The sequence below is a fragment of the Ostrea edulis genome, chromosome 2 (assembly GCF_947568905.1).
Source record: "Ostrea edulis chromosome 2, xbOstEdul1.1, whole genome shotgun sequence".
Lineage (NCBI taxonomy): Eukaryota > Metazoa > Mollusca > Bivalvia > Ostreida > Ostreidae > Ostrea > Ostrea edulis.
Genome location: NC_079165.1, coordinates 3,077,501 through 3,129,442, shown reverse-complemented (window position 1 = coordinate 3,129,442; position 51,942 = coordinate 3,077,501). Strand labels below are relative to the sequence as shown.

The 51,942-nt window shown below is 36.1% G+C and overlaps 4 protein-coding genes, 1 long non-coding RNA gene and 1 pseudogene across 9 annotated transcripts in view; 3 read left to right on the top strand and 3 right to left on the bottom strand.

Moving 5' to 3' along the window:
• The first annotated feature begins 653 nt into the window (after window positions 1–653).
• LOC125678480 (peroxidase-like protein) lies at window positions 654–26,361 on the top strand (annotated as a pseudogene).
• Window positions 26,362–28,531: 2,170 nt separating this feature from the next.
• LOC125682010 (16 kDa calcium-binding protein-like) lies at window positions 28,532–31,357 on the bottom strand. The gene is made up of 4 exons (XM_048922383.2): window positions 30,988–31,357; window positions 30,740–30,834; window positions 29,480–29,645; window positions 28,532–29,116 (listed from the first exon to the last, which is right to left on the bottom strand). The coding sequence occupies exons 1-4, from the start codon at window positions 31,189–31,191 to the stop codon at window positions 28,865–28,867; spliced, it is 717 nt and encodes a 238-aa protein (XP_048778340.2). The 5' UTR covers window positions 31,192–31,357; the 3' UTR covers window positions 28,532–28,864.
• Window positions 31,358–33,541: 2,184 nt separating this feature from the next.
• On the bottom strand, window positions 33,542–35,813 carry LOC130052414 (uncharacterized). The gene is made up of 2 exons (XR_008800768.1): window positions 35,500–35,813; window positions 33,542–35,306 (listed from the first exon to the last, which is right to left on the bottom strand). It is a non-coding gene; the product is annotated as an uncharacterized LOC130052414 (long non-coding RNA).
• Window positions 33,829–37,523, top strand: LOC125678752 (uncharacterized). Of its 2 annotated transcripts, none has more exons than XM_048917425.2 (5): window positions 33,829–33,968; window positions 34,923–35,036; window positions 35,122–35,319; window positions 35,877–35,960; window positions 36,044–37,523. In XM_048917425.2, exons 1-5 carry the CDS (start codon window positions 33,945–33,947, stop codon window positions 36,149–36,151), a joined length of 528 nt encoding a protein of 175 aa, XP_048773382.1. In that variant the 5' UTR covers window positions 33,829–33,944; the 3' UTR covers window positions 36,152–37,523. The 2 variants fall into 2 exon arrangements, with proteins under 2 accessions (XP_048773382.1, XP_048773381.2); XM_048917424.2 differs by having other exon boundaries at window positions 33,835–33,968; window positions 34,845–35,036.
• Window positions 37,524–38,771: 1,248 nt separating this feature from the next.
• On the top strand, window positions 38,772–45,943 carry LOC125678750 (leukocyte surface antigen CD53). Of its 3 annotated transcripts, none has more exons than XM_048917422.2 (9): window positions 38,772–39,012; window positions 41,029–41,102; window positions 41,896–42,126; window positions 42,415–42,489; window positions 42,600–42,713; window positions 42,841–43,029; window positions 44,258–44,347; window positions 45,006–45,087; window positions 45,436–45,943. In XM_048917422.2, exons 2-8 carry the CDS (start codon window positions 41,037–41,039, stop codon window positions 45,069–45,071), a joined length of 831 nt encoding a protein of 276 aa, XP_048773379.2. In that variant the 5' UTR covers window positions 38,772–39,012; window positions 41,029–41,036; the 3' UTR covers window positions 45,072–45,087; window positions 45,436–45,943. The 3 variants fall into 3 exon arrangements, with proteins under 3 accessions (XP_048773379.2, XP_056013277.1, XP_048773378.2); XM_048917421.2 differs by having other exon boundaries at window positions 38,905–39,012; window positions 45,006–45,080; XM_056157302.1 differs by lacking the exons at window positions 44,258–44,347; window positions 45,006–45,087; window positions 45,436–45,943 and adding an exon at window positions 43,220–43,949 and having other exon boundaries at window positions 38,892–39,012; window positions 42,841–43,175.
• A 1,948-nt stretch (window positions 45,944–47,891) lies between these two features.
• LOC125678751 (tetraspanin-9-like) overlaps window positions 47,892–51,942 on the bottom strand; it is a 20,329-nt gene continuing 16,278 nt past the window's right edge. The window contains exons 5-7 of one of the 2 annotated variants that reach the window (XM_048917423.2): window positions 50,022–50,210; window positions 49,840–49,923; window positions 47,892–48,584 (exon numbers count right to left, since the gene is read on the bottom strand). In XM_048917423.2, coding sequence (XP_048773380.2) covers window positions 48,519–48,584; window positions 49,840–49,923; window positions 50,022–50,210 — 339 coding nt within the window. In that variant the 3' untranslated portion in view covers window positions 47,892–48,518. Of the gene's footprint in view, window positions 49,924–50,021; window positions 50,211–51,942 lie in introns of both variants that reach the window. The other variant, XM_056157301.1, reaches the window with a different exon arrangement.

Genomic DNA, 51,942 nt, shown 5'->3' with positions numbered 1-51,942 from the left:
ACATCATGTGGACTCAAACAATTGCTACAAAAATAGATGGTTGGACACCTAATCATTTTGTTGCCTGTATTCACAAGCATGAGGAACTTCTTTCAAAGTGTTCGAGGTTATCCTTTGAGGATTCTGAACCTCATCGCTCATTTGAACCAAAACAATCACAAGATAGTCCTTCCCCACTCTTGGAGTCTAACACAAATGAGGAGTCTATTGAAACAGGTAAATTGGGAGAAACTGCAAACAAAGAAACAGACAAACATGTTAAGGTTGCTTCCTTTATTGATTCTTCTTCTTCAGAAGAAGAAGATGATATCTCAGAAATACCAGTTCAAAAAGCCCAGGTTGTACAGGAAAAATGGCATACACCAGAGATCGGTAGTACCCCAAATCAGCCACGAAATATTTTCTTTCCAGCAAAAAAGTTTGGTAAAAAGATGAGATCTTTCAATGCCTCCTGGTTTGATCGGTGGTCTTGGTTACATTATGTAGAAATCAAAGATGTTGTATTCTGTTTTCCTTGCATAAAATCATTTCAGAAGAAGATTCCCAGTTGTCACAAGAAAGAAAAAGCTTTCATATCAAGTGGTTTTAAAAACTGGAAAAAAGCAACCACAAAATTCGCCGCACACGAGAAAAGTGATTGCCATAAAGAGGCAATGGAAAGGGAGTTTACGATAAAGGAGGAGGTTAAAGATGTTGGAGAGTGTCTTTCAAAGACGTACGAAGTCGAGAAGAAGTCTAACAGAGAGAATTTGCTTAAAATCACAAACATTTTGAAGTTTCTTGCTCTACAAGGAATTGCTCTTCGGAGTGACAAAGACGAGAAAAACTCGAACTTTAATCAACTTCTCATGCTAGAGGCTAAACGCGATCCCTAGTTTCAGGAATGCCTACAACGCAAGACAAATAAGTATGTTGCTCCAGATATGCAAAATAAAATTTTGCAGGTGATGGGGTTGCAGGTTTTGCGACAAATTGTTGCTTCATCAAATCGTCTGAATTCTTTTCAATAATGGCAGACGAAACACGAGATATTTCCAACAAAGAGCAACTTGTTTTATGCATTCGATGGGTTGATCAAAATTTTACCGCTCATGAAGATTTATTAGGGATGTACTGTCTTTCTGACATTGGAGCTAATTCAATTAAAGATTAAAGATGCCCTTTAGAGGTTCGATCTGCCTATCAACAAAGTACTAGGCCAGTGTTATGACATGGCTGCTTCTATGGCTGGTTCAAAGACAGGTGTTGCAACACAAATTCATGCACTTGAACCCAGAGCCCTTTACATACACTGTTATGGTCATGCTCTTAACCTAGCTTGCAGTGATTCTATTAAGGGATGTAAGTTGCTTAGAGACACCCTGGACATTGCAAAGTATATAACAAAGTTGATTAAGGAATCTCCAATAAAGGAGATGATTTTCAATACATTAAAAAATGCCCAAAATCTAGAGAAAACGTCAGCGGGAATAAGGGTTTTGTGTCCCACAAGATGGACAATAAAAGCCGACACATTTTTTAGCATTTTGTCAAACTATGAAATTCTAAGAAATGTTTGGGATGAAAGCCCCCAATACGTACGTGAGGTAGAAATGAGAAACAGAATTAGGGGAGTGGCTGCTGATATGTGCAGGTTTGATTTCTTCTTTGGGTGTTTACTGAGTGAAAAACTTTTACGTTATAGTGATAATTTGGCAAGGGCTCTGCAGGCTCCATATCTCTCGGCGAGTGATGGTCAAAAAATGGCATAAACGACAATGAGTGATTTGCAAAGTCTCTGAGATGAGAAAGTCTTCACTCAGCTTTACGAGGAAGTTGTTGAAAAAGCAAAACAGATGAACATCGATGATCCTGTTCTTCCTAGAAAACGCAAAATTCCTCGTAAACTTGATGATGGGACAGCAGCACATACTTTTTCATTGTGTGCAGATATGTATAGGAAAGATTTCTACGAGGCATTAGATCTGCTTTTAGCTGGCATAAAATCTAGATTTGACCAACCAGGTTACAAAGCTTATGTTAATCTTGGAAACCTCGTAATTAAGGCTTACACAGGTCAAACGTTTGAAGAAGAATTCAATTTTGTCACGACCCTATATGATACAAATTTGAAGCCAAAGGATCTTCACTGCCAGTTTATAATGTTAAAGACTGTTTTGCCAAAAGACTTTACGCCAGATATACCAAGTGTGGTTGAATTTTTCAGACATTAAAATGAAAAAAGTCTGTTTGCCGAGATCCTCAAAACTAATTTTGGTACTTCCTGCAACTAACGCTACCAGTGAGCGCTCATTCAGCGCCTTGAAAAGATTGAAAACATCACTGAGATCAACAATGAGCCAAATACGAATTTACAATTTGCTTTTATTGCATGTTCATAAAAATGAGACTGATGAACTGAATCCAGAAAAAATAGTTGAGGAGTTCGTAAGTGAAAGTGAACACAGACTGGCGATTTTTGGAAAGTTTACCGAGTACTAAATACCTTATGACTCAGAAATGATTGATAACAAAATGATAAAGATATAAACCACAAAAAAAAAAAAGATAAAAAAATAAATCCTTAACACCCCCCTCCAAAAAACAACAACAACAAACAAAACTTAAAATTAAAGTTGAGGGGTTTTCTGGGAAACTAATTAGATTCTATGTACATAATTAGATTTATGTACATGACGTACACCTCAATGCTTGCACATATTTATGCAGTTATCTTTTTACTAATGGTTTTGTCGATATAACTTTTTTGTCGTAAATTACTTTGGTGTGGTCCCCCCCCCCCCTCCCCCAGTGAAATTGCTTCCTACGGGCCCGATATATATGTAGGTCTAAATGTACTTTTTCATCAAATAGGTTTTTTCTGTTTTCTTTTTGTTTTGTGGTTTGATTAATAGATATATTATATCTAGATCTATTGTAGTTATCAAAATCTGTTACCAAGACAACAATATTTATGTACATCTAACTTTTTCCTTCCCCTCTCTCTTTCTCTCTCTCTCCCCTGAAAAATATTAATACATCATACATATACTTACATAAAATAATAAGATGAGTTCGTATTTCAAAATAAATATGTTAAATTGCGTGAAAATACCCTCGTAACCTATTTCTCGTATGTATGCAACAGTGATGTATAAGTGAAGTGAAAATTACTTAAATAAAAATATTATCCGTAAAAAAAAATTACCTCTTATTACTAGTCCGTCAGAGTTATCACGCTTTGATGAATTTCTCGCGTCAATGAATAAGTCTTGCGAGCAAGTGCGATATTACCGGTGTTGTAGCATAGACTCGAAATTTTAAATTAAGAAGACATTAACTTCTTCCCAACTTCACTATTTCAAATGTTAGATACTGGTAGATAACAGCAAAGATATGAGGTATATGAATGAATTTTGATATACCATTACACGATTTGAATAATTTCCTTTAAAAAAAACAACAACATAAGATGATGATTGTAATACACAAGACCCTGCTCAAATTAAAAAAAAAGAGAAGAATTCCTGGGTTTAAATACTAGTAAGCAAGAGGATTCTAGTAATAGAATTCTGGAAACGGATACATAGCTAAAATGTAAGAAGGGGGGGGGGTTACTGTCATTTAGAGGGAAATTCTATACTGGGGCGGATTTTCCTAGGGGGATTGGGCCCGGGTTAATTCTTCCCAGGGGGAAATTCTATGCCAGGCCCATCTTTCCGGGGGGAATGTCTATCCCGGGCCCGTTTTTCTGGGGGGAAAGTCTATGAGGGGGGGGGGGGATTCTATGCTACAACACCGGGACATAAGCAAAGTGTCGATCACCCTTAATATATCATATTTAAAAAAAAACCATGGTGTGGTAAAATATCCATTATTCAAATATCTTTTAAAAAACATCTAACACTAATATATAAAACTAATTTGTTTTTTAACACCATCACACATATTTTAAAAATTCCAAAAAATTGATGTTTTCTATCTGAATTCCATCGACTTTTGCAATTTGTAAAATAACTTAGATAAATTAAGTACGGAAACATAACATTTTTGTTTAATTAGTGTTATAAACGTCTCAAAATAATAATAAAAAAAAAAACCTGCAGTTTAACAGATGGATAATTTGATTTTAAAATATTGGAAAAGGAGGGGGTACTACATGTATGCTTACAAAGTCCATGCTATATGAACCTGTGCTAATTGTATGATAAAATATCTTCATAGTATGACAGAATAACGTTAAAGGCATATATATCCCATTATTTGCAAGAAAAGTTCTCTATGTTGGATGTCCATAGGTTTTTTCCTTTACAGTTCTTCGTGCGGCTGAATGATGCTTTATATCGATTTAGCAAATTCATTACCTGCGCTCTCTCACATAGTTAACAACTTTGTCTTTTTTGTTGTTAGAATAATTTCTTTTAACTTTAGAAATTTGATCAGTGTTGTGGTTTGCAGTTGATTATAATTTACCCTCCATATTGTTTACATCGTCCCGGTAGCACGACTTTACGCGCCTTTAATTTGAAGAGTTCTACCGGTACTAATGGAAATCACAAGTATTGTAAGGTTACTTGTGACTACCACAAAGAAGTCAAATCTTCAATACATATACCAATGCAGATAAAGAATATTTTTTCACCGCCCAAATTGACGTAATTTCCATCATCGCCAAATAATAATAAATCAATCGTAAGATACATCATAATTAAGTTTGGAAAGTCACAATACCGCCGTAAAATGGCTGAAATAATATCAAAGCGGCGGAAACAATAAACAATAAATCAATCATAAAGAAAATGAAGATTTTAACTGATTTATATTTTATTAAAATGAATAAAATGCTTAACGAAATATACAACCTTGTGTGGCGGAAATTACAACGGAATCTGTCGCACAATGAAACGGATGACCTCTAAACACAATGTGTGTCCTTCTTATGTATGAAATAGCATATTTATTTTAAATGGTGTAAACAAAATCATGAAATATTCAAGGTAATAAAAAGATGTTGATGACACAGATAATCGACTCTTTAAATCCTACTATAAATTGATGCGAAATTGTCATCTGAGAAAAGGATTGCTCTGATAAGCAGGTAAGCTGTTTTAGCCATTTTTGCCTAGTCAAATAGCCTAAAAATGCCAAACTGGGACAACATTGTGACAATGTTTTTGCCGTTATACGGGTGACTCTTGATGACTCGAATTTCGATCTCTCGAAGTGAAATCACGCTCCCGATTTTTGGGAGTTGAACTATGTTCAATCTCCCTGGGTCATCACGCACTTTTCTGCGCAGTAATTTGTATTGATTTGTATAGTGGTCGTCAGCGGGGGTTCTGTGTCAGCTGATTTACTCCTAGGTAAATCAACATAAACTTTTATAAACATCCGCCATTAAATAATCCATGTAACTTTTCTGAATTAATCTAATTTTGATAATTGACATGTAAATAAATGCAATGATATTGTATTCAAATTAATTTGAATACAAGATTTCGATCAAATTGATACTGATAGACATAGAAAAATAAAAGATAAGGTTGAAAATTGTCGTTTGTAGCGCAGCGTCACCTATAAACATTGATAGGGAAACGAACGACAACTGCACACAAGCCCTATTGACACCGTGGCGCGAAATATCGAATATGGTGCGAAACCTCAGAAAATTTACAAGAAATAACTCTACAACATTGTGTATGTGTATATATTTGGTTTTTTTTTAATGTGATATAAAAAATGCTTGATGTTACATGTAGATTGAATTAAAACACGTCATTCCCAGTCAACAACTTTCGATTGGGATCGGAATACGAAATAAAATTTCTTATATCCGGTGGCAAAGTGAAACTGCTTCATGCTTCAAGTTATTGAATTACGTAGTAATTGCACGTTACACATTAGAGAACTGTTCCTTTTAATAAAGGAAGTCACAAAATAGATACAAAATGAGTGTACCTTATTCATTACTGTTACCGAGCTTTCGTCGACTATAATCTCGAAATGGCGTGTTTCGCTGCGCTTGATGACGGTAAGGTCCACATTTTCTACATGAGTAGTGTGATATTTGTTTATGAATTTTTTGCGCATACATGATATGTCTCGGCTAGGAATAATGGAAACTTTCTCACCTATGTATGTAAAGACATATTAATCTCTATTTTTAAAATTGTAGAACACTTTTATCAAATGACAATGTTTGAAAACGCTTAGAGCCCCGATGTCAGAATTTCCTTTTCCAAGACATCAATATGTCAAATTCATTATCCTTTTTGAATAGTATGTAACATATTTTGTACCAGTTATTCATTTTGAATCCCCTATTACAATGGGATTTTGCTGCACTCTGTAATGTTTGAGTGGATGTCATGAGTGTGTGTCAAACAGAAATTTTAAGAGCATGGGATAAGGTGCTGCCATGTATTACTTCACTATCAAAGTTTAACCCAGTTGCCACAATGTTGAATTTATGCTGCAAAAAGGATTGGAAATTGCTCTGGTCAAAACACATTGTTTATTTGTCTACAGATGAAAGAGACATGAGGATTCTCCCTCACAAACTGAAGAAAAAAAATAGTTATGGATCTTGTACATGTATAGTTTATTAATCACTATATATTTCCAGCATCACAAGTCTGATTCCACTATATGTTTTCCATACTGTCAGGTTCATTCACCCCCTGTTTGAGCCACAGTATAATATCCCAAATACCTTGGCAATAAATAACATTATTTGACTAGTGTTTCATTTTTAGCGGAGTTGCGATGAAGTCGAACTCGGCTTATGATCTGATGAAGTGCCTTTGCGTCCCGGGGGTGGAGGCACGTTAAACCTTGGTGATTTTGGGAGGATCTAACACCTGTGCCGTGCCCACACCTTAATTAGTCTACCCACGGGACTTAATTATTTAATTTAGAGGGCAATTAGGGTTAGGTCCTTGATCATCCTAATTGATGAGACAAAGAAGCCTATTGATTTTGGTCAAGGGTTAAAGGTCAAGGTCACAAAGGATTTAAGTCGGCTGAAATTTATGTACGCAAAATTTTGCTCCCTGCTTGATAATTCTTGAAAACTTTTCTGCCGGTTCCCTCTATGCCCATTCCTTGCGCAACTCGGCTTGTGCATTTCCGATGCCCGACAATTTTTAATTTTTTTGCATTTTATTTATTTTGAGTTATCATACAATTATTTACCATTCCATTGATGCTCTACAGGACTGTAGTATACTCAGGTGATAGTTTAGCATATTGGACTACCTTTTCAAGTAATGAATCCTTAGAATTAGCTATAACTAGGATTAAACTTGAATGTATATATACAGGGGAAAAACTTCTTCATAACTGCAAGGCATTGATAACCATATTGATTTGAATGTTTGGGCCATAATATGTGGTCACATTTTTCATGAGAATATAAAGGGGTGAAATTCTAGAAAACAACACGACTACAGTTACTCGAGGAGCGTTGTGGCCCATGGGCCTTCCATTATCCATGTTTGCTGTTGTAACGCTTTGAAACAACAACAGTTGATTTGTATCTAAAATCATGATAATATTCAGTCATTTACCCCCCTACCCTTCCAGTACTATCTTTTCTAACTGAATTTCCACAATGTTCAACTCCCACGAGTACTTTAAGTACTTTGATTTACTCTATTAACTATACTCTCGATCTCTCGAAGTGAAATTTGGACCCCGTAAAAACATGTCATTGTGAAAGCAAGTATTGCTTCATGGAAGATTGAAGGCAAGATGGTGAGAATGGTATAAATCTATCGTTCTTGTCAATAACAATTCCATTGTAGTGTGGGGAGTATGGCGTATCTACGATGATATTTTAGTGGTGTCCAGTCGAGATGTTCTATCATACTATCCACACTACATCTGTTCCCGTATCTGTTGCTGACATAGCGGGCTGCTCTTCTTTGCACCATCTGAAGTCTGTGGATGTCTTTATAATGATATGGATCCCAAACTGATAAATCATACTCACCAGGTGTCTTTCTATTGATTTATAAGCATTCTCTTTGACAGATATTGAGGTTACGACGTAGGAAACCTAAGGTTGTATTAGCTCCTCCTAGGCACCTGATCCCACCTCTGGTGTGTCCAGGGGTCCGTGTTTGCCCAACTATGTATTTTGTATTGGTTGTAGGAGTTATGAGATTGATCACTGTTCGTTATCTTCACCTTGCACTTTACCAGATTGCATTTATATGCTCGCTCCACTTCAAGTCAGATGTTATAAGGTAGCCTAGGTACTTTACACTTTCCGTCAGATGTTATAAGGTAGCCTAGGTACTTTACACCTTCCGTCAGATGTTATAAGGTAGCCTAGGTACTTTACACTTTCCGTCAGATGTTATAAGGTAGCCTAGGTACTTTACACTTTCCGTGCACCGACGTCTGCATCTGAAGTAACTGTACAATAAACTATAGTGTCGTCCACAAATAATCTTACAGCTGCATCTGAAGTAACTGTACAATAAACTATAGTGTCGTCCACAAATAATCTTACAGCAGCATCTGAAGTAACTGTACAATAAACTATAGTGTCGTCCACAAATAATCTTACAGCAGCATCTGAAGTAACTGTACAATAAACTATAGTGTCGTCCACAAATAATCTTACAGCTGCATCTGAAGTAACTGTACAATAAACTATAGTGTCGTCCACAAATAATCTTACAGCTGCCTTGAGTCCTTCCGGCAAGTCATTTATGTAGAGGAGGAAGAGACAGGGCCCAAGACCCGACCCTGTGGCACTCCAAACTCTACAATAACATGAGTAGATGTTTTCCCGTTCACTATAACTGCTTGCGTTCTGTCGGTGAGAACTATGGATCCAGGTGTTGACTAAACATCTAATACTGTAGTGATGACGATTATGTATAAGGTGACTGCCTCACCTTGTCAAAGGCAAACTAATAACTCAACTTTATGACAAACGGGATGATTTCAGCTTCTCCATCGTCAACTTCCCATATTTATGTAGCAATATTCCATTATCACCTGTATATTGTATTTATACCTCTCTAATGATTCGATACGCAAGGGCTTGTTCTGCTTATGGTCAGTTTTTGAATCGAAGCAGGCTAATAAGTTGATGGTGCAAGGGTTCCAACAGTCTCGTTTAAAGTCAGCATTTCGCAAATAAAAACCCTTGCCCTTAATATCTACATGTATTTTCAATAAAATATCTAAGTATGAAGCAGAAGTGGACGACTCTGTTTGTCTTTTATTTCGAGGTCACAGGGATATATCGAATCGACATATGAATAAAAATTATTATTCTTAATAGATAATACATCATCGATATATCTAAATATCGAATTAAAAGCCACAGCAAAAGATTTTCTCTCCTCACGTAGAAATATTTGATTAAATTCTGCTTCATAAGAATATAAAACAGGTCAGCTAACAAAGGAGCACAATTTGTGCCCTTGGAAATTTCAACAGACTTTTGGAAGACCTGATCACCAAAGACTACGAAGATATTGTCAATGCGGAACTCCAGCATATTTTTTTTATTTCAACTTCAGAGTACTTGTGCGTGGAAAGAGTGCGGTGTTTAAGTAAATCATTTATGAAAGGTGAAGATAACGAACAGTGATCAATCTCATAACTCCTATAAGCAATACAAAATAAAAAGTTGGGCAAACACGGACCCCTGGACACACCAGAGGTGGGATCAGGTGCCTAGGAGGAGTAAGAATCCCCTGTCGACCGGTCACACACCCCATATCCCGATCAGGTAAACGGAATTATCCGTAGTTAAAACCAGTGTGTCAAGAACGGCCTGACAATTGGTATGAAACAAGTTAGACAGCATTTGACCCAATGATAGGTTGTATTGGCAAACTAAAAGGCAATTTGCGAAATGCTGACTTTAATCGAGACTGTTGAAATCATTGTAACATCAACTTGTTTGTCAGTAGCTTACCTCGATTTAGAAACTGACCACACGCATAACAAGCTATTGCGTATCGAATCAGTTGAGAGATATAAACACCGTATTATTATTTATTACAATTTTATTCATTTATAAAGCGCAAAATTACATATAGTTTCTATTCAGATGATAATGGAATATTTCTACATAAATATGGGAAGTTGACGATGGAGAAGCTGAAATGTCCCGTTTGTCATACAGTTGAGTTGTCAGTTTGCCATTAATGTCTACTTCCAATAAAATATCTAAGTATGAAACAGAAGTGGACTACTCTGTGGTGTCTTTTATGAATATTTCCGTTTTTCATTTTTGCTGAAGAAGCAACTGTCTGTGATGTGAAAAAGTCTAGTCTATAATTTTTGTGAGGAATGGTCGTGTAAAGTGTTGAAAAGTCATAATACGTTTTGATATTATTAATTTGAGAAAAGTTTCGCGATTTTAAATTTACTAAAAGTTCGTTAGAATTTTTTAGAATCCACATTTGATTTACACCACTTCTGGCATATGTAGTCACACAGTACGTTTGAAGTTTCTCCTTCACAGCTGTTCATATTTTCATGAGGAGCAAAGATAGAGGCTTGATAGAATATTTACTATATCCAGCACTGTATCTTTGTAAGGGTTTTTAAGAAGTTTAGGAATCCAGTATAAGTACGGTAACTCATATTCATCCGACCTATTGACTGGGATGTTAAAATTAATGTGTCTAAAATTGAAGCATGGATTTGAAGAAATTCACCTTTTGAAAGGGCAGTTGGAGTATATATACAATTACCAAAAGTGGAATTAATGCCAAGTTCGTTTAAAATACAGTTGTAATGATGAGCCTTACAAACAAAGACAATGTTGTTACAAGCTTTGTCTGCTGGAACGAAAACGTATTCCTTTTCTTCTTTTATCACTTCTGGTATACTAAACACAGAGAGATAGATGGTACGTACTTTTGTGTTGATGTGTCTGGTTTTAATATTCCTCTTATACTTTTAATCCATTCTGACAATGTATCAAGTTTTTCATTTTCATATTTAGCCCATCTTTGACAGAATTCATAATAGAGGTGAAGGTCTGTCGCCAATTGAAAAACCGAGGTTCTCTGTATTTAGGACCTTTTACAATAAGTGATTTATATCTGATGAAGAATTGGAAATGGATTCAAACGGAGTTTTCAAAGAGTTCCAAGTGGAAAATACTAGTACCTTTTCGAATGATAAAAGAGAATACTAAAAGTCTATTTCTGATACATCTTTGCACCTTAATTCGAGGACAAAACCAACTGAAGACGAATAATACACAGATAAATCGAGGACAAAACCAACTGAAGACGAATAATACACAGATGAATCGAGGACAAAACCAACTGAAGACGAATAATGCACAGAAAAATCGAGGACAAAACCAACTGAAGACGAATAATACACAGATAAATCGAGGACAAAACCAACTGAAGACGAATAATACACAGATTAATCGAGGACAAAACCAACTGAAGACGAATAATACACAGATAAATCGAGGACAAAACCAACAGAAGACGAATAATACACAGAAAAATCGAGGACAAAACCAACTGAAGACGAATAATACACAGATAAATCGAGGACAAAACCAACAGAAGACGAATAATACACAGGTAAATCGAGGACAAAACCAACTGAAGACGAATAATACACAGATAAATCGAGGACAAAACCAACTGAAGACGAATAATACACAGATTAATCGAGGACAAAACCAACTGAAGACGAATAATGCACAGAAAAATCGAGGACAAAACCAACAGAAGACGAATAATACACAGAAAAATCGAGGACAAAACCAACTGAAGACGAATAATACACAGATAAATCGAGGACAAAATCAACTGAAGACGAATAATACACAGATAAATCGAGGACAAAACCAACAGAAGACGAATAATACACAGATAAATCCACTGGAATCAATATCATTTCTAAAGTTGAGATAAGCATGTGTAAAACACTGGCTTAGTGGGATTGAGATAAGCATGTGTAAAACACTGGCTTAGTGGGATTGAGATAAGCATGTGTAAAACACTGGCTTAGTGGGATTGAGATAAGCATGTGTAAAACACTGGCTTAGTGGGATCGAGATAAACATGTGTAAAACACTGGCTTAGTGGGATTGAGATAAACATGTGTAAAACACTGGCTTAGTGGGATTGAGATAAGCATGTGTAAAACACTGGCTTAGTGGGATTGAATTCTAATCCAATAAGAACAACTGCACCCACTAAGATGTAGGCCACTGATTGTCAGAACAATTCATATGTGAAATCTGATGCAGTCAACAAGTAGCAGTGAACAGGGCTAAGAAACAAGTTGTGTATGGTCGACAGGGGATGCTTACTCGTCCTATCTTTCCTTAATGTAACACCGACTTACTTTGCTAGCAGCATACATCATTACTATTGAGAAGAAAGAACATAGAAATCTGATTAATTAATACATTTTATAGGTTTTTTTATGTGCAAAAGAAGTTAAAATTTAAGGTTTTAAATATCTAGATAATTATTTAAAATTGAGTTGTGGTCACTACACTTGACAAATATCAAAGTCGTCTCTCTATCTATTACATGTACATTCTTCAAGGAGTGATAAACGGATGGATGGGAAACAAACAGAGGTCATGACATCAATAATCATTGCCACGTGTAATGCACATACCAATATTAACAGTCCACTCTTTTGAAAAGAAATCATTAATTCATTAACATAGTGCATGGGCAAAAATTATCTTTGTAGCAATGAAGGAACATATCTTCCTTTTCCTGTGGTACTGTTTATGGATGCCCATGGACAGACAATGGACTCAGTTGTCCGTGATGCTGTTAACTTCGTATTCAACACGAGCGACACAATGTACATCCAACAATCCAACAATCCACAGGTAGGACAATCATTAAAATCCACAGGTAGGTACGAATCCTGAGATTATAAACCACAAATCATAGGCAACACATCAATGCAGCTCCGGTAAAAGCTTTAGATGAAATAATGATGATAACAAACAGTGATAAATCTCAAAAATCCTTTACAAAACCGAAAGTAGGTAAACAGGGAACCCTGGACACAACAGAAAGTAGGGCTCAGGTGCCTAGGAGAAAGCATACCATGATGACCGGTCACAGAGGCCGTGAACTCTATATTATTGCTGCATTACTAGGGGACAATAGAAGCAATAGTTATATAACAAGATGTCATATCACAATTTCAATTATTTTCTGCTCCAAACATGAGTATAGTCGTACTCACGTGCGCGTGAATGCATGTGCATTGATTTTCGTTAAATTATATGGTAGTAAAATGGTCATACATTTTCTTATAGAAGATTACAACCAAATGAAACTTATACTGTTTTCTTATGTTATGAATGCCTAAAAAAATGATGTAAAAATGCCCAATCAATTTCGCGTGCGCAAAACTTCACGTTCATCGTATCTTTTAACGTCTAAAATCAAGGATCTGTCCATAACATGTTTAATGAAATATGTTGACATTGAGGTTTCGGATATATATTTAATGACTCTCTACCGATAGGTGAGATCAAAATCACTTATCATACAGCATGTACGCTAAATTCTGATTGGATGATATTTAAACGTCAATATCTGAATTATGTCTTTATAAAATGGACTGAATGTCATTATATAAGTACATATTAAGACACTTAATTGATTGGTTTTGTCAAAATCATTTATATCAACGCGCATGCACATCCCCCTAATTTTAATTGGATAATGCTTAAACGTTTATTTTTCAATGAATAGGTTTAATAAAAATACTGTAGATATTTATTGAGACACCTAACGGTTTGGTTTGATATGATCAAAATCACTGACCAGTAAGTGCATACACGTTTAGTTGATTTTGTTTGGGTAATGCTTTAAGGTACAAAGCTCTCTTATAACTCCAGGAAATAAAGTGAAAGTTCTACTGTTCTTGATTAAAGTGAACTATTCAATAGAACTTAATCAAACAAATTCGAACCACTTTGTAAATGTGGGATGTTCGGGAAACCTCTGTAACTGTCTACGTTAATTACTACTGCAATTACAACCAGTTACAATTTGCAAGTCACAGAAGTATGAAAGGTGAAGATAACGAACAGTGATCAATCTCATAACTCCTACAAGCAATACAAAATACATAGTTGGGCAAACACGGACCCCTGGACACACCAGAGGTGGGATCAGGTGCCTAGGAGGAGTAAGCATCCCCTGTCGACCGGTCACACCCGCAGTATGTGTGTAAATTCAGGAGCTGTGTAATATATCAACTTCTTCCATTGTATCCTACCTCTCGGACTATATCTACACATACTGGTACATGTAGCAATTGTCAAAGGGGTATTAGCTGTCATTTTGTCACCAAAAGTTCGATTCAATGAAAATTGCTTTATATTATATATTTCAACAATAACACCAGTATTTAATCATTTCAAACACTTTTTAACCCCAAAGCAGGTACATGAATGTGTAATTTTGGTGATTAAATAATTATTGTCTTGCATGACAATAATTCGTCCTTTTATATTTCTTCACACTTAAAGCGGCTATCTAACGTGGTTTGATTAGGTTCCTCTTGTTTGTTTTTTTTATTATTATTTTTTTTTTTTTACAAAATAAATGTTTTATTTGTCATTGATATACATTCCTATGTCATTGAGAGATTTCGAGAGAGAAAAATGGTTGCCGTCACTTTCACAGCTAATGCCCCTTTAAGACATGAGAAAAGGGAAAGCAAATAGGAAGCAAAATCTCAAGTTGCATTAAGATGTTTGAAGATCACGCCATTCCGCAGATTGCACATTTTTGATTGATTTTATTAAATATATAGTCTTTTTTAGTCTTTGCAGTGATTGGAATATTAATTTGTACATTGAACGATGTTGTAGATTCCATCGGGTCATCCAATAGCCGCGGTTCCTGGGCACTTCACTCCCACTACATGTTCTCTGCTAACAACGCTCCAGAAATTAACAAAATGTTAAATGACAGATGCTACCAGGCTTCAATAGCCGCTCGCTACATTGCTGAACGTACACTCCAGCATTCGACTTAACCGTTCCTGTGACCGAATACTGTAGATTGGGAAATTAGCACGATATTTTAATTTCACTATGTTCACGATTTGTCATTTTACCTCGAAATCAAATCCATCCTGAAAAAAGTATGCTTTCGTAATGAAAGGTGAAGATAACGAATAGTGATCAATCACATAACTCCTACAAACAATACAAAATAGATAGTTGGGCAAACACAGACCCCTGGACACACCAGAGGTGGTAGGATCAGGTGCCTAGGAGGAGTAAGCATCCCCTATCAACCGGTCACACCCGCCGTGAGCCCTATATCCTGATCAGATAAACGGAGTTATCAGTAGTCAAAATCAGTGTGCCAACAATGGCCTAACAATCGGTATGAAACACGTCAGACAGGAATTTCAAACGTAGATTTTCCTATAACGTGCTATCAAAAACATAGTAACGAATCCCTGTAAACAATTGTGAAATTTAGCACCGAGGAACTAAAGCAGCTTACAGTAGCTATGCGGTCCCACTGATCAACGGTTATGTCTTAAGCTAGAAGCAAATATTGGATTCATGTTGAAATAGTAAATTTTTGCAAAGTGGCCTTTTGAAAAATTGTATTTCTTAAAGGCATAAGATCACTACATTCAAAATGTGTAAGTCTTGGAGCAATTACCCATAAATAGTGCTGTTATGATTTTGAACCAAGTAGTAAATATTTTATGTTCGTTTGAGACTGGGTCGAATAAGAACATGAATTATATGAAGATCACAATTGAGCAGGCATTTTAGACTCATAATTCTGAAATTACACAATTTGTAAAGTTCATTGCCAATGCGCCTGTCAATCTGGGAGAAGGCGGGACTCTGTGGCTTATCAAATGAAAATGCGTTATTTCTTTAACTCGTTCTTCTTGTTTCATATCTGATCAGGATATGGGGCTCACGGCGGGTGTGACCGGTCGACAGGGGATGCTTACTCCTCCTAGGCACCTGATCCCATCTCTGGTGTGTCCAGGGGCCCGTGTTTGCCCAACTATCTATTTTGTATTGATTTTAGGAGTTATGAGATTGATCACTGTTCGTTATCTTCACCTGTCATTTACATGGCAGTAAAGGGTAGACCCTTCCCTACCATTAACGTAAATTTCATGGACCCTGGGCCAACACTTGTCGCTATGGTAGCACAGGAAACAGATAATATATTATTTAAAATATAGTGTTTAGTTAAACTCTTCTTCTAAAGACAAGGACACTAAATAACAAAGCTGAGTTTGTTGTAACAATGAACAACAAGATGTGAAACTACACATTTTGGTATTCCAGAAACTTCTCCTTTGTATCGCAGTTTGTGCTATACAAAGTGTGTGAAATTGTGAGATCCACTCCATACAATACGATGGATAACAATGCATGAAAGCACAGTATGAAATGGCCCTAAATTCTATTTTATAGATTTGCATTAATGACTGTTAAGACACGCAATAGAGATATTTGGGCGATTTAAGTTCCTGTAAACCTCTAATTAAATAAACCTTTAGGAGGAACTGTGGGTGTCCTAGGCACGCAAATCCGTCACAGAAGTTCTTAGTGTAGATAGAGTATGAAGATATTTCAAGGCAAAATTTATCGAATTTTAAGAGGAATGATACCTTAACATTTTCAGTTTTGATTTCACAAGAAACTTTGTATAGTGGCGTATATATAAAAGGGTTAGCTTACATATTATTTTGATTATCAGTGGTGTGGTCACAGACATACTGTTGATTTTCAACAAAAAAGCAATCTTTCTATTTTGAACTGAAATGTTATTCAAGATAGTTTATACATTGTACATGTATCCGATATATATCTATGTAGACTGTTGATTTGTCTGCTTGAACCTACATTAACTTGATACTACAAAACATTCACTTAAGCTAAATAAGAAATTACCCACTATATTTTTTACATGTATTTTTTCCAGTTACCATCCTATCGTGTATATATATAACGTAGTAGGAAACCTTCCACGTGTTTTAAGTTCTTGCTAATACGAGGGCTATTCAAAAAGCTCGTGAACATTGACATTTGTTTGTCATTTTAAACGCACACCGTACATGATTTTATATGCCAGTGTTTAGAAGTGCAGAATGTAAAATGTTATTCATTCTCAGCATTTAAGTGATTAACCTGTTACTTTAGCATCACCACCCAGACCAACAACACCTATGCAACGCTAAGGAGAGTAATCTCAGACCCTCAGATAATGGATAGCTTTCAGAGTGCAATGGCCCCCTACTGTTATGAAAAGCCTGTCTGTAACCCCCAAGATCCCTACAGGACAGCTGATGGATCATGCAACAACCTACAAAACCCTCTTCTTGGAAAAGCCTTTACCCCACAATCTCGCGTTCTTCCGAACGCTTACGATAACTGTAAGTCACACATTACACACTGTGTCCTGACTTTTGGGTTCCGCTGGTCTTTATTGAGCTAATTCGGTTTTTAGAGTTATCAACATACGTTGAAATGATTATTTTAAAGTTATCGACACACCGCGGACGATTAGCAGTGACAGACGACATTACTTACCCAGTGCCCGTTCTGTGAGTAACACCGTGCTGGCAGGATCTACAACCATCAGCATTAAATTCTCAGCCTTCCTGCCCACTTTGGGGCAGTTCATTGACCATGACGTCATCTCCACGCCTGCCATGACGGGTAAAGTAACGAGTATATGTATCAAAAAGGCAAACAATTTTGGATAAAAACATGATTTAAAAACACCTATTTCAATAAATATGATGAAAATACTCTTGCGGATTTGAACCCAGGATCTGCGGGTCACCAATCCGATACGTTATCTACTGAGGTATAATGATGCACAAACAAATAGAATTTGAATTGCCATCATGTGACGTAGTGTCATAGAAAGTAAAATGGCTTGGTTTTAGGAACCACCTTAACGTACACTGCGCATGCTAAACAACTTAAGGAAGAACAGTGGAATCAAACCCGGTATACAAGAAGTGTCTGTACACTTACATACATCTTACAGCCAATACAGTAATATAATAACACTTTGTATTGCCTCTCATGTTTCGTTCGATTGTCGAAGTCTTGTTAGTTTATTATTAAACCAATTCATACATAAATAAGGAATAATTGATTGCACATGGATCTTTTAAATTTAAATCCGCATTCACTAACCCGTGGATCTGTCTGGTGTTTTGGCAGAGACACGGGTAGGGTAGTGATTAATACACTCATTTCTCATCGCTTCGACTCTTGTTCGATCCCAGGGATCGGCAGTGGTTGAATGCGAGAGGGCAATGTGGTTGCCAACTCGGACACGTGAGTTCCCTTCCGGTACCCCTACACGAATGGCCCATTTTCAAGCTGTAAATGTGATAATTTAACATATTACGCTATTTTTTTTTTATATTGTATAGATTTCACCAAGATATGACTTTCGTCAAACTATCTGCATTATGATAAGAAAAACACGAATCAAATCGGTCACTCCACAGCCGTTAGATTACGTAAATAAGATCCTTGATTTTAACATCGCATTCTAGCATTTACTGTACACTGCAAGCTTAATGTATCCCCGGCCACATTCCACCATAGCTAAACCACTTTTTGATATTCTAAATGAAGGTTGAAATTTTTCCACTCATATACAGATATCACTGTATGTTAAGTACCCCAAATTTAGACCTACGCATGACGCTCTAGGTTGTAGCAGTGAGGGTATTTTCATCATGCCAACATCTGCGGTCACAAGGGATCGTAGACGGGACTTGCATATATGAAAGGCCAAGATAACGAACAGTATGTGGTACAGTGATGTCTGTACGTCCTTCCGTTCGGGGTTTCTTGACTATTTTCATACACTGACAGATAATTGTCCAGAACAACTGTCGATTCAACTTTAAAACCATGAATTCTTGTTCATTTCAGAGGGATTTCCACCAATGCCTATCACAGACTGCTGCGATCCGTCAGTGTGAGTGAGAATTTACATATTTTAAAGCATACATTCTAACGTACTAGGCAACTTGTATTTGTATAGAAGTTGAATTACAACTTATTTCAAATGACTTTTTGTACACGTTAACATTGGCACACGATTTCAGGTAGATCGGTTATTACTCTACATAAATACAGTTTTACACAGAAAGAAATTTGCCTGCTTCTCCATTCGAGTTCCAAAGAATGATCCATTTTTCCCGCCTGGACAGACGTGCATGAATATGGTCCACAATGCTGCTGCTTTACCGTTGGGATGTACACATGGTAATTTAAGGAAGACTTAATGTAATCACAATAACATTTCAAAGGGGAAAGGCCTATGTTTTCCTATGATAAAACTTTGCTATTATAGTTAAAACTTCGATATTTCTGAAAGGTGAAGATAACGAACAGTGATCAATTTCATAAAGAATACAAAATTAAGAGAAAGGAAATCGTGGACTCCTTGACACACGAGGGGTGGAATCAGGTGCCTAGGAGGCACTGTTGACCGGTCACAACCCCCGTCTATCTTAATCAAGTAAACGGAGTACTTTGTAGTCAAAATCAGTATGTAAAAACGGCCTAACGCCTCAGACAGCATTCGACCTAATACAGTATTTTTATCAGGGATTTGTCATATCGCTCACTTGAGCAGTACCTTGTGTCATCGATATCCCCTATGACCCTTTCTATACCCGGGGAGCATAGTTTGAGGAAACTTAAATCTATTCTATATTAGGATGCTTTCATATGAATTTTTAACTTTGTTTTCGTAGAGTTTTTCTATACAATACTCTTTAAAACTAAAAAATCTAATTGTGGTCAAACCACCTCCTCAGAGATCATTGTAAACAGACTTGGATTCACTCTGCAAAACACGTATGTATATTAATTATGAAATTGCAGAACTGTGAAACTTAATAATATGATTTTCTAGGAAATCTATGTATTCCTAGAAAAAACTTGAAATCCCAAATGGCGACAAAAATTTGAAGCTACAAGATTCGGTCATATATTTCTTACATACTATTTGAGATTTTATTCTCTCGTTATGACGTCACCATTTGTAAGGGAAGGACCATAGATTTTGACCTATGCCTGGCATTCAAATCTATACAAGTTCACAACAGACCCGTGTCATTCACTTGTAATTAGTGATGGAGCCGGCACCACCTTTGTTAAACGTCATCGATTTGACGCGGCGGCGACGGGATCGAATCATTGACCCCTGGTTGTGAACGCTCTAACCACTAGGCTACCGCGACGAATTAGATTATTATATAAGAATAGCACCAATGTTCACATGAAATAATAAAGGTGCGCAATTCTCTCCCATGGGAATTCCAAAAGCGTGTTGTAGAATGTGATCATCAAAGACTACGTAAATATTGTCAATGAGGAACATCAGCATCCGTTTGATACCAACTTCAGAGTAAATCAGTGTGGTGATTACAAAAGTATTTTTCGATGACTGATCATAAAAGATTACTATTTCCGAGTTCCATTTTACTGAGGAAATAACCTGACATGATAAAAGCCTCATCCTTGATTGTTCGTTTGGAATGGTGGTGAAACATCATGCGTTTTGATGCTGTTTAATTTGAAAATGTTGTTTGGTTTCAAATTTACTAAATTTTGTTTGAAAATCCGCATTTGATTTACACAATATCCTACATGTCTGCCCGGGGATTATGGTGTAAATATTCTAAAATTTACACGCCCGGCCGTTGTCATTTTACATCACCAATATGAATAACTACACCCTTTTTTTCTTGAGAAAATTTTAAAAGAAATTCCTACATATTCCTGCGTGACAACATGATTCCCTATTGTGATCTCATCCTGACACCATGGACTCATGGTTTGATTAAAGTTTCATCTGTATTGTATCAGGTGACTTTTCCGGTTTAGTGGCTAAGATTTAAAAAAAAAATCTTGATTGTTCCCTTGAAAGGGTAAACGACCCTTTGAAAAACTGAATTCCCTTTACCAAATAATGCTTTGTAGTACGTTTGGTTAACAATTAGCAAACAGTTTTTCGGAAGATGTCGAAAAAGTAAAATGTAACAGACATGTAAGGTAAACTTAAGCTGTAGCTCAACTGAGCAAGCAAAAGTGCTAACAACAAGCAGAAGTGTGCTAACAAGCAAACGTGTGCTAACAAGCAAAATGTGCTAAGAATTTTTATTTCTTCCAGCTGTACGTGAACAGCAGAACTAGCGTTCCTCTTTTATTGATGGTACAGCCATTTATGGATTTGATAAAGAACGGGAGATACAGCTGCGACAACTAAGTACGCAATACATGTTTACATATCAATCTTTGTAAAGAACATCTCAGACAATATTGTTACAAATTCAAACATTTTCTTACTGTCCGTTGAAGTAGACCCCGGTAAAAAGTTATCCGCCTTCGATGCGTTTTCTTGATGCGTATACCCATATTATTCCCAGTTGTTATATATCTATATTTTTGTGAATGTATGTCTTCAAAGTATTTCATTCTATCATTAGAACATACTGAATGATTTTTTCCACGTTTTTGACATGTTTTCTGCAAATCCTTGAACGCTATTGCAAACATGAAAAGAACAATTCACCATCTTTAATTTTCACTAAATTGTCCAAGTATATGTTGAATACATTACTATCGGAGATATGCACACCTCGAATCAGGCTTAATACATGCACAGGATCAAGTATGACTAGTATCTGAAAGAAAGATGGCGGACTGTCCAAGGCTTAAACACAGGCAAATAATGGTATATGGTTATGATAAACATTGAATCATTAAATTGGACTTCATTACATATAATTAGATTAATTACGATAATTAATAAATGAGCATTCCACTTGTAGGTGTTGGTCGACTGAAGGAAAGTGACTTGGTCAGAGGTCTTCTCCCGCGAGGGCCATGTCCTGCCACAATGTCGACGCCATTCCATTGTTTCTCTGCAGGTAACTTGATAATGAAGATTTTCTATCATTGGACATTAGAAAACGAAAATCGTCACTGTTGTATTGTTAAAAGCATCCTGTAGTATTTGAATGAATAAATTGATTTTTTCCACTTCCAATGCAATCGTATTTCAAGGCGACCACAGGCAAAGTGTAACTCCAACACTTACCGTCTTGCATATCACATGGTTACGACGTCATAATCTTGTAGCAGACGCCTTACGAAAAGCCACGGGTATAGTAGACGACGAGATTCTCTTCCAGGAAGCAAAGAGAATAGTTGTTGCCGAGCTTCAACACGTGACCTACACTGAATTTTTACCCGCAATCCTGGATGACAACCATATGAAAGCATATAACCTCAATTCCAGACCCTTTGGCCATGATAACGTGTATAACCCAAAGATTGACCCCTGGACCTTTAATGCCTTTGGTGCAGCTGTTTTACGAATGGGTCACACGTTGATCAGAAATGTCGTTGGACAAGATAATGGGAACGGTCATGTATTGATGGATCGCATAATCAATCATTTTGAAAATCCTGAGCTCATGTTTTCACCACGAAGCGGTTATGAATTTATGGCGCGTTGGATGTCAAAGACACCGAAGTCAGACAGAGATAGTAGCATTGTAGACGGACTCCGAAATAGATTGTTCCAGGGACCTCAGAGTCCTTTTCCACGCGAGACGCCATCAATAGACCTCGGGGCTCTAAATATCCAACGAGGTCGTGAGCACGGTCTTCCATCTTATAATGCCTACAGAAAGTTCTGCGGACTGTTTCCGGCTTACCATTTTAGCCCTTCCTTACGAGGTGGATTAGTAGATCACTCCACGAATGATGTTAACAGACTTGCTAATGTATACAGGTACAAATTTATAGCTTTTACAACTACCTTTACACTTTTCATATAAAGTGGGTTACTCTGTAGTAATTCAAACATTGAATTCCATTGTGTTGAACAGAAGCCCTGAAGATACAGACCTGTTTTGGGGCGGGATTTCGGAGAAACCAATTGCCGGAGGAATCCTTGGTCCTACCTTTAGCTGTCTATTTGCTCACCAGTTCTTTTTGTATAAACATGGAGACAGGTTCTGATATGAAAACAATGTGCACCAGAACCCTTTGGCTGCCTTCACCACAGGTCAGTAAGGATGATACATTTCGCTCAAAGGAAATAAAACCAGATTTACTATTACGAAGCATTTCTTACAGTAAATCAAACATGTATATTGTTTCGTTGGGGTTTGAGACGTGGCAACGATATTTCGGAGATATGTCGGCTTTGAAGCCAAATCAATAGCAGACTAATCGCTGTAAAAATTCTAAAATTAAGATATCAAACGGAATGATTTTTCTAGTCGAAATATCAAAACAAACGTCGTTATCTTCATTTCAGACCAACTTGCCCAAATCAAACAAATGACTATGGCAAAAGTGTTGTGTTCAGTTGTTAAAAACGATAAAGCAGCTACAAAGTTTCAACCTCGACTTCTTCTTCGACCTGACATCCTTGGGTAAGTAGAACAATTCATAGGTACTCCCTCTCCAGAAGCAATACGACAGTGAGATAAAACAATACTACAGTGAGATAAGGAATACGACAGTAAGATAAGACAATACGACAGTGAGATAAGGCAATACGACTGTGAGATAAGGCAATACGACTGAAAGATATGACAATTTGACAGTGAGATAAGGCAATACGACAATGAGATAAGGCAATACGACAGTGAGATAAGACAATACGACAGTGAGATAAAGCAATTTGACAGTGAGCTAAGGCAATACGACAGTGAGATAAGGCAATACGACAATGAGATAAGACAATACGACTGTGAGATACGGCAATTTGACAGTGAGGTAAGACAATACGACAGTGAGATAAGACAATAATTATGACAATGAGATAAGGCAATACGACAGTGAGATAAGGCAATACGACAGTGAGATAAGGCAATACAACTGTGAGATAAGGCAATTTGACAGTGTGATAAGACAATACGACAGTGAGATAAGGCAATACGACAGTGAAATAAGGCAATACGACAGTGAGATTAGGCAATACGGTAGTGAGATAAGACAATGAGATATGGCAATATGACAATGAGATAAGGCAATACGACAGTGAGATAACTTATTTGTATACTGAACCACATTCTTATTCCTCTACCCAAGACGAATAATTCTGACGTAGGAAACATTTGATGAAATGGGAAAGTGAATATTAAGATGAAATCGACAAGTCCCCATTTGAATAAGAGACCAATGGACCTTAACGGTCACCTGAGCATCATGTGCTAATCTGCATATATATATGTATAAATATATAAGAATATTGGTTGTAGTTTCGTCATAATTAATTCATTGTCAACGTTTATTGAAAAGTGACAGTACAGAAGATTGCCCGATAAATACGACCATATCGATTAGGGCAGAATTTGAATCAACTTCATCTTGCACTACCTGGGGATTCTTTCATATTACTAAGAATATTCATAGCCCTGCTGTTGTTGAGAAGAGTCTGAAACGTTTCCCCCATATATTGTTATGTAAAATTCAGGTTCCCTATTGTAACCCCACCCTACCCTCGGATATCATAATCTGAACTTTTCAGAATCCCCGGGGTAGAGGTTTTGACTCCATGACAAGTCTAAACTTGGTACATAGCGTTTATGTGTAAAACACTTAAATACCATCTTCATTAGTGCTTTGTTACTAAATTGAAACTAAATAGATATTTACAAAGAGCAGGTAGTCCTTTACCAAAATTGTAAATTTGATGATACCAGGGCTAAGGGTTTCGTATCAGGGTGGGGCCAAAATGGTCAGTGATTATATCTGTGTGTTAACAATTGAACATTACTTTCTTGATAACTTCCATTCCGATTCTTTTTTGTTAAAAGTATCTTTGGGACAAGGAAAGCATAAATTGTCAATTTTAGAACCTTTGCACCCTGGACCTTTAGGGACATGGCAAAAATTTACAAAAATATTTTTTTTTCTGCAACGGCACATCTATAAGAAAAAACAACAACCAAATTTAATAGCCATGTAGAGCAGGAGGGCCACTACTAAAATTCGTGGGGAGAGGTTCTGACTCCAGGACGGGACCAAACTTGGTACAAAATGTTTATGTGTAAAAGATTTAGATACCATTTTCTTTTATTCTATAGAAAGTAGATTAAAATTAAATGAATACTGTACAAGTGGAAATTTTAGCGAAATGCAAATCTAGCGATTTGTCCATAAATTATGGGTTTATATATTTAGCGAGAGCTAATTTTAGCGACTTTAGAATTCCAAGAAAGATAGCCATTACCTCTGATATAGAATAAATATTAGAGATATTCAATTTTAACGATCTCAATACTGAGGCTATTGATACCAAAATTAGATCCTCGCTAAAAATTATACTTATACGGTAATTAGAAGAGCATGTAATCCTTTATTCAATGAGTAGGGGCTTTTGGTTATATGTTTGGGCCAAAATCCCCATAGTGTTTATTGTCTTTATCATTTGAAAGACTTCTTTAATTTTCCAGATATTAAATAGAAATTTTAAAAATGCATATTTAGGAAAAGCAGAAAGGACTGTACTAGAATTGTGATTCTCACAACCCCAGAGTTCTGACTATAGTGCGGGTCTAAAATAGTCATATAGTGTTAATATAACATATATTAAGTAAAATCTTTCATCAGTATGGAAACATTCATGTGTATTTGTATTATAAGAACATCTTGTTTTATACTGCTGCTGAAGATTGGAATTTAGCATAGATTTGCAGTGATATTTTTAACTTATGCTTAGGTGATCGGTAGGGCCTGTGGACCTCTTGTTAACAGCATGAATACTGGATCTTTTTTCATTCTAATTGATAGATCGAGATAGTTTTAATGTTTTTATCCAAAAATATTATACTAAAGCTTCAAACAAAGCATACAATTCATTATTCATGCTTGTACGGATAAATTTAGTTAACTTGTCATAGCAACCAAACAAGACAGCGACCTAGCGAATTCCAAGCGCACGAGGATTAAGCTACAAAATATTATTGTGGTTTACAAGACCCGTAAAACAAGATATATCTAGCCCCTCCCCAACCCAATATTTGACAGTGAATTGAATGCATTCCTGAACCTCAAATTATTATATAAAACCTAGACCATCAGCACAGTATAAAAACACATCTAAAGTCTTATAAATCTAAAACTCGTCTTACAGCATAAACCAACAGCGACCATGCATCGAAATATTGAATGGAAATTACCTTGGTTTTGACATTCGTCCATTCGCAAAGCAACTGATTTCTCTGCGAAGATCCAGAAGGACTAATTCCATCTATAGAATAAAAGCGCATTTGATTGATGGATCCATTGTGTCAGACGCCAGGCTTCCTGCTAAACAGCTATCAAACTTCTAGCAAAACTATATCAAAATATTACAATTAGAATTTATGAAACAGTCCAAACCCAAACTTAAAGGCTGACCTCAGTATTGAAGGAGATCGGTCCGAGAAACTGAAAATACATTGACTACTTACTGCAGTGAATTGGATCACGTGCTCTTCTCCTGATTTATTGTCTACAGAGCGTTTCTTACCATCAAGATGCAGGTCCCAACGGGTGTATCAGTTTTATCAAAATAGTGCTAAGTATGTATTTATTATTCAATATTCACTGATTCGTTAGGGTAGTATTAGAGAAAACCACTGTTAACCAACTTACAGTCGAGTATGATAATGGTTTTCAACGTGTCTATAATTTCCAACATTACACTGTACCTTCATCCGTATGACAGTTTTCCATAATCACTAATTTGTTCTTTGTGTTGTACATTTATATTTACAATGTCGTTTGCCCATATCAGAATGTGTATTTCAAACGCCTCTGCATTTCAAACTCTCTGATGACAACATACTAAATCGTATGACAAACTGTGTACACATCTAAGAAACACAACTTATAATATTTATGTTATGCATTGTCAGATGAATGTCCTGTGCGAATTCGCTGATATCCTATGTATTTCATGTTTCCCGTGGCGAATATAATATCGCACTAAGGGTGTAGCTTTTACCCACGACAGGAATCGTGGTTTTTGTTGATGTTTTCAAACATTTCGATCTCTTCCTATATTCGGATTTGAATGTTGCTCATCTCACTAATTCCGTCGATTTTCTGGAGGTTATCGTCACCTGTATTTGTCTACCTCCATAATTTTCTCTGCCATGTATTTACAGTCCAGGAGAATAAACGTTATCATTAGCAAACTGTTGTTCCATTGTCTTACAGAAAACTACAAGGATGAAATGAGCCGTTCCTAGCAAAAAAGGGTCCTTAAGTATATTAGTGCTAAAGTGTGAACTAGAGAGAACATCCCTCTAAATATGTTGATTGTCATTAAAGTATTACAGTCAATCAACGATGAAAACCAACTCGTGATTGGTAATCATGACCTTTTTCTTTACGAGTATGCAAGATATGACGTTAAGATTTTTCATTATGAGGCTTTTTGGAAAAACATTGTTGGATAAGATAAGGGTCTTTTTCGCTAGGAACGGCTCAAATTGTGTTTATCTGTTACTAATCTGCTGAGTATTTAGTTAGTGTAATAACTTAAAGTAAAATGTGCATTACCTGATTAAAAAGGTGAAGATAACGAACAGTGATCAATCTCATAACTCGTATAAGGAATACAAAATTAAAAGGTGACCAAACACTGAGCTCAAGATATACCAGATATGGGATCTGATATTTAAAAGGAGTGAACATCCCCTGTCGACCGGTCACACCCGTCATGAGCCCTGTATCTTGATCAGGTAAACGGAGTTATCCGTAGTCAAAGTCAGTGTGCCAGGAACGACCTCACAATCGGTATGAAAAAAGTCGGACAACATTTGGCCCAATGATAGGTTGTATTGGCAAACTAGATAACGACCATAGAATTTGCAAAATGCTGACTTTAAACGATACTGTAGAAACCTCTGTAACATCAACTTGTGTGTTAGTAGCTTGCCTCGATTTTACAACGAATCAGTTGAGAGATGTAAAGACTGCACCATACCATACCATACTCGAAATAAAAGACACCACAGAGTCCTCCGCATATTCTGCTTCGTACTTGGATATTTGATTGAAAATGAATATTCATGGCAAAGTAACACCTCAACTTTATGAGAAACGGGATGATTTCAGGTTCTCCATCGTCAACTTCCAATATTTATGTAGCAATATTCCATTATCACCTGCATATGGTGTGTATATATATGGGATTTATGAGATTGATCACTGTTCGTTTTCTTCACTTTTCATATCTCAACTGATTCGACACGCAAGAGCTTTTACTGCGTATGATCAGTATTTAAATGCCAATTTTCATACCGATTGTTAGGCCGTTCTTGGCACACTAATTTTGACACTTTGGACTTAGGTGACACTGCTGTCAAAACCAGTGTTTCAATCAAAGTATCTGCTGTTAATCGCATTTTCTGAGGGGGAAATAATACGAGAGAAAATCATTGCTTAATCAGAACTTGGTAGGGGTAGGGGTACTCTTCTTCTTCTTTGACAATGTCTATGTGCTTTGCATTGTTCCATTTGAATTTACTTTATTCTTAAATTGACATTGGATTTAAATATATTCATATCACAAAAGCGCTTCCGTATATTATGCTAGTTTGAAAGTCAGCCGTTGACTGAAAAAGTCAGCCCTTCTCGCAGGAGTCCAATAATGTAATACAATGATTGTAGAAAACGTTCTTGACTTCTTAAAGTGCAGTGTTTATCCATGTAATAGTCTACGACACATACCGATAAATATACAAATATATGTAAAAACACGAGAGAGAAAAACGCATATATTCTTAATTTAAACAACAGTGACGGATATATGTTTTGGTTATGACAAAGTAGTGTTCGCATGGATTACACACTTCCGTACGCTTTGAGGAATTCTTCATACGAGAGCGGCCCATTATGATCTTTACTCCATTTGATCAGAATTGCTGCAATCTTTGGCGCCTGTAGGTGGAGCTCGTTGTCTCCATGGAGACCATCCAACAGTTCCTTCCTGTCTAATTTTCCGCTTCCGTCTTTGTCCAACTTCTGGAACAGTGTTCGCATGACAGGAGTAGTAAATTTCACGTTCCATATATTCAGAAACTCCTCGTAGTCTATCTGTAAATACAGTGGTGTACATGAATGCGTAAAGATTGAATTGTGAAGAAATTTAAACGTTTTGCATCACTTACTAGTATTATATGTCAAAATTAAGGAAAAAGGAAGACGATGAAATAATTCTTGGACTGGCACCGTATGCAGTCTGTGACGTAAAAATTCGTGGAGAGTAACTAAATTTATAATGTAATAATCATAGGACTGCTACAGTACCACATCTATTGTGTAATACTTCTTGGACTGATACTAAATCTATTATGCAATACTATTTGGACTGGTACCAGATATATGATAATGAATCTCAGACTAGTACCATATTCTTGCAACGAAAACATGGCGTGGTCAAAAGTAAATCGTAAGCACCTTTTTGTCGTTATCTTTGACGAGATAGATCAGCATGTCTGATATTTTGTCGGCTGACACGTTGATTTCTGCCTCGTTACTGGCCGCGTCCAAAATCTCGTCACGTGTCAAGAAGCCACTCCCGTCCTTATCTAACTTTCGGAACGCTCGTCGGAGTGCGATTTGTCTAAAATATTAAAAGAAAGATTCATTTCCTCAGCTTATTTGAGCACTCATGCAATCTTTCAAAGACTATATGGAGCAGAAAGCTCTTCCCCAACTCATACCGAGTAAAGTTCGAAAAGTAACTTGTGTGTAAAAGAAGAAAATGACAAAATCAGCAAAATATAGAGATAATCTTTACATGCGTTCACTGAAAATTTTGTGATCCATATATGTGCCGTCATTTTTTATTCATTAGGTGCTTCAACACTTATTCATGTTTTTAATTTTGAATCCAAAAGTGCAAGATTCTGACGTGCAATTTGTAATTCAAACACTCATTTTGTTAAAAAAATGAATGGTATAATTATTATTGTAACAGTTTATAGCAAATCTTTAAATAGAAAAACAGAAATACGATTAAATAGATGAACGAGTTCATGAATTTCTTTAGATAAAGTTCCGTCGGTCCTCAGTACCCCTTGCTTGTCGTAAGAGGCGAATAAATGGGGCGGTCCTTCGGATTAGACCGCAAAAACCGAGGCCCCGTGTCACAGCAGGTGCCACACGATAAAGACCCCTCCCTGCTCAAAGGTAATAAGCGCCGAACATAGGGCTAAATTGTGTAGCCCTTCACGCTTATTTTTTTTTATCCCAATTTAAAATTGTTGGTTAATTTTGTTTAGTTTTAACTGTCTGTTAAGGAGATTTTCATTAAAAAATATAGATTTTAAAGTAAATTCTATCTTAACAAACTTATATCCTAATTATGATTATCACTCGGGACACACCAATTATCATTTCACACCTATTCACGAGTAACAAAGATGAAGTTTTATCTATCTATCTATCTATTCTGGAGGGAGAGAGAGAGCGTAACAAGAGGGACCGATAATGCCATTAAGTAATAAACTATATGAATACTGGCCGCCCGTGGATTGTTTGGTTATGAACCAGCAGAGAATTGCCAAAATATCTGCAATCCTGCACACTAAGTGTGGGAATGGCGAAGTTTGGAGTACACCTGCACAAGCTTTCATCACCGACCTTCAGAACACATCACTGTGTTCTTGTACTGTTAAACTTGAAACATCGAGTGAATGAAGTTCCGATACCTACTTGAAGTCTATCTGTGGGATTTTTGCCATAGAATTAACATATTCATCTTTGGAGATTTTGCTGTTCTTGTCCACGTCCAATGTCTGAAATATTCTCTGAAAGACAGCATCACATATAAATTATATATTTAATATATTACTTACTTCTAGAATTCCATCATCACGGGAAAAAATCACTTGTGAAAGTTTGCTGTTTTGACATGAAATACAAAATTCCTTCCTGGGGCGTGACAGTTAAATCGGCCCTACCTTTGCTTCCTCTGGAGTCCCCTTAAAGCCAGACTTTTGCAGCACATTACACACTTCCGGAAAGTCCAGAGACCCGCTCTTGTCCTTGTCAACCTCGTCAAAGTCCTCCTGAACTCTCGATAGATGTCGTTGCACCCACACCGATAAGTCCGCCATGCTGTTATAGACAGCTTTTGCGAGGAAATGAAGATGCCAAGCAAACATACGTAATTTTATGGAGAAAAAAAAACTTTCACCGTTTGTCTACTTAAGAAAATCACAGCTGCGCTCGTTTTATTTTCGGATGCAGAGAACGGTTCCTTACTCCCTGCGTGATTAAGCAGGCTAATATTTGTTTAGCAGCCGACTGTTTGCGAGCCCAGTAACAACTGTGCACTTTCTGGTTTAATTAATGACTGCAATGGTTTTAATTATACATCGTTATTAACAACGGTACTACCCAATCTTAGTCTGTATCTTTTAAAAGATAATAAATAATGTTAAAAGTATTTCAACCATAGAACGAATGTGTATTAAATGTTTTAGATATTCGGATTGAGGAATTGATAATATAATACTTCATTACTAGGTAACCTGATTTGTGCACGCACTATTCTTCCTCGGGGTTTTCCAGTTGATATATACAAATCAGAGTCTCAAAAGCATGTACACAAATCACTTATTATACAGTAATTGAATATTAGTAACAAACATATACCGATAATGTAAGTTAAATGTTTTAAAATCATTTTCGAAAACAGAATTAATATGCATTAATAGTTTTTTGTTTGTTTTGTTTTGTTTTTAAAAAATAACCCATTTTGACCGCAAAATTTACCACCAGTGCTTTTAATAGCAATAAAGAAATGAATTCATTACATTTGGTACAGGCTGTTTATTGAAATATAACCAATGAGGCGAGTAATTCTTTTCTTTTTTTAATGAAAAGAAACTTTTAAATGTCTTTGACTGAGAAGTATGCGATAACTACTTAGTTCAAGTGTTAACGTTCCAGAAATAGTCCAGAACTAAGGAATACAATTATAACAGTACTTTACAGAATTTTACGAATAAAAAAATCTGTTACATCCTTCTTGTTCTATATCGACCGTGGATTTCTAATATTTGAAATGACATCTGCGTGTGACAACAGAAGAAGAGTGTTTCTCCTCATTACCAACATTCTTTTAGTGGTATGTAACATTTCTTTTCTTATAAATGGTACGCTCTAAGTAGCAGTGTATCTTTCAGTGATCTGAATTTCACTTAGCGATTTATGTTATGGTTTTTCCCCCCTATTTTTCTTTTGTGTTGGTTTCTTCTCCAGGTTCTCGGTATCCCTGCCCTGGTAATGACTTGTTTGGTTCATTCTGAACTGGAAGTTATTCATACAGACATACTGCCTCTGCTGAAAGATATCAACATTGATTCCTTTAACCTTGGTGACGTCATAACAGGTTTATCGTATGTCATGCTAGTTATTGGACTGCTCTGTCTCGTGACCGGAAGTCTAGGAATCGTGGGAGTCTGGTGGCGTGATAAGCGCTTGCTTCTCGTTGTATGAATGTATCATTCACTAAAACATGTACAATTACGAAATAAATTTCATTTTTGAAAATAGAGAAGGGTATTAACGGCGTTGCTTTACGTCAGCACACTTTATTGCCAACGTGTTCACACTTTATTGTCAGCGTGTTCACATTTTATTGTCAGTGTGTTCACATTTTATTGTCATTGTGTTCACATTTTATTGTCAGTGTGTTCACATTTTATTGTCAGTGTGTTCACACTTTATTGTCAGCGTGTTCACACTTCATTGTCAGTGTGTTCACATTTTATTGTCAGTGTGTTCACATTTTATTGTCAGCGTGTTCACACTTCATTGTCAGTGTGTTCACATTTTATTGTCAGTGTGTTCACACTTTATTGTCAGTGTGTTCACATTTTATTGTCAGTGTGTTCACACTTTATTGTCAGTGTGTTCACATTTTATTGTCAGTGTGTTCACACTTCATTGTCATTGTGTTCACACTTCATTGTCAGCGTGTTCACGCTTCATGATGTGTATGCTGGCGTGAAATGTTGCAGTTCATACCCTCATGTAGTTTTCAAAAATTAAATTCATATAATTACATTTTATTTTCATTTTTATCGGAATTCCTAGTCGCTTAAATAGTTTTATTATATTTATGAAGATGCATACGCACATTGTTCACATTCATAAGGAAATTACTATTATTTCAATTGGTGAAGACATCGAAAGTAAAAAAATTGGAAATATGAATATTAAAAAGTAACAGAAAAAGCGGATTGCAATGTATGCACGATTCCTGTGTAGAACATAATCCACTATTAGTATTGTAATAACTACAATAGTGACCATTATTATCAAAATAATTTTCACTCAGCACAACCGCTGATATGTATGCAGCGGCGGATTTAGAGGGGACGCAGCCGGCGCGCGCCCCTAAAATTTTCAAATTCAAGGTAAATCGCGGTATCTTGTTTCGGAAAATGTACTAAACGATAAAAGAAACGATTTCTTCCAATCCCGGAGAAATAAATGACAAAATCCTTTGATTTTTTGAATTACTTTATTGGGAGAACTTAATTTTTTCCAAAACCCCCTTAAAATTTTAGTCATTTTATTAATTTCACCTTATTAAAATGATAGAAAATAGTACAAATGACTTAATAGGAGAAATATTTCAAGCACCATAAAATCTGTAAAATCCAGGAGTTTCCGGGGGCTTCGCCCCCTGGACCCCCACCAGGGCTTCGCATTGCACCCACTGCCTTATAAAGTGGCGCCTCCGTAATCACAATTTCTGGATCCGCCCCTGGTATGCATACGGGTAATCACCCCTCCCCCGACCTTTTTTGTTTCTGAGCCATGACACCTTTAAAGTATTTGTTCTCTGTTGTAGTACAATGTTGTAATCGCCGCCTTGTTTGTGTCCAATCTGGTGGCGGTGTCCATGTGGATTAACACTAAAATAAAGGTAATTAGTGACTGATGATGTATTGTGAAGTGTAATGTAAGTTCTCAGCACATCTCTGTACTTGTGATATGAAGATGGCCTCCTATTGCTCCGTCCATTACGCACCGATAACAAAAATTAGCCGAATATAGCGGTATATATCGGGGGATGAGGCCTAAGAGCCGATTAGGGTCGTCTCCTCAAGCACTGATGGTGCCAAAGAACACGGGATTCTGACGAGACTTGCATCAATTTACGAGTATGGAGAGAATATCTGTATTTTGTTTATACGCCAGGATCTCTGGACTATTGAAGACAATAGTAAAAATTCTTTGTATGTCTCATACGAACCACTGCTAAAGCGCCTGGCGAGGAAATACTAGCTATGTAATATATTTATTAACGACTCAAGTGTGTCGTCACCGGAACTCAAACCCATCAAAAAGCAAGCATGACCGATAAAGCTCGTTGAGTGACAAGCACAAGGTCTTACGGAATCTTGAATTACTAAATAGTTCAAACAATGTCGTGTTGACTTCAGTAACACGCAGTGCATATCAATGTCTATTTCTCTGCACATTGCATCGGGTAGATACATGTATTTATAAGTACCTCACAGTACAAACCAATGTTTAATTTAGTACCTCACAGTACAAACCAATGTTTATTTTAGTATCACGCAATACAAACCAATGTTTATTTTAGTATCACGCAATACAAACCAATGTTTATTTTAGTACCTCACAGTACAAACCAATGTTTAATTTAGTATCACGCAATACAAACCAATGTTTATTTTAGTACCTCACAGTACAAACCAATGTTTAATTTAGTACCTCACAGTACAAACCAATGTTTATTTTAGTACCTCACAGTACAAACCAATGTTTATTTTAGTACCTCACAGAACAGTCTTCATTTCTCTGCATAATGCATCCTCTTCATGATGTTGAATATGGAAGGGTTTTTTTTCAGTTGGAAAATGATGGAAGAACACAGCTAACTGCCTCGCTTTCTAGTAACTTCAAAGACGATACCCTTACTAACGCCAATTCGATTTCCAACGCCTGGAATTTCCTTTTCATGTCCGTAAGTCACACATCTACTTGTATACGTGTAATTGTGTCTTGTATCTTATTTTCATTGATGATTGATTGAGGACTTTAATTTCCAGCTTGATTGTTGTGGGATTGACACTATTACTGGGCCAGGCAATGTATTCAACGTGACGTCATGGTGTATTATTTCCGGTGACTGTCATGATGGCGTTAAGTACATACCTTTGTCATGCTGTACCGGGGTGACTGTTACAAAGTACTATGCGACCTACACATGCTATTTAGCTCTTGACGATGGGTCCTACAATTATAAGGTAGTTGACTTTCACCAAAACGTGAATTCCCACCAAGGAGCTAATGGTATAAACAAATTTTCTTCATTCAATGTACACAATGTTTTATCATAATAACACATGATGCTGTCTGACGTATTTCATACCGATTGTTAGGCCGTTCTTATCACACTGATTTTGACTACGGATAACTCTATTTACCTGATCAAGATATAGGGCTCTCGGCGGGTGTGACCGGTCGACAGGGAATGCTTACTCCTCCTAGGCACCTGATCCCACCTCTGGTGTATCCAGGAGTTATGAGATTAATCACTGAGTGTTATTTTCACCTTTCATACATTCAAATATTTACATTTCCAAAGTTGTTTTGCCTTTAATATCTTTACCAATTGTAGTGATAGCGCTTTCCTCATGAAGGCATTGCAGTTATGAACCATGTGCATATGAATATTGATAATATAATACGTCTATTTTAAGGACTGGGAATTCCGATAAAAATGAAAGTATGATGTAAATATATTTAAAAAATGAAATTTATTTCTTAAATATCTAAATATCTACTTTAAATGTGGTTGTAGGGGTGCTTTTCGGCTCTGAAGACAGCGGTGGATGCTTATGGAGATGGATTTATAGCACTTGGATTCATTTTACTAGTGCTGGAGGTATATTGGGGTTGATTATGGTGTACTTCCTATTCCTAACAGGTCGCCACGTGAATGTTCTGTAATACTATACAATGTTTTAGGTTCTGGCTTTCATTTTTACACTCATGGACGTCTGTGGAAAAGAAATTAAGAAGACTCCTCTGACAGGAAGTAATGGAAAGAAACAAGGATGGCGTTACCCCGTGTAGCTGTGTGAGGGTCCTGACTGATTCCCCGAACAGTACAGACACAGAGGAACACTATTTCACGTGTAAATACAATAGACACAGAAGAACACTATTTCACGTGTAAATACAGTAGACTGAAGAACAATATTTCACATGTAAATACAATAGACACAGAAAAACAATATTTCACGTGTAAATACAATAGACACAGAAGAAGAATATTTCACGTGTAAATACAATAGACTCTGAAGAACAATATTTCACGTGTAAATACAGTAGATTGAAGAATAATATTTCACGTGTAAATACAGTAGACACAGAAGAACAATATTTCACGTGTAAATACAGTAGACACAGAAGAACACTATTTCACGTGTAAATACAATAGACACAGAAAAACAATATTTCACGTGTAAATACAATAGACACAGAAGAACAATATTTCACGTGTAAATACAGTAGATTGAAGAATAATATTTCACGTGTAAATACAGTAGACTGAAGAACAATATTTCACGTGTAAATACAGTAGACTGAAGAACAATATTTCACATGTAAATACAATAGACACAGAAAAACAATATTTCACGTGTAAATACAATAGACACAGAAGAACAATATTTCACGTGTAAATACAATAGACTCTGAAGAACAATATTTCACGTGTAAATACAGTAGATTGAAGAATAATATTTCACGTGTAAATACAGTAGACACAGAAGAACAATATTTCACGTGTAAATACAGTAGACACAGAAGAACACTATTTCACGTGTAAATACAATAGACACAGAAAAACAATATTTCACGTGTAAATACAATAGACACAGAAGAACAATATTTCACGTGTAAATACAGTAGATTGAAGAATAATATTTCACGTGTAAATACAGTAGACTGAAGAACAATATTTCACGTGTAAATACAGTAGACTGAAGAACAATATTTCACGTGTAAATACAGTAGACTGAAGAATAATATTTCACGTGTAAATACAGTAGACTCTGAAGAACAATATTTCACGTGTAAATACAATTGACACAGAATAACAATTTTTCACGTGTAAATACAGTAGACTCTTAAGAACAATATTTCACGTGTAAATACAATAGACTCTTAAGAACAATATTTCACGTGTAAATACAATAGACTCTTAAGAACAATATTTCACGTGTAAATACAACAGTAGGCTGAAGAACAATATTTCACATGTAAATACATTAGACTCTGAAGAACAATATTTCATGTGTAAATACAATAGACTCTTAAGAACAATATTTCACGTGTAAATACAATTGACACAGAAGAACAATATTTCACGTGTAAATACAGTAATGACACAGAAGAAGAACATTTCCTGTATTATGTTGTTGGTATATAAACTGGAAATATGCTTGATATCATTGCTTGTATTTAAGGAATGAAGCCAATTTTGACCTATATTATACGATATAATGTAACTTGGTGCAGTTTACGCTTTATAATCTGCGAAGCGGATTATAAGAAGCGTAAACTGCACCAAGTTACATTACATCGTATAACACAGGTCAAAATTAGCTTCAATCCTTATAATTTAATGTAAAAAGACAAAACTACGCTGTACAAGTTTTCATTTATACAAAAAAATAAACAATCACTGAGAAATAGAAATCACTTGTACTGCACAAGGATTCACTTAGCAACAGACTGAGGAAGCGTCCAACGAGAAAACCGCCATCTTGGTTCTATGCATAACCGGAACATGTACTTTATTAATCAAATTTTAAAACGCAAGGTGGTATTTTCAACGAATCCTGATATAGAAGATATGTGTAGGCTACATATGTAGGCCTAATGTTTACTGCGCAGCGCAAGATCGACTTTTGAGACGTTCCAACAAAAAGTACCAGAGAGTTTATTATTTTTATAAATCTAAACCCGACATCACACAAAATACGTCATGCACCAGAAAATGCTACGTGAATTGCGGTATCTTGACTTTATAAAAGTTTTAAACTAAATCATAACTTACCATTACATATGCAGCATTGTCGCCTATTAAATCCGACACAGTAAAATGTAAACAATTCACAGAATGCGATCCACATGTCATCGATTTGTCGTGACGTCATCTAGTAGATGTACATTTTGTAATACATGACGCATTAAATGCTTTGATAGGCGGATCAAGCAATCTTTCAAGTGAAAATGTATTTCATAATGAAACAGCAAATTTGCAAGTACTTATTATACCATTATTTTGCAAATGCTATCGTTGTGTCAGAATTAGTATCCGACGAGTTTTTACCGTTAATATTTTGTGCACTTATAAGTAAAAATTATAGTAGGCTACGCCTTGTTTAACATCGAGAGAAAAAGTCAAACAAAGGTATTCTAAGTAGTTCCAGCTGCTGGTTGTCAAGGGGTGTGTTCCCATACCAAGTTATATTATATAAAATAATATATATTCCTCCATCAGTTTCAGCCAATCAAATTGCGTGTTACAAGCAAAATTAAATTATAATCTGAATAAAATCAATTCTTGTTTAACATGTTGGTGTATAAATACAAAACAAAGCATCTATAACAAACGTGCATCTCGATGATTGCAATCAATTTATCCTATAGGAGGTTGCAGCTTTTCGCAACAGATTATACTGAATGGAGTCGATCATGATGCAACTCGTGGTTTTTGCGACATCAATTATTTTGACTACCGTATTTTTACTAGAGCAGTTTACCCCGGTACATACTGTGAATATACCGTATGTATTATAAGTAGACAATGAATGACGTGCTAAGATGTCCCGGACGTTGTAGATGAACTCATAACAATCACGTCGGAAACAGGAGAAATTGACGAGATCCTGTTTACTTTGCAGTGTAGTACATCTGAACAAGAGGTAAGGCAGCTTTTCTTCCTCACCAAACCCAACAAGCGCTTTCTCATTTCACATTTTAACTCGCTTCTATTGAAATTTTACATGTACGCGTTTTGGCTAACAGTGCTTCATTTTAATAATATAATAATTTGAAATGATATTGGCAATATCGTTTGTTTGTAGAAACCGTACTGATAAAGACTGAAATTGTATATTCGTGTACATTCCCCAGTAGAAACCGTACTGATATAAACGACTGGTTGTAGATTTCTTAATATAAACTCTATACTAATCCTGACTATGACTGAAGATTCGTGTAGATTTCTTACTAGACATATAATCCTGACTAGATTGTAGAGACGTAAATTTCTTACTAGATATATAATCCTGACTAGATTGTAGAGACGTAGATTTCTTACTAGATATATAATTCTGACTAGATTATAGATTCGTGTAGATTTCTTACTAGACAAATAATCCTGACTATGATTGTAGATTCGTATGGATTTCTTACTAGACATATAATCCTGACTAGATTGTAGAGACATAGATTTCTTACTAGACATATAATCCTGACTAGATTGTAGTAGATACGTGCAGATTCGCTCGGTATAATCCTGACTATATTTGTGTGTACGTGTATATATCTAAGTAGACCTCTTACAATGGCTTACAATTCATTGATTGTAATAGTTTCCGTCTCTGTACCCAAATATCTACATAATAAAACATCTATATCGAGGATCCGGAACCTTTAAGTGGAAAGTTTACTAAAGTAGGCTAGGATCTGGATCTAGATTTTATTTCAGAAAAATACAATAAAATTATATCGATTGGACTTGTATATAGTTGCCACTGTTGATACCAGATGCAGGTACTGAAGTTTCGAGGGAGGGCATAACCCAATGGGGAGGAGGTGTGGGCCCTGTGTTTGCCAGTTTTAATTGAAAAGAATAACGTGTCTTATGATAGACTTAGCCTGCATAGAAGTTACAGTGAATGAGAGGTGCTTAGTTTATAATAGGTTATGTAAAAATGTAGCGTGTCGTGAAAATTCATCCAGAATCAAAGAAGTCAATGATTGATTGTATCTTGTTTAACGTCCCTCTCAAGAATTTTTCACTTGTATGGAGACATAGCCATTGTTGGCGAAGGGCTGAAAAATTTAGGCCTATGCTCGGCGCATACGGCCTTTGAGCATGGAGGGTTCTTTATCGTGCCACACTTGCTGTGGTACGGGACCTTGGTTTTTTCGGTATCATTAGAAAGACCGGCCTATTTAGTCGCCTCCTACGACAAGCAAGGGGGTACTGAGGACCAATTCTAACCCGGATCCCTACGGGACTAGAAGTCAAAGAAGTTTAAGTGCCCATATACGTCCCACTAACTCTGACCAGGAATATGTTGTTGTTTGCACTTTCAGTGAATACTTGCTCAGCACTTTAATCTTGCATTGCTGTTAAATGACTTTTACTACTCCATGAAACACGAAAGTTATTAAATGGGAAAATATCAAACACATTTACTTGATTATAACTGTATAGAATCATGGTTTGTCTTAGTGACTTTCTGGGAATATGTAATGACGCACTGACCGTTGTTATAAACCAAATCCTGATGGGTAGGATTTGGTTTGGGGGGCGGATCTTTAGATTCCGCTACAATGCTTAAATGGCGGACTTGGATTCAGTGTTATGCTTTGACCAGGACACCAAAGCTCGTGGTGTACATGTATATTCGTCAGACTTCAGGATCTGTGTATGTAGGGTATATATCACTGACCGATATAAACCCGGACAAACTTTCCAATACGTTGCAAACTTGCAGAGTTGTTAGAGTAAAGCAAATTTAACATAAACATTGTGTTTCAACCTTTGTCAACAGTAGTCTGTTTCCAGTCAGGTAGACTGCAGGTAGCTATGCAGGACATCTTTAACATCATTAATGCTGGAATCCCTCGGACTCTTTCGCCTGTTGAGCATACTTTTATGACAAATACGGCTTTCCCCTGATAAATCAAAACTTTTACTTTTTCAGAAATCAAAATGGGGTTGGACTTTGGAGGAAGATTGGGCCAGATCATTCTGGTGGTCATCAACATAATATTCATGGTAATTAGTTCTATTTATCGTTTAATTGTGTGATTAAATAACAGCCCTGTTTCATATGATTTAAGCGTTTCATGCGTATCAATACAAAATAACAACCTATAAGGAAAGTTTCAATCCAACATTAATTTCGATGCGGTTAAGAGAAATTACATCGCTCTTTATGCTGATATTAGAACAAAAACATAATTATAAGACCATGAAAATAAGTGCTTTTATGAGTAAATGAAAGCATAAAACTAGTACGTATTTCTGTTCAATTTTCATGTAATGTAATTGTACTTAATCTAGCGGGATTCAAATTTTAGCGCTTGTTTGGCGAAGCAAGAGCGCCAATTTATAGTTACGCTAAAAATGAAATTCTCTATTTATCCATTATCATACATAGAAGAAGAGCTAAATCATGATTATCAGCTTTGACTGCACCAAATTTTGAATACGCTAAACGAAGTACAGTACCTATGTGAACAAAATATTAATTGAAATTGTGATCAGAATAGTACCTCTCTGTGAACATACGAATCTCTCTGAACAACACCACACTGTACATGTATAAGTAAAATTGACACAAGAATACGTACAATATACCTAACTGTACAATAATTTAAATTGCGATAAGAATATCTACAAAATACCTTCACGAACATTGATTAATTACAATTGTGATAAGAATGTGTACAATATACCTTCACGAACATTGATTAATTACAATTGTGATAAGAATATGTACAATATACCTTAACGAATTAAGTACATGTAATTACAATTGCGATAAGACTACACCGCCTTTTTTCAGTTGATGGGCCTCGGCCTCCTCATACCAGGAATAGTTCTACAGACGAACATCGATTTCGTGACAGCTGAAATCAAGCCTGTCCTGGATCAGATTGCCGTCACGGGCGTCCCCCTCGGTGACATTGTTACAAACCTCGGGATCGGATTCATTATCGTGGGACTCTTTGTGTTCCTGGTCGCTGCCGTGGGGCTGCTGGGCGCCTGCTGCAAAAGCAAATGCCTTCTGACGGTTGTAAGTACTGAAGAGTGGCGTTTCTTTGTTATAAAATATCATTGAATTCATCACTAAGGCGTATTTGCATACATTTATGTAAGTATAATCTGAGAAATTCACTTCGTGTAGGTTTTATTTTCCGAACGGATTTAGGGCATCAGAAGCACATTCCCAGAACATTATACAAATGTTGTAGTCTAAAGTTAACGAACATGCAATTTGTAGGATATGTCAGCATGCATTATGCATGAATTACCACGTCCTCGCGAATTCTTTTTATCCATTATGATTTTTGTATATTTTCAGTACTCCATTGTCGTTTTGTTGGTACTACTCTCCGAGATTGTTGTGGTCATCTTGTGGTTTACCATGCAGAGTGAGGTAAATGACCGCGTAATAACCACTGGTTACCCTAGTCAACTGTTACTTCAGTATACAGTACATGTACATTGTATGTTGAAATAATAATTCCCCCACGTCCTGTTTTGTAGCTGAACTCTGCCGTGAAGGATAAACTAGTGACCTTGTTACGGGAAGGATACAGAGAGGACAGCCTGAACGGAACCAACCAAATCAGCAATGGATGGAACTACATCTTCCTGACGGTATATTTGTTTCCGAACCTTGACCTATTGGGACTAAGTTCTAAAGTTTAAACACATAAATCAGTGTTTGCATAGTCAAAACCGAATTTAAGCATTTCCTGACAAATCTTTTCATATTCTATTGTAGCTTCAATGTTGCGGCGTCAACGCAGTGGCCAATGGAACAGCTGGGGATTTCCAGAACACTCCAAACTGGAGCGGCAAGTCGTCAGGTCAAAAGCTGCCCATTTCCTGCTGCAAAGGGGTTACCGCAGCAAGCTACAACGCCCCTAGCACATGTACCGTTAATGCCCAATCTGGAACATACCATGCTCAGGTATGTTATATACATGTAGCGTCAATGTCCTACCTGGAACATATCATACCCAGGTATATTAGATCACCTGTCAGTTTAGTCACCAGTGGTATGTTCCTACAGGTAGATCACCTGTCAGTTTAGTCACCAGTGGTATGTTCCTACAGGTAGATCACCTGTCAGTTTAGTCACCAGTGGTATGTTCCTACAGGTTACATATGTTTATGTGTTATTTTACGCCCCAGTCGAGAATTTGGTTTTGCTTCTATGGAGACGTCACCGGTTGTAGGTCAAGTGGTACAAATGACATGACGCTCAACGTGATAGCAGTGAGTGTGAGGGTGCTTTGTCAAGACAAGGTGTACCTCCGTTGTTTTGTTTATAATATAATGTCTGGAAAACCCGTCACATTGACTTAAGTCGTCGGGATCGAGAATCAAACCCAAATATTTATGACGTCATCTCGTATCAGTTGTAAAATTTGAATGAAATAGTGAAAATATAACCGAAATTAGAGGTTGCGTGTCGATTTAAGGAATATACATATCTATTTTGTGAACATGGGGGTGTTGGTGTACAATCGGCTTGGCCGATTATTTACATAACACTATAAAAAAAAACTTCCTAGATACTTATTCCGTAAAACACATTACAAACAATGATACTATAAGTAAGTAAGTAAATTGTATTTAAAGTCGGCACTGTATACAATAGTAACAAATAACATGAGCTCTACAGATCTCTTAAACCGACTATCACAGACAAAATAAAATATCACAAAGTAAGCATGCAAAAACTAACACATATATACATATTTACACGCATACTGTATAGCCAGACAGTTTCAGAAGTTAAGAATTAAAACGAATCAAACAAAAGTTTTTCACTGCAAAATTTAAACATTAAATTCAAACCTAAACATTAAGAATTGTTAAGAAACACTATAACTGTTAAATGTAAAAAGGAAAAAAAATGATAATAAAATAAATAATATATAGCAGTTTACAGTAGATAAGTTACAAGGTATACAAACAAAAAAGGTTTTTAAAAAGAAGATGAAATAAAAATGAATGAATGCTATACTACATTGCATATACTATAGCGTGCTCCAGTCATTTGCAATGTTTTGAGACACATTATTGTGAGCTCATTTACAGGAACACACAAACAACAGACCAGATGCTCAAGACCGCAAAGTAATACGTTGTAAGTTTGTTTTAGAAAACAAAATGTCTGCTATTTATTGTAGGGATGTTATGACACCTTGATCTCCAAGTTTGATACCTCGCAGTACAGTAACGTCTTCCTCGGCATCGGGATCACTATCTTTATAATCGAGGTGAGTCTCAGACCGTGGTAAGAAGTTTCATTTTAAAGTTTCTGATATGTACAATCAGATAAAATATTATGTACAGGTTTACATCAACATATAAATATTAAGTGTGTATAGAGTACCTTACTATAATGATAATTATCATATTTTAACCGTATTGTATTTTACCTTATTTAAATATTTCATGTTACCTTGAACTAAATACTAGCTGTGGTTTATTGGCAATGTTAAATTTCTCAATCTCTATCTATCTCTCGAACACAAAATGGCGGATGTCTTACCACAGTAACGATGTTAAATGAGGTTCACGGTAAAATGAATATGTTTTAGGTTTGTACCTGACTTTGTAAAGAACTATGAGTGTTGGGGTGGGGGAAGGGGGTAGGGGATGAAGACGTTCACAGTAAAGCAGATTCCTCACTACCTGTTACAAATGAGACACCAAAGTGGGCGTGGATTTCATCTCGCCCACTAGGACTCTCACTAAATCCGTTTACCGAGTTATTTGATTATTCAATAAGTAAGGTACAAACCAAAGAACAACAAATGTAAATTTATATAAATCATAACTAGCATTATAATTACCCATTATTATAATCTCTCTCTGTCTCTCGTTTACTGATATATGTATAATATTTCATTCTGTTGGTATTTTTCATTACAGCTATTAGCAATCATCTGTTCAATTTTGATGTGCAGAGGAAATTATGGTGAAGGGAATTTAGCCTAAACTCTTCACGTAAATAGTAATATTCACATCACTTTTCCTGAATGTCTTCTTATTGATATTCATCGATTTTAGTTACTACAATTAGATGCAATGCATTTATATATTCAAACTCCACAATATAACCAAGTATTGTACAAGTCTTTGTTTAAAAAAAAACCAAACGATTTTCAGACACTCTACTAAAACGACATCACAAATTGTTTGAAAATAAAATTATTTAGAGAAAAATATATTTCATAATACTTCCTGACTACAATTCTTCAAAGATGTCAAGGTTTGTTACACTTATGTTGATGGTGTTCTATAAATCTTAGTAGCCTCTAAAATTACAATGTTTTGTGCATTACCGCTTTATTTGTTACAGATACTTGCTATTCTTGCTTCTATCTGCATGTGCCGAAGTTCAGACGAGTGAGAAAATCAGCCAATGAGATCATCCCTTCCTTATGACGTCATAACCCCACAACGTCCCCGATCAACTTGCAATAAAGTTAGCTAGAATCAACTGACTGTTAACTAGATATTAAATATTACATTCATTAAGCGTTAATTAGACTCTGTCAGTTGAATGTATCTAACGTTTATGTAACTGACTGCGCGCGTTTCTAGTGTTTCCATACGTTTGCTAGAACAGAGATGTGACGTCAATACAAACACGTGATTTTGTTCTTTGATTAAATGTTATATATGTTTCATTTATTTCGTGTGTAGTCCCTTTATGATACATATTTCAATGATCCAAACTGTGTTGAGTATATTCTTATTGATTTAATACTTCCTGAAACCAGTCGACATTTTTCATGTTTTAACACTGGAACTCTGTATATAAATACAATGTACAGAACTGCAAATACATGAATTACAAAATAATACCGATTTGTTACTCATGTTTGTTTAATTGGAACCAAGCGTATAAGAAGGAACAGCATACCAGAGAAATATGATATGGATGGAGAGTGGAGGATATGTATACTATTTATAAATTGAAAAGTTTCAAAACCTTATTCAATCAAATATGCAGTTTTAGCAGAAAGTCATCAGAAAAAAAATCAAAACTCCTGCTAAACTTGAAGTATGGATCAGCAGTCGACACGTAAACCTATCAGCAGTCGACATGCAAACCTATGACACGTAAACCTATCAGCAGTCGACACGTAAACCTACAAAATGTATCAGCAGTCGACACGTAAACCTATCTCAGCAGTCGACACGTAAACCTACTGAGCTACCCAGCTAGGCGTTAGATTTTTTCTGGTTGCAAAAGGAAGTCAGCCATTATAACGATGTATTATTCACATCTTAACAATTAGCACGATACCTTCCTCTTCCGTAAATGTCATCATTATGTCCTTCCTCAATGTTTAATAATCATCAGACAATATGTTTAATAATCATCAGACAATATGTTTAATAATCATCAGACAATACTCGTGGTTGATGCCGAGTGTTGCTTGTGTCCGATATTCGGGAAGATGTTTCACGTACTACATCATTCTCCTCTTTAGACCCTTAAATCCCAAGAAGGACTCAAAATATTCTCATCGTCCCAGGAAGGTAAGGAAAAAGAAATTGTTACGATTGTTCAGCACATTGAACTGTGAAGTAGGTCACAGGTTTACCAAACTGAATACCATGTGACAGGGGATGCATACTTCTCCTAGGCACCTGATCCCACCCCTGGTGTGTCCAGGGGTCCGTGTTTGCCGAACTCTCTATTTTGTATTACATATAGGAGTTATGAGATTGATCGCTGTTCGTTATCTTCACCTTTCATCGACAGCGAACTATTTAGCAGAAATAGTACCCCTAACGGGCCCGTCAAAAGAGAGACAGGTGTGCAATGCTTTAGGGATCCTCACAACCATGGGGTCCAGGTTTCTGTTTTCGTACAGGGGCCGCGTCAAACATGGAGTAACATAAGTAGTGACAGTTCATTGGTCAATCCTCCGGCATTAGAAGGGAAGGTCACGTGTCTTTCGGATACGACCTTAAAACAATATACACCCTGACCTGTCAAGAATCCTTTTACAGAGTACATTTGTTTATTTAGTACTATGCTGACATTTTGTGATTTTTTAATTTACTGGGTAGGTGTAAATACAAAACTTATGACAATAGTAGTACTGTAAATGAGTTTCTAAGCCCCATTCATGTAATGAGAAAAAGTTTTATAAAATTTTATATTTTTTCAAACTGTACTTTCTGATAATAAGAGAAACAGATCTACATTAGGCTCGAGTGATTTTATTAATGAATCTACTCGTAGATTTTTTTGGTGGGGTTATCTATGTCTTTGTAGTTGCCCATAGTTTTTTCTCATCAAATATTGTTATGCCCCCGAGATCGAAGATCGGGGGGCATACTGTTTTTGTCCTGTCTGTCATTCTGTCTAAAACTTTAACCTTGCTAATAACTTTTGAACAGCAAGTGCTAGAGCTTTGATATATCACATGAGTATTCCTTATGACAAGACCTTTCCGTGGCGACCAACACATTTGACCCTGTGACCTTGACGTTTGACCTACTTTTTGAAAACTTTAACCTTGCTAATAACTTTTGAACTTTTTCACATGAGTATTCTTTGTGACAAAACCTTTCCGTGAGTACTAAACCTTTTGACTTTGACATTTGACCTACTTTTAAAAAAATTGACATTGGTCATATCTTCTAAATGGTAAATATTACGAACTTTCATATTGCATATGAGCATTTCTTGTGACAAGATCTTTCTACTGATACCAAGATATTTGTCCTTGTGACCTCGGCCGTCTTTGGAATTGGCCATTATCGGGGGCATTTCTGTTTCACAAACACATCTTGTTTTTAATTTTCACATTTATTGAATGTAAAATTCATGATTCTTTCAACATTTTTGTTCAAAATACTTCAGATTTTATTTCATATCAATATGATCAATTCCCATGAACAATTACCAAAATATTATGAATGTACAAAAATAAAATTTTGATTTGAGAGATCCTTCGATCATCATAGGAAAGTTGCTAACTCGAGACAAAGCTTGGTTTTAAACTCCAGTAAATGCATTTATACAGTATATCTACCTATATGTAGTAAGCAGGAATTATATTGTCAATGAGTTTCGCTTTCTCTCCGATTACTATTTACTTGTTTCATATTACACATATTGTCATTTAAACAACAGACCAAATAATATATCTATTTCTTTCAAATCTAAACAATATAATCATAAAGATAAAACATGTTTTGAAAAACATAGCCATCCCCTCCAACAAACCAAAAATCAACCCCACAAAAGCATATTTCACTGGAGTTTCTTTTTCTCGCTATAACACTTCTACTTAACACACATTAAGGATTTTCCACATGAATATAAGAATGTACATTATGAAGCGAATAAATGTAACACTGACTACAATGATATGATAAAACAATATGGTGATACAAGGAATCGGTATAGAGGATGTCCTAAACAGTTTTCGAATCTGATCCCGCCTGCCTGCAAATGACGAAAGCAAAGACGACGGCGAGAAGCTGTAAGAGAAAAAGAATAAGACGCATTCTAATATCAAAAATCCTTTTATCAATGAGTAATTTGTTATTATTTTTTTTTTTATCATAGATACGTCCGCACACTCGCCCAGCGTTATTTACTTTGTAAACCAGAACATGACCTTGAAACGTTTTTTCTCGTTACTATACATGACTGAAATAAAGTTTTCAATGGTGAATGGCCGACCGTAACATTTTACAAAATCTACCTACATTATAAGAATCCAATTTGATCCGGAAAGTAGTAATTTTTTCTCTCTTCGGTAACTTATTTTCCCGTAGGATAATCACTATGAATGGTCAAATAATATTCACTTTTATCACATGTTTACTCCTTTATCCAGTGGATACCACCCATTACATAAATTTTAATTATTACACTAGCTTTTCCTAAGTCGTTCATGACGTCACACACAAACGTCAATTTCACGTAGTTTGTTGCAATATGTCAGAGCGAAGCACAATTCCCAACAATATAGTAAATATAGTAACGAAATGAATAACCAAGGGGGGGGGGGGTTAACATGTGATAAAAAGAATCTCCCGTGGATTGTGGTTTTAGTTGATTTAATATTCAACTCGTAGTGTGTTTAGAAAAACAAAACTCGTTGAATATAAATCATATCAAACCACAAACTATCATATATATATATATATATACAGAACATGCTGTACACTTATTGATTCTGACGTCAGTCGTTGTACAATTATTGATTCTGACGTCAGTCTCTGTTCACTTATAGATTCTGACGTCAGTCTCTGTGCACTTATTGATTCTGACGTTAGTCTCTGTACACTTATTGATTCTGACGTCAGTCTGTTCGCATATTTATTCTGACGTCAGCCTCTGTACACTTATTGATTCTGACGACAGTCCCGGTACATTTATTGATTCTGACGTCAGTCGTTGTACACTTATTGATTCTGACGTCAATCTCTGTTCACTTATTGATTCTGACATTAGTCGTTGTACACTTATTGATTCTGACGTCAGTCTGTTCACTTATTGATTCTGACGTCAGTCTCTGTACGCCTAGCGATTCTGACGTCAGTCTGTACACTTATAGATTGTGATGTCAGTTTCTGTACACTTACAGATTGTGACGTCAGTCTTTGTACACTTATAGATTGTGACGTCAGTCGCTGCACAATTATTGATTCTGACGCCAGTTTGTACAATTATTGATTCTGACGTCAGTCTCTGTACACTGACTGCAGTTGATGAATTCGTTCTTACCTCCACAACTATGATGCAAATAGAGATGGCAATAAAAGCGGTGCCATAACTCGAAATGAGATCTTTTACTGCTTCAAAACAACCCTGAAAATGAAATGCAAGGAAATGAAACATCACTAGCAGTTGCTATAGTAGATTGTATATACCGTTACCATGGTAACAGTGAATAACTTATGTTTTACCTTTGTATTGTAACTCTTTGCCTGTTGATAACAAACTGCATCTGCGTTTAAGTAATTTGAATCGTCCACTCCAGTACAACACGTTCTTGGTATTTTGGCATTTATATCGTGACATGTGCTGTTTACTGAATTGCACCAGGGAGTGTCCTCAAATTCGTTTTCAGTTCCATTAATTCCACAGCAATCAATCTGTACAATGTATACATATATTACACTCATATTGCATTTATGATCACATAATAAGTGGCGATATTTAACATTCTGTATATTGTCAAAGCGTTCATTTGTTGTACCTATATACCGGTAAAAGCTATCTATATAACAGTGATACATGTATAACATCATACACGTTCAGGTACACAGGTGATATGGAATATATGTGGTCAGTAGATTTCATATGGGAAGAGAGCTATAAATTTCTAAACGAATGAAAAAAGGTGAAGATAATGAACAATCTCACTATCTAAATCCTACAAAGAACCGGGCAAACACGGACCCCTGGAAACACCTCAAGTACGATCAGGACTCCTAAACACACCACCATAGGTTGGATCAGGTGATCAGGAAAAGTAAGCACCCCTTGTTGACGAGCAACACCGATTGTTAACCATGAAATTTGCGAAGCGTTAAATCAAACCAAATTTTGAAAACCCTGCAACATCAACGTACATGTATTTGTTAGTATCCTGCTCTGGTTTAAAATTTATCATAGGGAGAACATGGTCTCGTGTGTCGAATCAGTTGGGAGGCATGTCTTTCTCTTTCTATTTTATATTATATTTATAACATGCATCATTGTAACCTAGAGAACAGGGCATTGTTCTACATGTGAGAAGATCGGGTATCCCCGGTGTGAGAAGATCGGGCATCTTCGTTGTCCGTGTTTGCCTTGTGTTACATATTGTATTATGTATAGGATGTGTTAAATATTGTACTGTGTATAGGATGTGTTAGATATTGTACTGTGTATAGGATGTGTTAGATATTGTATTGTCTGTAGGATGTGTTAAATATTGTACTGTGTATAGGATGTGTAAGATATTGTATTGTGTATAGGATGTGTTAGATATTGTACTGTGTATAGGATGTGTTAGATATTGTACTGTGTATAGGATGTGTAAGATATTGTACTGTGTATAGGATGTGTTAGATATTGTACTGTGTATAGGATGTGTTAGATATTGTACTGTGTATAGGATGTGTTAGATATTGTACTGTGTATAGGATGTGTTAGATATTGTACTGTGTATAGGATGTGTTAGATATTGTACTGTGTATAGGATGTGTTAGATATTGTATTGTCTGTAGGATGTGTTAAATATTGTACTGTGTATAGGATGTGTTAGATATTGTACTGTGTATAGGATGTGTTAGATATTGTATTGTCTGTAGGATGTGTTAAATATTGTACTGTGTATAGGATGTGTTAGATATTGTACTGTGTATAGGATGTGTTAGATATTGTACTGTGTATAGGATGTGTTAGATATTGTACTGTGTATAGGATGTGTTAGATATTGTACTGTGTATAGGATGTGTTAGATATTGTACTGTGTATAGGATGTGTTAGATATTGTACTGTGTATAGGATGTGTTAGATATTGTACTGTGTATAGGATGTGTAAGATATTGTATTTTTTATAGGATGTGTTAGATATTGTACTGTGTATAGGATGTGTTAGATATTGTACTGTGTATAGGATGTGTTAAATATTGTACTGTGTACAGGATGTGTAAGATATTGTATTGTGTATAGGATGTGTTAGATATTGTACTGTGTATAGGATGTGTTAGATATTGTACTGTGTATAGGATGTGTTAGATATTGTACTGTGTATAGGATGTGTTAGATATTGTACTGTGTATAGGATGTGTTAGATATTGTACTGTGTATAGGATGTGTTAGATATTGTATTGTGTA

What these genes read in the sequence shown, in the direction of transcription:
- LOC125682010 (XM_048922383.2), bottom strand. Translation starts at nt 31,191, where the DNA reads ATGTTTGCTTGGCATCTTCATTTCCTCGCAAAAGCTGTCTATAACAGC. An exon ending in GGACTCCAGAGGAAGCAAAG is followed by an intron (nt 30,835 to 30,987) that starts GTAGGGCCGATT and finishes GCTGTCTTTCAG; the next exon opens with AGAATATTTCAGACATTGGA. An exon ending in TCAAAGATAACGACAAAAAG is followed by an intron (nt 29,117 to 29,479) that starts GTGCTTACGATT and finishes CTGTATTTACAG; the next exon opens with ATAGACTACGAGGAGTTTCT.
- LOC125678752 (XM_048917424.2), top strand. Translation starts at nt 33,945, where the DNA reads ATGTGGATTAACACTAAAATAAAG. An exon ending in GGAATTTCCTTTTCATGTCC is followed by an intron (nt 35,037 to 35,121) that starts GTAAGTCACACA and finishes TTTAATTTCCAG; the next exon opens with CTTGATTGTTGTGGGATTGA. An exon ending in ATGGGTCCTACAATTATAAG is followed by an intron (nt 35,320 to 35,876) that starts GTAGTTGACTTT and finishes ATGTGGTTGTAG; the next exon opens with GGGTGCTTTTCGGCTCTGAA.
- LOC125678750 (XM_048917422.2), top strand. Translation starts at nt 41,037, where the DNA reads ATGGGGTTGGACTTTGGAGGAAGATTGGGCCAGATCATTCTGGTGGTC. An exon ending in TCATCAACATAATATTCATG is followed by an intron (nt 41,103 to 41,895) that starts GTAATTAGTTCT and finishes GCCTTTTTTCAG; the next exon opens with TTGATGGGCCTCGGCCTCCT. An exon ending in GGTTTACCATGCAGAGTGAG is followed by an intron (nt 42,490 to 42,599) that starts GTAAATGACCGC and finishes CCTGTTTTGTAG; the next exon opens with CTGAACTCTGCCGTGAAGGA.